Here is a 72,089-nt window from a genome sequence, read left to right on the forward strand (position 1 = left end):
AAACTTCATCCCTTAGAGCCTAAGATATTATTTATACATCACTTCAAATACATGATAAATGAAAAGTCCACTTCTCGTTTTCTTAAAAAGTACTAACTTTTTTTTACCCTCATAATTTTGGCCGATTATATATGTGTGTGTGTGTGTGTGTACCTTCAGTCCAACAAAGTCAACCATCAAGACTTCTGTTGGAACATTTCATGTACGCAATCTTGATTTTGATGTTAACAAAACTTGTTATTGTTCTTTTTTACATATTTACTCAAGGGTGAATTATTTAAATAAGAAGCAAGCTGAAACTGAATTCTGCACAAACTGAATTTCTGGCAAGCTTCGGTATTTTGATGATATATCTTAGCTGGATGTTCAAATGACAATCCTCCAACTTGGCTGATCAAAAATCTCAATTTGGAACAAGTCGTATTTCACGTCAGTTGAGCAATGTCGGATGTTATCAAGGTCTAACTGATCGCTGAACTACCGAACTGATTGCACGAAAACATCAATCAGTTGGGTATAAGCAGTTGCGGTATTTTGATCATATCTCTCAGCTCGGTTATCAAAATGAAGCGATTCAGCATGCGTTGAAAAGATAAGACAATGATATAAATCATCTTCAGAATCAAAGTCTGAATCAAAGTTTAAGATGCTGATAAATGGCGATGAAGCTACTGGTTCTGCACAAACTGAAATCAGCTAGCTGATTTCAGCACACCAGCTGAACTGAACTGAACCAGTTGCTGACCAACTGAACTGAACTGAACCAGCTGCTGACCAGCTGAATTGAACTGAACCGAACCAGTTGCTAACCAGCTGAACTGAACGACCAGATGAACTGAATGACCAGTTGAGTTGCTCAGAGTTGACCAGTAGGGAAAATGTCCAGCAAGGCGAATTTGACTGTTGAAATTTCAGAAACAGTACAGAAACTTTCCAAACAGTCATATTATTGAATCTAACATATATATCATTGTTGGGTACTTATAAATACAACATCTTGAAGATCAAACAAGAGCTTTTGAAGAGATTTCAAAGCATGGGCAGTTAGCATGAAGAAATCAGCTAGTTGAGAGCACAAGCCCTTGTGTGCGGATATATTTGAGATGTACACTGTAACTAAAAAATTCTTCACACACAATCACTCGCACATATACAAGAGAGTTGAACTTCAAAGATTAGTTGAGTGAGTCTTTATAGAATGACGTAAAACATTGTGTTTGTAGTCTTTGCATATGAGGCGTTAAACAATATGTTGATTGTGAGGTGCTGCCTAAAATCTTGAGTGCTAGGAGTTCTAGTTGGGTGCTACCCTTCTGGAGTGGGTTTGTACAAAGAGTTGTATAAATCAAAGTCTTCTTGTGGATCCTTCCCAAGGGGAAGAAGGGATGACGTAGGAGCATTTGAAGTCTCCGAACATCCATAAACAAATTCGTGTCTGTTTATTTATTGCATTTACTTATTATTTCCACTATTTTGAAGATGCATTGTTGAAGCATTTTACGTGTTCTTCAAATACCAAAATATTGCATACAAATCGTTTGATAAAATGCTTCAACTAAAATATTTTTACTCATTCAACTTGTATATATTTTAAATGCTTTACAGAATATTTAATCGGTTTCTACAAAGGATTATTTCGAGTTTCTTCCGCTTGGTTTGAAAACCAAACTCGATTTAATTCATCGTTGTTCAATATTTCAAGAACCGAGCTATTGTAGCTCAACGATTATCCTCCTAATCGATCTCATCAATTGGTATCAGAACGGGTTGTTCTTCAAAGAACATTGAAACTGATTTTGATATTTAAAATTCGAAAATTTAAGATTTTTTAAACATATATATTCAAAACTAAATTTTCGTGCAGCTTGCATCGACCGTGGGAAAAATGACATATCTCCTTGCTCGATGTCCAAATGACGAACCGCTTTTTGTGTTGCAAACTAGACTCATAGAGGTTTACAGACGTATAAAATTTGCAGCCTATTTATGCTCAAGAAAAAGCAGTTTATTCGTTGAAGGCAGAGCATATTTGCTGTAGCAGAAAATGAGCCATGGAAAAATTGGTTAGTCACTCCTCTAGTTTTATAAATTTCAAACCTTCAAAAATATAGGGGGAGAACTCATTATAATTTTAATGGAGAGATTATTTTTAAATATTGAGGGGGAGAAAATTTAGTGCTTAAAATGTTTTAAAAATATGACTTTTTGATTCACACCAAAAGGGGGAGAAATATGTTAGTTGATCGATTGTTTATCCAAGTTTTATGGTCATCAAAAAGGGGGAGATTGTTGGAACATTTAATGTTCACAATCTTGATTTTGATGTTAACAAAACTTGCTATTGTGTTTCTAACATATTTACTCAAGTGTGAAGTTATTAAAACAAGAATCAAGCTGAAACTGAATTCAACACAAACTGAATTTCTGGCAAGCTTTGGTATTTTGATGACATCTCTTAGCTAGAGGTTCAAATGACAATCCGCCAACATGAATGATCAGAAAACTCAATTTGAAACAAGTCGTATTTAACATCAGTTGAGCAAAGTCAAATGTTATCAAGGTCTAACTGATCGCTGAACTACCGAACTGATTGCACGAAAACAACAATCAGTTTGGTATGAGCAGTTGCGGTATTTTGGACTTATCTCTCAGCTCGGTTATGGAAATGAAGCGATTCAGCATGCGTTAAAATAATAAGACGATGATCTACAAATCATCTTCTTAAGTCAAAGTCTGAATCGAAGTTTAAGATGCTGATAAATGGCGATGAAGCTACTGGTTTTGCACAAACTGAAATCAGCTAGGCTAATTTCAGCACACCAGCTGACCTGAACTGAACCACTTGCTGACCTACTGAACTGAACCAGTTACTGACCAAATGAACTGAACTGAACTGAACCAGCTGCCGACCAGCTGAATTGAACTGAACTGAACCATTTGCTGACCAGCTGAACTGAACGACCAGTCGAACTAAATGACCAGTTGAGTTGACCAGAGTTGACCAGTCGGGAAAAAGTCCAACAAGACGAATTTGACCGTTGCAATTTCAGACTCAGTACAGAAACTTTCCAAACAGTCATATTGTGAGAACCCGAGATTTTACGATCCAAGGCGAATCAAAGAAGTAATACGAACTTGAAGTTAAACTCAAACTAAGCTCTAAAATTTTCATTCCAACTAGATAGCTTGAATATTAACTTAGATTTCAGCTAACTTAACTTGAAGAAATAGCTTCAAAACTCGGAGATTAACTCAACGGGAGGCCAAGCTACAAGTAATCGCATCCATCAAAGTATTGTCCCGGTAGGAGTAAAACCCCAGCTCAAGGACTCGAGCTGTCAGCTCAAAGCAGCTCAACCAAGCTTGTCTTAACAAGACAAAAAAGGGAGCTATAAGTTGAGCCAAAAGTTAATACAAATTAAATGTGCAGGAAATAACCTTTGCGTTAACCCATGAAGGAGCTGCGGGAGGAGCTATAAGGGCTAGGACATCTTTAATATGCAAAGAATGACTCTTGATGCTTGGATATCCTTTGACCACCATAATGAACATAATAACTTCATTCTTGGAAGCCAAGAAATCGGCCAAGGCTAGGTGGAAGGACCTTTTTTTTTCTATAAATACCAACTCAAGTGAATGAAAAATCATCCCACAAAGCAACACAAAAATTTCGGTCCTCCTCTCTCTAAAAAAAAACTCTCGGCCGATACTCAAGGAAGAAGAAGGAGAAATTCGTACGGTTCGAGTGCTAGAATTCTATGTCGAAGTGCTGCTGAAGTGAAGACAGTGATTGAAAAGAATACGTCGAGGTGCTGCAGAATTTTCGAGAAACAAGGTGTCAAAAGGTCACAAACTTCGAACCTATTCCCAAAATACAAGTAAATGGGCTTTTGTTACATATTTTGTTGTATTTTTAAACGTTGATATAAATAATGTGACATACATATATGTGTGTCCTTATTTTCGAAAATGGCTATCTGTTTTGTTTAAAATTACGATCGCTTATGTGTTTCTTCTATGTTTCGAATTCCTTTGATTGCGCTGTGTCTGTCTAAAAAAGTCTGAAATTTTGAACTCTGAGAAATCTGATAAGTCCGTCTGTTGTTTCTGAATTTTGCGTACGCTGTTACAATTTGAATTTGAAATGGGACGAGAATTGTGATTCTGTCTGGCCCCCAATGGTGGGTATAAAACCATTTCTATCTGGCCCACACCGGTGGGTATAAAACCGAGTTCTGGCCTCACCCCTTAGAGGACTAACATATTGGGGACAATTCGACGATGGAAATGAGATGAGTAACAGTGTTTTGTCTGTTCTGAAATGATCTGAATTGTTTCTGTTTTGTTTGATAATTTCTGTCTTTCATTCGATTCGTTTCCTTCTTGTCAAATTAAGAATATTAAGTTTTGAAAGTATGTTAAAGAAAAATTTTAAAGAATTAAGTTCTATATGTATCTTTGGAATCGATCGACCCCCCACTTGCTGAGTGTTTTCCCAAAACACTCACCCCTTACAAATTTCAGATAAAAATGAAGAACAAGTGAACGAAGAGGAGCAAGAAGCATTTTGGGGATGATGATCATAATTCGAGAAATCAAGAAATTGTACTCTTTTCTAGTTTCTGCGAACTCTAATGTAAAATTTTATTCTTTTGTCATTGTAAGACAATATTCTATTTATGAAAATGACTGGTTTGATTTGATACGAGGCTTTATTGTTTTTAATGTAATTGTTAAACAATGCCGGATGTCACCGATGCTCGGACTCGGGGCGTGACATTTAAGCGGTATCAGAGCCATCAGGTTCATAATTCCGCTAGGTTTTGACAGACAACATTTGAAAAAGTCAAACTTTGGCAAAAGCCTAGTGTATCTCAATCTGAGTCCAACTTCCAATTGTTCCCTAACTTTAGAACACTTCAAAAATCTTTCCTTTCAATCGTTCCGCAAATCCTTAGTACCGAAAAATTTTCCACGACAACTTTGTTTCTATTATTTGTGCCTTTCTATCCTTTATACAATTCTGATGCTTTACCTCAATCTTTATCCTAGAAAATGGCTGCTCCACGTACGCGCGCACAGGCTGCCCTTCGTATGCGTCAGATTACCATCGATAATCAAGCTAGGGAGATAGCAACTTTGAAGGCGCAACTGGCTAAGGAGAAACTTGAAAAGAAGAAACTTAGTAAGATCAGGCACATACTAGAGACTGACGTACAGCGATTGACTCATCACTTGGACCTGGCTGAGAGCCAACTTCTACAGATACCGACTGATTCGGCTCGCATTGCGCGCTTAGCTTCACTAAACAAGGATCTGCTAGAAAGAGTTGAGACCGAGAGAGAGCGCGCTACTCAGGCTAGTCAGCATCGGGAAGATTTCAGCGCCAAGCAAGAGCGGTACATCTCAAAGCTCCACGACACTATGGACAGACTCCAAGATCAGAACAACTATTTGCACCTGGTAATAGAGAACATGGAGGAAGAGGAAGAAGCACCGATGGAGGTGGCCGATGACGACAGCGACGAAGGAGAGATGATAGATTAGATTAGTATCAATATTATAATAAAAGTATCTGGATTGTAATAAAATTGCGATTAAAAAAATATTATGTGTATCAGATTATTTTAAATGAAACTTTCTATTATCTTATTGCATATTTAAAAATTGGATGAGTATACTATCAATAAAATTGTGTTTTTATCTTTATAGGAAAACAAACATGGATCTACAAAGCATTATAAATGAACTCTAAAAACAACTTCAAGAAAAGGAGACAGAAATTAAAACAATGAAAGAAAAAAATGAAAAACTTGAGAGAGACAACTACCAGCTGGATGGGAATAACGTATGCATGATGGAGGATCTTCGCGAGGACGTTAGACGTTATGCTACCTATCATCTGGAGTCGGAACGTCGACACGAGATCACCAAGCAAGAGTTAAACAAAGCTCAGGATAGGATTCTTACACTCCAAATCCGGGATGATAGCCTTCTCAAAACACAACGCCGTCTTGAAGAACAAGAAATTGATGAGAAAGTAAGCCAATCAACAATACATGAGCTTCAGGAGCAAGTAAACAACCTTGACCACACAACACACAGTTACAAAATCATATTGATCCGCTACAAAATAACATGATCAATATGGAGGAACTCTTGGAAGAACTTGAAGCTAACCAAGAAGAAAATCCTATTGTAGAAGAGGAGATTAATGAGGCAGTAGGAGATGGTGAAGTCATAGACGAGTAGAGAGAGAGCTCTAGATTAGGCATCGATTGTGTCCAGAATTATTTGATTAATCACTTGCTTTGAAACTTTTCATTGTATGAATTTCAAGATTTAATGAAATTATTTTAATTTTACATTATGGAAAATAAATTAATAAAATATATGTTTATAGGAAATGACAGGCAGACCACCCCGAAACAGCCGTAACCCTCGTGGCGCCAACCAAAATGAAAATCCACCACCACCACCGAGAGTGAATCTCAGTCAAGAAGACATGATGGCGATAGCTACTATCGTGGCCGCGACATTGCAAGGATTCGTGAACCCATTGGCTAACGCGATCCAACCACCCCAAGCACCACAACCTCATGGAATTAAATACCATTATGAATCTCTGAGAAAAAATCGAGTTCCAACCTTCGATGGGAACCCAGACCCGGAAGTCAGCCACAAATGGCTGAAGAATATCGAAACACAACTGCATTTACTGGAAATACCTGAAGAACTGAGAGTGGAAGTTGTGACACCGTTTTTGGAAGACCGAGCTAGGAAATGGTGGGAAACTGTGTCACCATCTCTAGCAGAAATGGAAGAAATCACATGGCAGGTTTTCAGAAGAGAATTTTTGAAACAATACTATCCAGCCGAGTTTCGTCTGCAGAAGCTGAATGAGTTTGAAAATTTCAGACAGACACCGGATATGACAGTAATGGAATATACCTCAAAATTTAATGACTTGAGAACCTACGTCCCAACAATTATGTCTGATGAAACCTTGAAGATGCATCGTTTTAAGAATGGACTGAGCAGCCGGATTCAATCGGCTTTGGCAGTATTCAAACCAAACCACTTTGCTGATTTGATGGGCGCGGCAATGAGCGCGGAAACAGATATTAAACGCCGTGAAGATGAAAACAGAAATAAGAGACCGTTAGTCAACGAAACTACCCAAAATGATCCCAAATTTAAGAAGCCAAATCATTCCAGCGGACCCCCAAGAGGAAATTTTAACAGTACTAGCAACACCGAAGGAAAGTGGTGCGATACATGTCGACAGAAGCATGTTGGAGAATGTTATCGGAAGACAGGCGCTTGTTTTAAATGCGAAAAGGTGGGTCATAGAATTAAAGATTGTCCAGACAACAAGGACAAAGGAATGGGGCCCAGCAAGCAAAATGAAAACAAAACCAATGCACGGGTATATGCAATCACCCAAGAGAAAGCTGATAACACCAATGAAGTGGTAGCAGGTACTATCTTACTCAATGAAATGCCTACATATACCTTGTTTGATTGTGGTGCTACGCACTCGTTTGTGTCTAGAAGATTTGCTAAAAAGTTTAAACTTGAACATGATACTCTTAATGAACCATTAAGAGTGGCAACACCGGCGAGTAAAATAATTGAGACACACAAAGTGTATCGAAACTGTAAAATTTGTATCAGCGAACAAACTTTTGAAGTAGAATTGATTCAACTCAATATGGTTGAGTTTGACATCATCCTTGGAATGGACTGGTTAGCTAAAAACCATGCCATAGTAGACTGTCAAAAGAAAGAAGTTAGACTTCAAACTCCAACTAAAGAGGAAGTCGTATATCACGAAAAATCCAAAGAAAGAAAATCTCTGCTATCTGCCTCACAAGCCTGGAAGGCCATTAGAGGAGGAGAGGAAATTTATCTGGCAATTATCAATGAGATTAAAGAAGAAGAAACCCCAAAGTTGGAAGATATTCCAATTGTTCAAGAATTTCCAGACGTTTTTCCCGAAGAACTACCGGGTGAGATACCCGATAGGGAAATAGAATTTTAAATCAACTTGGTCCCTGATGCTGCACCCATATCAAAGGCACCATACCGAAAGGCTCCAGCAGAATTGAAGGAGTTAAAAGAACAGCTTCAGGAATTACTAGACAACAAACAGATTCGCCCCAGTGCATCCCCGTGGGGAGCCCCAGTGCTGTTCGTAAAGAAAAAAGACGGGAGTATGAGGCTATGTATTGACTACCGGGAGTTAAACAAGATCACCATAAAGAATAAGTACCCACTCCCCAGAATAGACGATCTTTTTGATCAGCTAAAGGGAGCCAAAGTTTTCTCAAAACTCGATCTAAGATCTGGTTATCATCAACTGAAAGTAAAAACTGAGGATATCCTTAAAACTGCTTTTAGGACAAGATATGGACATTACGAATTTACAGTAATGCCTTTTGGTTTAACAAATGCTCTTGCAGCATTCATGGACATGATGAATCGAGTGTTCAAACCGTACCTCGACAGGTTTGTGGTTGTTTTTATAGATGATATCTTGGTATACTCACCAAGTGTGGAAGAACACCGAGAACATTTACGTCTCACGTTACAGACATTGCGAGAGAAAGAACTATATGCCAAATTCAAAAAGTGTGAATTTATGTTAAAGAGTGTGGCATTCCTAGGACATATAATTTCTGAATTTGGGGTGTCAGTAGACCCAAAGAAAGTAGAGGCAGTCAAGGATTGGCCACAACCGAAGACAGTAACTGAAGTAAGGAGTTTTCTTGGTTTAGCTGGCTATTATAGGAAGTTCGTGGAAAAATTTTCATCAATTGCCATTCCTCTTACTAAACTTACTCAGAAGAACTCAAAGTTCATTTGGAATGAAGCATGTGAGAAGAGTTTTGAAACCCTAAAAACAAAACTCGCAACTAAACCAGTATTAATCCTCCCTGAAGATGGCAAGGACATCACAGTATATAGTGACGCTTCAAAAAGAGGATGAGGGTGTGTACTTATGCAAGAGGGTCAGGTAATTGCTTATGCCTCACGGCAACTAAAATCATATGAGCAGAATTACCCCACTCATGACTTGGAGTTAGCCGCAGTGGTATTTGCGCTTAAAATCTGGAGGCACTACTTTTATGGAGTAAAATGTGAAGTTTTTACTGACCACCAGAGCCTCAAGTACATTTTCACCCAAAAAGAATTAAATATGAGGCAAAGAAGGTGGATGGAACTTCTAAAAGATTATGATTTGGTAATCAATTATCATCCGGGTAAGGCGAATAAGGTGGCAGATGCTTTAAGCCGAAGAAACTTTGGAAAAGTAAGCTTATCTTCACTATCAGCACAATCAGGACTCCGGAAAACCATCAAATTGAAGCAGAGCCAAGACATCTCCATCTTTAAAATTAAGGAACAGATCCAAGAAGAAAAACTTCCAGAATTTCAAATTGATGAGAATGGTATCCTTTGGATGGAAGGACGGTTGTATGTGCCCGATGTTGATGGAATTCGAGAAGAAGTAATGACTGAGGCACATAAATCGAGATTTTCAGTACATCTAGGAAGCACCAAAATGTACAAAGACCTGAAGAACAACTACTGGTGGAATGGAATGAAGAAAGACGTAGCCGTCTTTGTTTCCAAATGCCTAACCTGTCAACAAGTCAAGGCAGAACATCAAAGGCCTGGAGGACTTTTACAGCCATTGGAAATACCAACATGGAAGTGGGATAACATCTCCATGGACTTTATAGTCGGACTACCAAAATCAAGACAAGGTCATGATGGAATTTGGGTAATCGTTGACAGATTGACGAAGTCTGCACATTTCTTACCGGTATGGATGACTTACAACCTGGATAAACTCGCTACCTTGTATATGAACAATATAGTGAGACTACATGGAGTCCCGAGAAGTATACTGTCTGACAGAGATCCAAGATTTGTATCAAGATTCTGGAAAAGTTTTCAAAAGGCGATGGGAACCAAAGTCACTCTCAGCACAGCCTATCATCCTCAGACTGATGGCCAAACCGAGAGGACAATTCAAATCCTCGAGGACATGTTGAGAGCGTGTGCTCTGGATTTTCATGGAAATTGGAGTGAGCAGTTACCGTTGATAGAGTTTGCTTATAATAACAGCTACCACAGTAGCATTGAGATGGCTCCGTATGAGGCTCTGTATGGCCGAAAGTGTAGGTCGCCTCTATACTAGGATGAAGTCGGAGAAAAGGCTGTTACTGAACTAGAGCTCATTCAAATAACCGTTGACAAAGTAGCCATAATCAAGGAAAGACTCAAGACAGCCCAAGATAGACAAAAGAGCTGGGCAGAATTGAAGAGAAGACCGTTGGAATTGGAGATCGGTGAAAAGGCTTATGTCAAGGTCTCTCCCATGAAAGGAGTAGTTCGGTTCAGTAAATCCGGAAAGTTAAACCCGAGATATGTGGGACCGTTCGAAATATTGGAAAAGGTGGGAACCTTAGCCTACCGTCTTGCTTTGTCGCCTGATATGTGCAGGATTCACAATGTTTTCCACATCTCACAGCTGAGGAAATATGTTCCAGATCCGAATCATGTACTAAAGGTTACACCACTGATGATTGAAGGAAAACTCAATGAAGAACTTAAATATGAAGAAGTCCCTACCCGAATAGTGGACTCAAAAGACCAAGTATTGAGAAACCGGACAATACCTTATGTCAAGGTACAGCGGTCAAATCACACTGAAAGGGAGGCAACTTGGGAACTCGAGGAGAAAATGCGATCACAATACCCTCATCTATTCAAAAGATCAAACTAATACAAGTTTCGAGAACGAAACTTTCAATATGGAGGGAGGGATGTGAGAACCCGAGATTTTACGATCCAAGTCGAATCAAGTAAGTAATACGAACTTGAAGTTTAACTCAAACTAAGCTCTAAAATTTTCGTTCCAACTAGATAACTTGAATATTAACTTAGATTTCAGCTAACTTAACTCGAAGAAATAGCTTCAAAGCTCAGAGATTAACTCAACGGGAGGCCAAGCTACAAGTAATCGCATCCATCAAAGTATTGTCCCGGTAGGAGTAAAACCCCAGCTCAAGGACTCGAGCTGTCAGCTCAAAGCAGCTCAACCAAGCTTGTCTTAACAAGACAAAAAAGGGAGCTATAAGTTGAGCCAAAAGTTAATACAAATTAAATGTGCAGGAAATAACCTTTGCGTTAACCCATGAAGGAGCTGCGGGAGGAGCTATAAGGGCTAGGACATCTTTAATATGCAAAGAATGACTCTTGATGCTTGGATATCCTTTGACCACCATAATGAACATAATAACTTCATTCTTGGAAGCCAAGAAATCGGCCAAGGCTAGGTGGAAGGACCTTTTTTTTCTTTAAATACCAACACAAGTGAATGAAAAATCATCCCACAAAGCAACACAAAAATTTCGGTCCTCCTCTCCCTAAAAAAAAAACTCTCGGCAGATACTCAAGGAAGAATAAGGAGGAATTCGTACGGTTCGAGTGCTAGAATTCTACGTCGAAGCGCTGCTGAAGTGAAGACAGTGATTGAAAAGAATACGTCGAGGTGCTGCAGAATTTTCGAGAAACAAGGTGTCAAAAGGTCACAAACTTTGAACCTATTCCCAAAATACAAGTAAGTGGGCTTTTGTTACATATTTTGTTGTATTTTTAAATGTTGATATAAATAATGTGACATGCATATATGTGTGTCCTTATTTTCGAAAATGGCTATCTGTTTTGTTTGAAATTACGATCGATTATGTGTTTCTTCTATGTTTCGAATTCCTTTGATTCCGCTGTGTCTGTCTAAAAAAATCTGAAATTTTGAACTCTGAGAAATCTGATAAGTCTGTCTGTTGTTTCTGAATTCTGCGTACGCTGTTACAATTCGAATTTTAAATGGGACGAAAATTGTGATTCTGTCTGGCCCCCAATGGTGGGTATAAAACCATTTATGTCTGGCCCCCACCGATGGATATAAAACCGAGTTCTGGCCTCACCCCTTAGAGGACTAACATATTGGGGTCAATTCGACTATGGAAATGAGATGAGTAACAGTGTTTTGTCTGTTCTGAAATGATCTGAATTGTTTCTGTTTTGTTTGATAAGTTCTGTCTTTCATTCGATTCGTTTCCGTCTTGTCAAATTAAGAATATTATGTTTTGAAAGTATGTTAAAGAAAAATTTTAAAGAATTAAGTTCTATATGTATCTTTGGAATCGATCGACCCCCCACTTGCTGAGTGTTTTCCCAAAACACTCACCCCTTACAAATTTCAGATAAAAATGAAGAACAAGTGAACGAGGAGGAGCAAGAAGCGTTGGGATGGTGATCAGAATTCGAGAAATCAAGAAATAGTACTCTTTTCTAGTTTATGCAAACTCTGGTGTAAAAGTTTATTCTTTTGTCATTGTAAGACAATATTCTATTTATGAAAAAGACTGGTTTGATTTGATACGAGGCTTTATTGTTTTCAATGTAATTGTTAAACAATGCCGGATGTCACCGATGCTTCGGACTCGGGGCGTGACACATATTTTTGTATCTAACGTATATATCATTGTTGGGGCTTATAAATACAACATCTTGAAGATCAAACAAGAGCTTTTGAAGAGGATTCAAAGCATGGGCATTTAGCATGAAGAAATCAGCTAGTTGAGAGCACAAGCCCTTGTGTGAGGATACATTTGAGATGTACATTGTAGCTGATAAATTCCTTACACACAATCACTCACACGTATACAAGAGAGTTGAACTTCAAAGATTAGTTGAGTGAGTGTTTACACAAATACGTAAAACATTGTGTTTGTAGTCTTTGCATATGAGACATTAAACAATATGCTGATTGTGAGGTGCTGCCTACAATCTTGAGTGCTAGGAGTTCTAGTTGGGTGTTGTCCTTCCGGAGGAAGTGGGTTTGTATAAAGAGTTGTATAAATCAAAGTCTTCTAGTAGATTCTTCCCAAGGGGAAGAAGGGGTGACGTAGGAACATTTGAACTCTCCGAACATCCATAAACAAATTCGTGTCTATTTATTTATTGCATTACTTATTATTTCCACTGTTTTGAAGATGCATTGTTGAAGAATTTTATGTGTTTTTCAAATACCAAAATATTGCATACAAAGAGCTTGATAAAATGCTTCAACTAAAATATTTTTACTCATTCAACTTGCATATGTTTTAAATGCTTTACAAAATATTTAATCGGTTTCTACGAAGGATTATTTCGAGTGTCTTTCACTTGGTTTGAAAACCAAACTTGATTTAATTCATCGGTGTTCAATATTTCAAGAACCGAACTATTGTAACTCAACGATTATCCTCCTAATTGATCCCATCAACCTCCTTCAACATTATTATCATATTCACCTGTATCGATCACACCTAATGAGTCTAAAGACTCAACACACCATATTTTTTAGAACAAATAATACGTATACAGATCACATGCAACACTGAAAATACTTTTACGTAAAATAACATTTTCATAATCATGCATCAACATAAACATTTTCCATATCAACATAAACATATTCATATTCATATCATTTTCAACATATTCATATTCATAATATAAATATACGTATACTTTTTTCGTTGAATTTAGACCGTTAATTGTAACTTTCGTATTCGTATTGGGGGCGATGGATCCATCTACATGTAACAACAGTATCAGACGACGGGGACATCATCGACACTCTCACCCGTCCACTGATCCTTGGCCTTACGTATTAACATATCATCGTATTCGTATTATTCACAATTATTTCACATCCTTCAACATTTCATATATCCATCACTTTATAAAATCCATGGATATAAATATCGTTTTTTCTTTTAAACCAAGCATGCAACATATCTTTTAACGTTAACGTTTCATCACAAAATTTCATAAACATTTAAAATAATAATATTAATATATAAAACAGCATTCAGAGCACTGCCATGACGTTTATTATTTTCTAGGTGTAAAATTACCGTTTTACTCCTAGACGTAAAATTTCTCGATTTTGACTTTTTCTTAATTTCCTTGACTCTAGAACATCCCAAATAATTATTTAAGTTTAAATTAAAATTTCCATAATTTTATTTAGCTTAGATTCTAGGCTTTTGAATTATTCTTCAATTATTAATTCAAAGAGCGTTTAATTCCAGAATTAATCAAAACTTTAATATAAAATTCTTAAATTCAAAACTTAGACTTTTTATATTTGATTAGCCCTCGTGAACCATGATTCGTCCCACGTTGAACCATGTTTCAAACTCTAGCCCATAAAAAAACCCTAGTTCGAACCACAACTAAAACCCTTGAGCCAACTTACGTTTTCACCGAGTCACACCCGAACCACCCTGAGCCATCTTCGAACCAGACCCTCTATGGACTCGACCCTAACCAACGCCCAAACTTCCTGCACAACCTAGCGTGGCCGAGAATCCTAGCAGCCAAGGATTCTTCACGCCCCAACCAGAACCCACGCCCTCGAGCCAAAACAAAGCCCGGCCCCTCGTGAACCCTCTGAGGACCTTAGCCGACCTATCCCGGACCCCTGGCCCAGACACGATCCCTCCCGCGCTGCTGCTCCTCTCGGGTGACTTGAGGAAGAGTCCTTGTGCGCTTGGACTCTTCCCTAGCCCTCTAACTCGAGTCCTAGCGTGGCTAGGACTCCTCCCTTGATTCAACCGCGTCCCAACCCAGCCTTGGTCGAGCCAAAGCCAAGCCATGCACGGTTTTCCCTTGAAACCGAGCTCTAAGTCATAAAAGCATGAAGGTTGGTTCTAGCTTGTGCGTTCACGTGTGCAACATAATTTGTGTGACTTAGGACCCTTAAACTCGTGTAAAAACAACCCTTAAACCTTCCCTAATCATGGCAGCCCCTTCATGAACATAAACATCAATTTTTGGATAAAAAACATGCTTCAAAAATTCATGCTTTGCACAAAAACAAAAATAAATAAAAGTGTATCTTGTTTCTCATGCAAATTCATATGTAATACATATTAGGGTGTGGTAGATGAGAAAAAAGAAGAAATATGGCGTGTCTTTGCGTACTTAACGCACGAACGTTGACGATTGCGAAGAACGACGACGAGAAAACCTTGGTTGAAAACCCTTAAAATTTCAAAGCTTTTCTTGCAAAACTTTGTGTGTGCCGTGTGATTTGGAGGGGAAAAGGAGCCCTTGTTCATTGTTGGGGTGAGGGGCGTGTGATGATATAACTTATGGGGTGGGTTATGGACTTATATATTTAATTAAAACACTAGTAATAGCCTAGGCTCATTACAAGGTTAGTTAGACCCAATAAGCCTTTTAGTGCTTTTAAAAATTATTTCGTTTAGAAAAGTTCGTGAAATTATTAGCCAAGTTATCAAAAAGTTCGTATTTTTGTTGAAAATCGAATACGGATAAAAATTACGTCTCGTCGTATAAAATCACCTCGAAACTCCTTATTTTCAAAACTAAGAAAAAACATCACCCTTATTTTAAATAATTAAAAACAATTATTTAATAAAATTATTTTTCATTTTTCAGTCCTCGGTCTCTGTTACTCGATCGCAACTCGAATAACCTTTAAAAATTACATTTTAATGCATTCGAGTAGAAAACTACTTAAAAATCACATAAACATATCAACATAATCAATTTAGCAATTAAAATCAATTAATTAACTATTTTTCATATTTCTTAGATTTGCATGCAGTTGGATTACGTCGTCTTAATTTTGAACCTTACAATAAAAGATAGATTAAAAATCTGCATTTTTATCATGCAGTCCAAACATTTATCGTACTAGTAAAATGCAAACCTATATTAAAGTGTATGTTTTTCCGTAATATTTGGAGATTATATAAAATAAAATTTTTAAAGATATTTAAAAAAATTTGATAACGAACTAGAATGGTAATTTATGTTGGATGATTTTGTTATATGTTTTTAAATTTATGGTGTATTATAATAATTCTTTGAATTTGAATTTTTGATTAAATTATAGACGATATAGTTCTTCCATATATATCCGCACCACAATATTGACTACTGAGGACGATTATTCTACATCTCTTATCCATTTGTAGTAATTTAATGCGTGGCAATTAGTACTTTTGTCACTTAACTAAGCATTAAAATTAAGGATCTTTGACGTATAATAATTGTCAACTATGATGTAAGCTTCCCCATATCAGAGATTAAATGAATTTTTATTATTTTTGTAGATTTTCAATAATTTGAAGAAATTTATGGTTTCCATATTCTTACAAGTAGAGTACTTTATGTTTCCGAGTTATATTTTAAACTCAGGAACACTATATATGTCTCCATACCAGGCTCTATGCATGACATTAAGTGGTATAATAACATTGTTTTGTAAACTCAAATGATGGTATCTGGCTGATAAAATTTATTATGAATTAAAATTTGTATAGATTTGTGATGGTGATTTTTTTAACATAGAATAGATTTGAATTTTGATAGATAAATGAATATCGAATTCAACGTCATGCAATTTGAACTTTGGCTTTTGTACTCAATTTGTTACTATTTTGAGTTAAAAACTTAAACAAGCGAAAATTAAAATAAATTTTTGATCTATCTTATTATCAGCGCAAAAACTTGTCTTGTTTTTGTTCTTTGATTTTCTTTTCTGACTTATTTAGGGAGATTAGAGTAAATGGTGAGTGATATGGTCATCACTCGATAAGTGGTGGCCATTCGAACGCATACATAACAAATACACATGATCTTCGAGAAGCAACATATCATGCGTAACATATTTTGTATAACATATCATAAGCATAAACGTAATCATAACTTGGCCTAGGAACTGAGATTCCTTTATTTTTCATGGTTTACTGATATCAGTTCTTAATTTTTACTCTTCTAAGAGGGTGAGGCAGTATAATGGTTACAATCCCACCGTGTAAGGACCATAAACATATCTCATATTGGGATTCTCACCCATATCTAGTTGAATCCTCACAGTACTAAAAAATAAAATATACGATAATCGTACCAAGAAGGGGTAAAAGAAGAATTGCACTCGACCGTAACTTTCGAAAAATGGAACAATTCATAACCGAAATTATATTTTTAAAACAAGTTCACTTACCTTAGTATTGCTTGAAGAGTTCGAATATAGCAAAAGAATCACGCAAACGGCACTTCCAAAACGCAACAGCACTTCAACTGAAAAATCAGTCGTCTTGCAGAATTATTTGCGACTTATTACACAGTTGAGCGGGCCCAAACTTTCATACTACGTTCAAACTTACGTCAACTAAATTATGAACGGTGGATATCTGGTCTATAGTTGTTTGGATCTATTTATGGACAAAAAAAACCTTAGGTATGCTATTCTCGCCAAAAATTTAAGCAGTTTATTTGAGAAGATCATATACAGAAAACTAACCGTTGGATTTGGATGAATTTTGGACATGATGTTCAAAACATATGATATAGTATTCTGAACGGCGCAGATCGGATTTGGACAGAATTTTGGCCTGAATGTATCACTCAAAAAATGGATAGAACTTCGCCTTGCAAAATCTTCGAAAATGCTGCAGTATTTGGGAGAGGATTTTCTAAATATAAAGTGAATTTTAAAATGAGGTGTGGTATATATAGGTAGTGATGTGAAAATATTACCATAATTCGTTGATAATCCTTATATAATTTTGCGATGTTCATTCCATAAATTTCGAGATACCCGTTCCATAAATTACGAGAGGCTCCTCCCATAATTTCGAGATGTTTTTTGTTGAGAGAAAATTCCTTGTATATAATATTTTCTTACAAATAGATGGATATCTCAGCCTTAATTTTAAAAATTAATACATTTATACTTAATTTTGCATTTCATGTGTTTATTTCTTGGAAATTTTGAATACCATGTAATATTAATATTTTTGAATTTATTATTTTCACAAAAATATCATAATTCAAAAATATATTCTTATAAATATCTATATTTAAATAAATAATTACATGCCCAAAAATCGTGGTTCTCACGGCTATTCTTTATATGCATAGTTGTTAGTAAAAATTATTGATCTCAACTATGTTCAAATTCAATTGAACTTGATTTTGGTTTCGGATTGGTTTATACTCCTAATCCGATAAATCCAATTTGGTCCAATCTGGTTCAATCAAATATCCTATAAAATTGGTTTGGTTCTATTATTTGAAAATATAGAATCGGTTTAATCTGGTTTGTAACATCTTAGTTTCACTTTGTCTTTGACTTGAAAGAAGCTAATAAAGAAAGTTTGTCTTTGTTAGATAATTTAAGTTTCATGATTTACTATAAGCCGAACCCAATTGAATTCATAAGAAAAACTGATTATTAATGAGTTAATGTTTCCAAATCCGAACTAATATCAAGTGTTGTTGATGGAAGACAACAGATTCAAGGACAACTTATCCTACCAAACTGAATCAGTCAAGTTTTCTAGCAACAGTATCTGGAGAATTCCAAAACATTCTCTAAGGATCATAGCCAAACTGATAGATTTGATAAGATCATATTACAGTTTTATGGGTCCGTTAAAATTTCAAAATCCATACACACTACCAACAGTGTACGATTTGTCAAAAAATATGATGACATGGAACGAGGACCTCTCGATTTGGGAATAACTATCAAATTCAAATTTCCAACCGTGGGAATCGAAGCCTATAAATATATCAATTGGATGGACTTTCAAGCTCTCCTCAATTTTCTTAATCATCAAGTATTATTAAGTTCTTTAGAGCCCAAAATAGCAATTCTTTATCACACACAATAATTTTATATCTGATTGCGATCAATTTGTGCTTAGCATTTTGATTCGAAAATGCACATAACCGAAAATATGAGTCTTAGTGATAATTTGTTTTAAGTATTTGAAGTGTTCTAGGAGTTTCAGTGGGCAAGAGATAAGTCCTATTGAATTAGATCTTTTCATATTGCATGTAATCATCAAAGTCTTCTAGTGAACCTTTCCCGAATAGAAAAAAGTTCAAATCTTCAAACATTCAGAAACAATTCGAAGACTTTTTTTTTTTTGTTTTCATATCAGTTTGATAGCTTAGCTGTTTTTTAATTGGACATTTTCAATGTTTAACTGTTTCACTGAATATATTTCCGTGCATTACATGACTGTTGGTTTATTGATATCCAACTGAAAAAAAACTCCAACTTTGTGTTGCTAACCCACCGAGTTAATTTTGAAATTGTCCATTCATCATCCTTTAAATCAATTTCCCTGATCCCAACAATATTCACCTTCACATCGGTGCCACTCACCAAGAAAAAGTAAAATTACGTTTCATAATAAAGAATGTCCACAAATGATTAAATAATAAACATGTATCTGCTTTTGAGTTAATTCTCTGCAGTATAGGCTTTGGGTTCGAGTTACTTGTTTCCTCACGAGGCAAAATGAAAAGTCATATATAATGGGCAACTCGAGAGATCAATTTTTAAATTTTTATTTTTATTTTTATTTTTTTGCAGAAACTTTCATGTTCTACATAAAGACAAACTTTAGATAAATAAAGGGGTTTGAAAACAATGTCCCCACAACATTGACTAACGAACCACATGTGGTTTTCATCCAAAACGATTCCTCCTATAAATAAATCTGGAATCTATATTGAAACACATGGTTTATGTAATCATTATATCAAATGAAACCTACTTGAGGGACTCTGAGGCCATTTGATGCTGGCTACATGCCAGAGTCCAGATAAATTAACTCTAAAACTAACCTGTTGTGTCCAATAATCTCGCTTTGCTCCAGCTATGTAAAGGCAGTCATGTTTCACCCTCTAGTCAGTAAATTTCACGGCCTACAGGCATGAATGACACTATGGATTTGGCCTCGGTGGACTAGCCGCTCCATTTGCTGTGAGTTCTGTGTTTAGTGAACTCTGTTTACTTTTTAAAAAGCTTTTTGAATATATGGATCCAAAGACAATAGCCTGTAAAGAGTTCGGAAAAAGAGAACAGAAATCAAGACTATGATAAGGTAATAAGCAAAGAAAACATAACATGGATGCTTACTGCTCCAATTATTTGTTCTGGGCTGAGCGGGTGGCCAAACCAAATGCAGGACAATAGAATGCTCACCAACTGTAACAAATACACAACTGAATCAGGTGTTCACAAAAAATATTAACAGCAACAGGGATTTCCTTCAAGAAAATCCTTAACTCAAGGGATTAGGATTATCTAATAAATAGAGTTCTCAAAAATTGTAATCATAATTCATACCTGTCTTGTGGTCATTATCGTGGCAAATGTCAAAGCACCAAAATTGCGGATGGTATACGAAATAAAGAATTGACTAATTGTTGCTACCTGAAAACAAGAGCAAGTCAAGCTAAGAATGGCAACTTCACTTCGTGTTTGCTAGGCGGGAATAAGCCAAATTTATGAACACGATCCGACCAACTATGAGAACTGATTATTGAGGATAATGTTTGTGAGTGGCAAAGTATGTCGATGGGACTTACAGTTGAAAGAATTGCAATGTCAATGAAACAGTCATTATGCCGAGAAACAAAATCTATGGCCATGAGAAGATTGCCTTGTAAGATTAGACCTATTTTGAAATCAAACAGAACCTATCATCGGAAATTGCAGCTAAAATACAAAAATAACAAAAATACAAAAAACTAAAGTCATGTTTGATGTTAGAAAGTAATTCCAGGATGACTGGCTGACAAATAATAAACATAACAATCATCAAATATTTATACAGCTAAACCAAATACAATGAATCACATGAGAGAATTTATGTTGCACAGGGGTTAAATAAAAGAAAGTAACCCGAGGACAATGGCAATCTACAGCGCAATTTACGAGACAACAATCTAATCTTCCTCTGATTGTGGGAACTTATTAATAGCAAATTAAGCAAGTATCACTCACAGCTAACTAATACAATGCTGAAATGTGGTCTCAGCTTTTCATAATAGTCTAGAATATTCCAAAGGGCAAAAGCTTGAGAACATGGAATGGCCAATCAAAATTTTAACTTACCAATAAAACTGAGCATGCAAGAACATAGTGTTGTATAAAATATCTGATTGTGAATCTCCATGTCGTAGCCTCTGAAAAGTTTATCCTGAAATGTGCTTGTGAAGCCATCAAAACTGCAGAATCAAGTAACATTTAAGTACCAGGTTAGAAACACAACTTTACTCAGGGAGGGGTAGATTAGCAGCTAACTCATCTTAAATTTAATGAATCCATCACATCCTGGCTGGCATTGCAAAATACGCTTCAGTTCCGAACTTAACAGTATAAAATAATGTCATAATCATATTTCTAGGGCTACAAGGTTTATGTTGGTTATGAGAAAGATCTAATGAGTGAATGCTAGAGAAACACAAATTTTTTAGCAAGTTTTCCATCAGGAGAAACTCGTAGCAGAGAATATAAAGTAACATTTTAATGGGAATTTTTTTTAGTTATTTAGCATGGAGGTAACTGATAATAGAGTAGAACAGTCATAGGAAGGGGAACCATATTAGGTGACCCTGTAGCCAAAGATACGTATTATGGACACACGCAAATAACAAAGTTAATATCTCAGTAGAAAAGTTCCAACTACGGAAATGCAGCTCAGAGAATCGTTGCCTTTAGAAGAACCTAATGCCATTCAGTAACCTTTCTAAAAGCACCTCGCCCTAGGAACAAAAAAAGTCGAGATAGGGAAAGTTGCAATGGTTATTAGACATTACATTTTACTGGTTGTACTTCGACACTGTATAATTCTTCACGTTGGAGGCCGTTGATGCCTCAGACAAGTTAGATGAGGATTTGAAGAAGTTGACATACCTAAAACATTACTCTTAATGCCAACAGGTATTCAAAGTCAAAATTTTCTCTCAAATAGACTTTGCATATGAATAATCAGAATTCATGTTATGAAATTATGATGTTAGAACTAGGTCCACGAGACAATGTGCACCCTGTACATATACAGTTTTGGCAAAATGCAATCTTTCAATTGTATTTTTGATAAATTGACATAATTAGTAATATGATTGCTTGAATCAAATTTGTTTTTTACTAAAAACTTAAAGCAACATAATACAATTTATTTTCTCATAAAAGAAATAAAATTTATTATTGAATTACATTAGATTTTAGTATATAAAAGAAAATTTATTTGAAGGTATGTGAAGTCATATCAGCCTTACAAATGATTGCAATAAAGTTTTCTTCAAAACATGTTCATCTACAGTAATTTCAACATTAAATTGATTATTAAGATATATTTTATTTGTTTTAAATTTTAAATATATGTTCTTCATTATGTATTTTAATACATTTTAATAATGTTTTGATTTGTTTAATATGCAACAATCAAGGTAATTAATGCTACATATGAAAATAAAAAATATTCAATAACCAAGTTGCACCTCGAATTGGTCGGATCCATGATGAAAAATTGGTAAGGGTGAAACTACAACAAAAATATACATAATGGTGTTGAATGACAAAAATACAACTTAAGGGTGCATTGTGCCAAAACTGCATGTTTAGAGAGTGCACATTGCTAGTTACCCTAGATGCAAATGAACTTAGAAATGAAACAATGGACAAACATTTGCAACAGTTTATAATTGAGAAATCATCTTTGGAATTTGATAAATAATTTGGAAAATTGTCGAGGGGTTCTTGGAGATTTGGACATAAATCAACTGCTGGGTCAGATGCATGGCATGTTTAACGCACCCAGCAATTTAATAGTGACCAAATTTAGAAGTAGCATATCATTTTGTCAATAGAAGGTTGAATAAACCAACCAAGTACTAACAGGCTAACAGTAAGAGTTAAGTTCTCGTACCCAAGATAACCAAGCATCAACGAAACACCCCATACCGTGCTTTCCCTTCCTTGACTGTAGAGGCTGATATCACCAGTTGTCTACGTTTTTTAAAAAACAAAACTTTAGTCAACCATTGACAAAACAACTCAAAAAATCAAAAGTGTTTTCAGACTAAAATGCAAACCAATTTTTTAATCAGCCATAAACAACTATAACAGTAAAAAATGTCGTAAACAGGCATTTTATAAGATTTATGACATTTTATAAGATCGATAATATCAATGTTGAGTATCAATTCAATTCTGTAAGCTGTGAAGAACATATAATACAGCAAAAGACAAATATGATTCTTTTCTATCCATTCAATGACATAGTTCAATGTTGGCGGTCTGAAAACAATCCCATCAAAGTAACCGACACCTAGAAAATAAAAATCAACATCTTTTATAACACAAAAATTGTTTGCTACACTTTGACAAAAACTCTCAGACAACATCATAAGGCTTCATCCGTAACAATTTATTCCTAATCATCACATCAAGCAGTAGAACAACTTTTTAACTAACTACAAGAAACTAAAAAGGAGTTATGAAAGCATGCCGTAGAAATACCAAAACCATAAACAAGAAGGAGAATAATAAATTAAATGGTAGAGATGCCCACTGTAAATAAAATATAGTTGCACTTTTTATGTGAATAATTTTCTCTGAAAATAGTTGTTTGGCATGCTGGATCCATATAAAAGGCAGGTAACTAGTTATATATTCACAGGCATTACCGGATATAAAATAAATATTGAACACCCAAGTGTCACTAAAAAGGCAAATACATAATCGCGTCCAGAGTACGTCTTTTGCATGATGACGGTGCCCCAAATCTGCATTCACATGGGAAAAGAAGGGTGAAAGAATTAGAAAAATAGAGTATTCGAATACCCTCCAGTGCCAATTCAAACATATTCAAAAGGCATTTGAAAATGAGAGGCTTTTCGCTCCACTCAATTACTCATCTATAAATTGCTCAAGATATGAAGACTGAAGAAGTTGTTGAACAGACATCATCTCTCACCTATCTATCAGGCTATAATGGTTTCCAGAACTCAACGAACAACTTCACACTGCTCTATATTTATAAATATGATATCTTTCAGGAGCACTTATCACTCTCATATCAGTGTGCTGCGCAACAGTATACAAGAGTAATCCTTAAGTCAATTTTTGAGTGACTTATTTCTCCAGAGAAAACATCAAAGACAGATATATCAGTGTGAAAGATGTAGAGTTCCGGAATGAAACTATGTGTTAGTTTAAGTATAATAGCTAGTGGTCCAGTCTTGTGATAAATGAGTGGTTCAGGCCGTTGTTATTGTGTAGATCAAAGATAGTGATTGAAATTCTTTCATGAGTATGAAAAGAGGATGTGAGAGAAATATAGTTGTAACGCCCTGAATTCGACGACTGTCCTCACTGTACCAAAACGGATCTAACCAGCGTATTTATGTCCTCACTCACAAGCACCCTAAGAAACTTCCCAGGAGGTCACTCATCCCAGAATTGGCCCAAGTCAAGCACGCTTAACTTTGAAGTTCTTATGTGATGAGCTACCTTAAATAAGATGCATCTTCATGATATGAGTAGTACCAATCAAATCTTTTAAGCCCTCCTCAACTGCACAGTCTCATTCCTGAACAGTTTTGGAATCCCTCTCATTCCGGTGCGATATCGATTCATTCATGTTCCCTTCGCCTAGAAGCCTGCCAGGAGCCACTCATTGTCCGTGCAACCTCATGCCATCGGTGATCACTCCCCACCCTCTTCGGCCCCGGGCCTCACATTAGTACTTTCAAACCAGTATAAACTCTTGAGTTCTTTACTTTTGTAAGATTATTTTGCTTATTTGTATTTTATTGGTCTATTAAGTTGTGATCCGAAACATTCTGCATAGCTGTCATCTGTCTTTGGGATAAACTCTAGAGCTTACGGGCTTGGGCAATCAAGAACCAAACTACTATAGCTCCGTGTGTATACAAATCAGACCCAAAATTTTTAAAATTGACTGAAGTTACTTTTGGATGGAGTTATTTGGATTTGGAAAAAGGATTTCGAAAGTGAATTTATTTTGTGAGAATTTAAAATCCACTATGTTGTTTCATAAACAAGCTAAAAAAGGAAGCACGGATTTCTAATTCATGAATTCAAGAGTATTCAAACAGCCATAATGGATTTGAAATTCTTTCATTTCAACGATCCAACGCATCATTAATTTTCACCGAGGGTTCTGACCGGGGGAAGAATTTGACGCTGCATATTTTTTTTTTTAGAAATGACCTTCTTTAGGTTACTTTTAACACTAGAGAAGGTTATTTAAATATATATATAAATAAATAATTATATATTACATGGGGTCAGTTGCCAAATAACCCTTCCAACTGATCTATCAAATCTCCTTTTATACTACTAACTGGTTCTTTAATCTTCTGGACCACTGCTCAGTTTTTCTATAGCACAACCAATTAATTTAGCATTAGTGCAGTCAAATGCTACACCTGACTGGTGGCACTGTTACAGTCATGATCTGAATCAGAACAATGACTGTAGATACAGTTACATGGAAAAGATAAAAAAACAAATCCTTCGTGGAGTTCTTGTCAGTACTCAGTAGACGTTTTTTGGCCAACTAATATCTGAACAGTAACTTATGTTTCTGATTTCTTATTTCTCAAGAAAGAGTAACTATAGCAGGATATTAAAATGTCTTACCATTACAGGAATCATTTTAGCACACTTTGCCAATGTCTGCATAGGGAAACTGACATATTTAAGGGCCTGTGGCAAGCAAAAATTAAGTTCATATCAAGGAATTATTTTTAAATATTAAAAATAAACTAATATTTTTCTAATGAATGTTACTTCGTGGATTTATTTGCAAGCGGCTGAATTTGGATCCATCTTTTCAAGAGTTGAATACAGCTTACCTCGTATTGACAAGTGGTAGTGAGTATATTGGACACTGAAACAACACAATAATTGTAAATCGGAGCAACAGGTTCCAGAGCCTTTTTACCAGCCTGGAGAAAATAGAAAGCTGGGGAAATGAACTCGAAGGCTTAAGAGGTCAAACAGGGAACAAATCCAGCTCATTAGTCAAGCTGCTAAAGCAATGAACCTTGAGATATTGTTTACAAAATCTGGCCATGAATAATTGCAATCATGTTTTTTATAGCATATAACATATATTCTGTATTAAAGTTACATGACAAACAAAATATATCGAATTTATGTTCAACAACTCATGCACTAACCTTAATAACCTTTAAACTTTGTGATCTTCAAACAAAAAGTACACTCAGGCACACAGACACATAGAAGAATACATTCATACTACACAAATTTAACCAATAAAGCTATAAATTCAAATTACCAGTAAAACTCCAGCAGATACGGCAGAAGTCGTAATGCGGTTGCAAAAGACGAGAAACAACGAGTACTTGAAATATTCTTTATTCGGCCCATATGGAATTCTCATAATCTTTTCCTGTAACAAACTAATTTCAACCAATATATCCAGAAATAGAATTTTATCTTAACTGAGAGATTATTAAATCAGGTCATATCAACATAAACATTTTTTGCAGTTGGCATTGATCATAAATGATATTTTATGGTGGAGTATATTGTGCAGGGACGATGGTAACAAAGCATGTTCTCATTTCTTTTGCACTCTCCTTTCATCCCAGCATTATTGGGGGAGACCATATTGTTGAATGCCGAAGTCAGCAGATTCAAATGATGATTATGTTTAGCTCAAAACAACTTTATGAAATAATTCCTCGTGGAGTAGTTTGTCCGGCAACCCTCGTCAGTTAACCCATCGATCAATCTCCAAAACACACATTTTTAAGGTTCTAAATAGTAGCGGCTGCTGCTTCAATTGATTAATTGTGATTCTAAAGATGGTTTCACTTAATCTGTGTTATATGAACAATGATTACCTAACAATTTTCTAGAGATTTAACCTGTAAAACTCCGTAGATGAGAAGTGTAGACATGATCCCAGCCACGGCAAATAACAATTTCAAAATCTTCTTCTCTTTCATTGTCTGCATCAATTGTGAAGGTGGCTCCGCCATATTCAAATCCAACCAACCATCCGCCGCCGCCGACAAATGAAAACGATCACAACATCGTGAGCATATAAAGGACCATCACTTCGTAAGTGTTACACGCCGTCGTTTCACTGCGCCTCTTCCCTGAGTGTCCGTCCACCCTCTCTAATGATAATTGATCCGGCCTGGGGGTTCCTTTTCCACTTACAATTTCTTGTTTTTTTTACTTTTTATTTAAAAGATGGTAGGTTTTGGTTTTGTCATGACATGGGCTCACAAGAAAGTTGATTAATCAATATATATTTAATAAAAATTAATAATTTTGATATAAAAAATAATATCATTTTATGTGTCCGAGTTGTTTAGAATAAAATTAATTTATAAGATAATCCCATAACAACTTGTGTCATAAGAACTTGTGTTTTAAAGAATAGACTCGTTTATTGTGCTTTTAAATTAAAGATAATTTCCTTTTATACTTAAGTTCTTTAGACAAATTTTAACAAATTATTTTTTTAATATTTTTTCGCCTAAGGGCGTGAATTAAATCTATTATCGTATAAGTTTAAGGTATCAAGTCTGCATTTTTCTGTTTTAGTCATAGTTTATGCATATTGTTTGTCTCTCACATGTTTCGGTTGATTTGTAGGTGCACTTTCTAAAAAGAAAGAAATTATTAGCAAAAATGAGATCATGGCGCTCCAAGGTCAGTGTTTTTACCAGCCCCAGCGCAAAAGAAAGCGAGTTGCGAGGACCGACCACTAGGGCGGGCGAGCGTGCATGCCTAGAAACAATTCAAGGACCTTGTGCTAGGACGAGTATTTTTTCGCACCCCAACGCAACGCGATATAGAAACATATGGACGATTTATTTCTTTTTGTGGTGGATTTTAGGAACGAAATAAATAAAGAAAGCCTAATACACGTGAGACTGCTGGATTTACAGTAGTATCATTGGAGGAGGCACACGGAAATGAGCCGAAAGGTAGTAAATGGAGGAGAGCAAGAGAACTCAATCGAAGAACAAGAACTATATAAGAGTTTTTCATCTTTTTCGTTTCTTTTGTTGGGATTAAGGGGATCCTATCCTTAAATATTTATGTTGTAAATTCTTTTTAAAGATTGAATTTGGTTTAAATATACGTGATTATGTTATTGATTTTTCTTGCAACTTTGAGTATGATCAACATCGAAAGGATTTTATGTGTTATAATTGAAACCGATAGAAGATTTTATAACATGATATGATAACATAATTCATGGATATACAACTTGCATAGACATATGAGGTTGGATGCATGTTGATGGCCATAGTCTAATAGGTCGAAAGCTAGAGGATTCCACGGTTTGTTAATGCAATTGCAATTGTTAAACATGATGACACTTGGTTACTACATTTTGTTAATTATGTCAATATAACTCAACATAATATATTGATAGACTGGGGAATTCCATCAAAAGCATGACTTAATAATTTAAATTCAATCGTTAGAAGAGATTCAGGGGTAGGTGAACCAAGATTCTAATAATTGTTTGTTTATTAATTTGATTTATATTATTTATATCGTGTTAGTAAATTATTATATTTGACCTTCAAGTTAATTTATTAATTAATCCAATTTTCATTTTAATTGTCTAAATAATTTTGTTTAAGTTAAATTTGTCTAACCCATCTCTGTCGAAACGATACTCGTACTCCGTACATTATATTATAACTTGACTCGTGTACTTGCGAATCATTCAAGCATAAACTTTTATTTTATTTTTATTGAGGATATACTGTGCAAGAAAATTAAAGCTTGATCATGTTTTTGCAATTTTTTATTTGACCTTCAAGTTAACTTATTAATTTATTCAATTTTCTTTTTAATTAACTAAATAATTGTGTTTAAGTTAAATTTTTCTAATAATCAACGTGGGAACGATACTCGTACTTCGTACACTATATTATAACTTGACTCGTGCACTTGTGATTCATTCGAGCATAAACTTTTATTTTATTTATATTGAGAATTTACTGTGCAAGAAAAGTTGAATCAAGTGTTTGGTGTCGTTGCCGGGATTGAAATTGGAAAATTTTTCTTTTACTTAATTTTTAAAGTTAATTTTATTACGTATTTATTATACTTTATTCCTGCGTGATTTTCCGTTTTCTAGTATATCTTTGCATGAATTTTTCTTGTGAAATACTTTGAGATGTTCCAGAAAAAAGTATCCACAATTTTTGCCCAACTACAAGAAGAGCCATTCTACTCAACATGGGACATACTGAATAGTTTAGCAAACACCTCTAGATATCATGATTGTTCTAAATATTTTTTGAATCGAACTTTCTCTAACGGTTTGGATGCAGAAACACGAAGATAGGTGATCAATGGTGCTCTAGCAACTGGTAGTCCCATATTTAACTTAGATGATGATGAGATGATACATTTATTAAATAATATGGTAGATTTTGACCACCATCAGCATTGATATCCTTTACTGTAGAGTTGGAGCCACCAATGCCTTCCCGAAATTAGTTATCCCAAACTTTATGAACCAACCTTTTGATTATCAAAACGGGGATGAAAATAGATTAGAATTATTATGGATCAACTCAAGGTTATGGTGAAAAAATACGTGGAATTTACTAGGCAATCGATAGAAGATCAGACTTTGTTGGGGAAAGTGGTGGAAGAAGTATCGTTTGAAGAAGAGCTCAAAACATCAGTTTTCGAGACTCTCCAAGAATGTGAAGTGGAGCGAGATACTCAAACAGTGATCAATCCACTTTGGTTTGATGATGATGGCTCAAACAACCATAGTTGTGAGAGTAATTTGCAGCAGACCGGAAATCTAAGGGTGTTTGAATCTGTGATCGACGTTGAGCCTCAGCCAGAAGAATTTTTAAAGAATTATCTAAGAAATATGTGACAACACTTATTCTATTGTCCCAAGCCTATTATTCAAAGCGATGTTTTGTTGAGGTGACGAGCTTACAGAGTTTATATCAAGACATACTTGAGGGCATATAGAACACAGACCCAGATATGGTGTCATATGAAACTTACTTTGGGCGTTAATCTGCATCTACTACTTAAAAATGCTACTAAATTTTTTTTTAAAGCTAATACACGAAAATCCCCATACAATGCATGCATGCAGGACTACTGAAAAATATCCTTTTTAAAAATGATCGTAATTAAATAACAAATAAAATACTGCAGTTAAAAATGACCAACTCGTCCATCATAGATGTGCGTAAAAATAAACAAATAATAATCCTAGTAATCACCAACATGTCAAAACCAGCGTATAAAAATGTTCATGTCCACTTTAAACTCATAAAAACGTGATGTGCAGAAAATATGGTCCTCGGGTCATGTGCGCACATCCAGCCCTGCCTACTCAGAATTCGGCACCTCCAGCCTCCTCATCAACATGCTCACCTGCATCATACACGTCTAGTGAGTCTAAAACTCAACACACCTGTATCGTTAATAGCAAATGCATATACATAACAAGCAACAGTGAAAAGTGATGTAATAACAAACGTTTCATGATCTTACAAGCGTAAACGTAAATATGTCGTAAAAGCATGCGTGTCAAAACAGCTCATCATGTCATCATATATTTATACATTTACTTTTAATTGAATTCAATTAATTAATTGTGACTTTCGTAACAGCTCTAATCGTATCAGCTCCATCGTATTAGCTCTATTCGATGGATCCAGCTACGTATAACTGTGTTACCCCGCGGCTATCGGACATCAGCGACAGTATTACCCATCCACTGAGCCTAGGCCTCATCATCATTGTATACATATATCGTCAGTCACAACCAATTCTCATCCTTCAAAACCATCTTCATTTTCATCATGTATCAAAATCACATTATACATAATTTTTCCTTAAAATCAAACATGCAACACCTTTATCATAATTCATAAAATAATGCTCATGATACAAAACATTTAAATAAAACATGACAAATTGTGCTCAATGCGCTACCAGGACTAAAATCTCAACTCAGGTGCAAAATGACTATTTTGCCCTTGAAAACCCAAAATGACCATTTTACCTCTGAACCTCAAAATTTCGACCCGAAGCTTACCAAACTCCTTAAAACATCCCAAAGATATAAACTCGAGCCCGTTTCAAAACTTAAACGATTCTTTTTAAAACTTGGACCGGGATCCCGGTTTAACCCAAATCAACCCGAAACTTAACCAAATTTTTCCCACACCTTAAATATGTCTAAAAAAACCTTGAACCATCTAGAACAGTTCACTAAGCTCTTCGAACAACCCCTACAAGCTGCTTGAAAAATCGGCACTTGTACTCCTCAAACCCTAGTCGCACCAACTCGTCGTTTTGCCAACTCCAGCCCCTCCTAGACCACCCTAGGACCCTCCTGGACCGAACTATCTCAAGGACATAGCCCCATGCATGCCACAACATACGCACACCCGAGGAACACCCAAAACTCGATCAAAACCCTTCCCACTTGCTCGATCGGATTCATGGTCATGCTCAGCTATGTCTGAGACATCTCACACCATGACTCATCCCCACCAAGGTCTGGTCCAAGGCCAGGAATGGCTCTCGCACTGCCGGCTCGCTCGAATCCTCCGATCTAGCCAACAACAACCCACGCGACCAAGTGAAACCCATCGACTTAAGCTATCAATCGACCTCACTCGACTCCAACCCTTAGACAGCATAAACCTCAACTTTAACAGACCCTCAGCAACCCCCTAGCCAGTCCCCTTGCACGAAGATCACAAAAGACATGAGTTACAACACATGAATGCATTTTAAATCCAAAACTTGCATATAACCGAACCCTCATGCTAGCCGAAAAGAATCCCCATGCATTAAAATATATATCAGCAATAATATCAACGTGAATGAAGAGAGAAAGAAGATACATGCATGGCTTAGCGTTTAAACAATCAAAAGCTTGAAGATACGCGCTTGGGACGTGAAACGGAGAGGCGAGGAGAAGCTTTCTTGAAGGAACTATCAATGGCCGAGCTTGCTACTGTATTTTCACAAGGAGGCTGCTGAATGGAGGGGAGGGGCGACCACAAGGTGTTAAGTAGGGTTAGGATTTGTTTAGGTGTAGTTTAGGTTAATTAAAATGTGCACTAATGGGCCTCAATTAAAAATAAAAAGAGTTTTGAGCCCATTATGGAATAAAAGAAACCCAATAAGTCCAATAACACTCTCGAAAAATATTTCGTTTTGATAAGTTTTAGAAAATATTGCCCGAACCCTCAAAAAGTCATCCGAATCGTTAAAATTTGCATGCTGGTAAAAATATAACTTGACGAGTAAAAATATCCAACCAAGACCCATTTCGAAAAATCACCCTTAAAACATTTTAAATTAATTAATTAAAATTAATCATTCAATAAAAATATTTTCCTGATTATCCCCAGTCTCCGTTCCTCGTTTGAGCGCGAAATGCAACTTAAAACTCTAATGCATGAAACTTTAAAATAAATCGTGAAATAAACTCTAACCATGCAATAATCATGCATTAAATGCATAAAAATCATTAAACACATATTTTAAAATAAAACCCTAGATTGCATGTATTCAGGTTACGTAGATCGAATTTCCTGAAACTTACACAACCACTCTTTGATAAGTGGTCCTGGGAGGGGTCAAACCGATGACTAAAAATGAGGCGCTACTTAGGAGGCAACCCAAGATTTTTATTTATGAGTTATTTATTTTAAGTAATTTTAGTTTTTGCATTGAATCATTGTTTCTTTCTGAATTGGTATTGCTTAATCCCTTAAAATTTCATGCAAGGTGTGAACATTGGAGGAAGTGTAAGATGGGTGGCCTAAGAACTTTATGCAGTGTAAGAAGATTGATGTACATCTGCGGAACTTAAGCAACTGGTTTTTAATCAAACAGGAGAATTTTTTTCTTGTCTTTTTTTTTTCTTTCTACATTTCATATTCTTGCATTTAATTACTTGTGTTTAATAGGTTTTATGTCTAGTATGTCATCTAATATAATTGGGACATTGCGCGAATTTCATTTTGGGGGTGGTGAGTTGGTTAATTTAGCTTGTTAAGGTTGTTTATTTTGTTTTCGTTTCATATTTGCATTATTATATGTGTGTGTCACATGAGAAGTAGCTTATGGTTTGGTGCTAGATTGTTAGGCAATGATGATGTGAATTGATAAAATACATGCATGTCCATTGGTGTCACTTTGTTAGTTTAGAGAGTATATGTTGTTGACAGTTCTTTTATTGATTAATTTGTCAAAGTCTGAAACTTATAATATTTCAACAATTGTTATATATTATTCTCTTATTCATATATTATATACACCAAAACTTATAAATGTTCTCAAGCATTTATTAAGTATATATTTGTAAACATCAAATCAAGGTAACCACTTTAAATGGTACCAAGAATTCAATATTATGATAATATTCATATATAGTAAATCAATGTAACCACTTTAAATTGTTGATAATACCAAACTAATATGTAAGTGGTACCAAGAATTTAGTTTAATATATAGTATCAATAAATCAAAAACTCTCACTCATAAGTAGGGTATAAAAATGCTTAAATAAAAGAAATTAAATATAACATAAATAATAAATAATAATTAAATAATTAAATATTATTACTTTATTATCATATCAAGAGTGTTACTTTTTCATCTCAACTTTGGAATATTAGTTACTCATGATGAAAATGAAGAACTTGAAATATATATTTGACAATAATTTTATTAAAGTAAAGAAAATAAAGAGAGAGAAATTATGAACTCAAATTTTTGTTCATAAAATAAAAGATGCTTTCCTTCATCACAATACACTCCTATATAGGACAATTTCGGGAGAAAGAAGAAAATAAAATTTTATTTTTTACATATTATTTGTTCAATTTTTTCTTCATGAATGGCCCAAGTCTTTATTACATTTTGCACTCCATTTTTAATAATCTTGCCAACGGATTTGATTCTTTCACATAAAACAAATGTTGTTCATAAATGAGTTTTATGAATTATGGTAAATTTTTATATTTGTTTACTAAGTATTTTGACAGATATGATCAAAATACTCAAATTTGGTAAAACTGTGATTTCATTAATACCATTTTCATTTGTTGCTCAATTTGACCTCAATTGTGATAATGATTTTATCTCAAGCTTTTTATCAATATTGTGGACATTGAAATAACTTTTTACAGGTTTAAATATCATCTCATTCTCATTTTTCAATCAAAAGTTGTGCTTGTTTTTCTGAACCTGTAAAAATAACAAAAATATATAATTATACAACACATATATTTTTTTATAAAAGTTATTATTAAACTTATAAAATTAAATATTTAATACACTTTACTATAAAATATTATACAAAATATTTAATAAATATACATTTTTTTTATATTAATCAATTTCAATTCAATCTCAGATATATAAGGCTTGATGTAAAGGTGACAAGCATCGAACATCATATATCTCAGTAGGCTCAGTACGATGCATTGGTTCAAAATAAATTTGCCTAAATCTCCCTCATGCAGCTGGTCAGTGTTCGTATCAAGCAACGTGTTCAAGTTCAATTTACACCTAACGAATCTCAAATTCCCCACAAAAAATTTCAAATTTCGCTACGTCATGCAATTTTCTACGGCCAACATACATGCAAAATATTTTCATTTTTCAATCAATATTTTCATGTGTAGAATCTAACTGATCGAACAATCAAATAATCGTAACTGAAGACTTCGTTTCCGCTAAATTGGAAAAACCTTATCAGCTGAAGAATCTGTAACTAATAGGACATCAGTTAGAATTGATAATGTCCAGTTGAACTGATCAGCTGATCAGTTCACTTCTAATCAGTTGGCCACGTCATCAGTTAAAGTATCAGCAGACAGACTGACAGGTCGTACTGAAGCAGAACAGATGAATCAGAACATAACAGTCTGAATACCTCGTACTACTGTCAGATAAAGTAACTAGATGACTATTCAACATATATTTGTCATTTAATGCATTCAATTCGACCATTAAGATCGAAAACAATATATAGCTGATTGAATCAGTTGAAGAAGGTTACTGAAAGTGAGTGAACACACACTAAACAATTAAGATACAATCTTCAATTAGTTGCGATACTTTTCATGAGTATTTCCTCAATTTACAGATCTCACACTCAATCTCTACATTCATTGTATTTATCCGTAACATCCAGGCTTCTAATGAAGAGCATTTCAGTTTATTTGTGTAAAAGAATTGTTAGACTAAGTGTTTCTGTAAGGTTTAGGAAATTCGAACGATGTAACATGACTGCATGCAATCTAGAGTTTTTCTAAAATATGTGTTTAATTATTTTTACTGCATTAAATGCATGATTATTGCATGGATATGTGTTTTATCCCATGGTTTATTAAGTTTCATGTATTAGGGCTTTTAGTAGTATTTCGTGCTCGAACAAGGAACGGAGACCTGTGATATTTAAGGAAAAATATTTTTATTAAATAATTATTTTTAATTATTTAATGTATGGTGTAATTAAAGGTGATTTTCGAAAATGGGCCTTGATAGGGTATTTTTACTCACCGGATCATATTTTAAATCGGTATGCAAAATTTAGCGAGTCGGGGGGACTTTTTGAGGGTTCGGGCAATATTTTCAAAAACGTACCTAAACGAAATATTTTTCGAGAGTGTTTTTGGGCTTAATGAGATTATTTAATGCATAATGGGCCAAAAATTCTATTTAACCTCATTATTTTTAATTAATGACCCATTATACACTAAATATTATAATTAACCTACCATCCAAAAACCCTACACTCGGCTGCCCCCTTCATCCTCTTCCAGCAGCCATTTTCAAAAAATACAGCAGCTATCCTACTTAGTTTCTCAAGCTTCTTTCAAAGGATTCCTTTCCTGTCTCTCCGGGGCAAGTTCTACGCGAATATCTCAACGGTTTCCAGCGTATATTAGCAAAGGCACGCACTAAATCTTGTTTTTCTCATCAATCACAAAATTATATGCTATGTGTGTTTTTGCATGATGAATTCATAGATCAATCGTGTGCATCGAATTTGTATGGTTTTGACATGAAATATTCTTACTATTCTTTATGTACCTCACGTTTTCTATGGTTTTGTGCAAGGGGATGCTAGGTCTAGGTTCTAAGGGGCTAAAAATGTCGAGGTATATGGTGTATAAGGCTGAGGGTGCATCGGTTCGGGTCTAGAGGAAGGGGCCGATCGTTTGAGTCCTAGGATGGACATATCGGCGAGATCGGGTTAAGTGGGAGGAGTATCCATGCATGGCTCGTTCTAGGGGCTGGTTTGGGACTTAAGTTGTCCGTGACAAGGCCCTGGAGTAGTCCATGATCAGCTAGAAGGGTGACAATGCGTGGATCGAAGCTAGATGGCGGGTTAGGGCAAGATGGTGGCTAGATCTGGTGTTTAATGGTGAACCGAGTGGTGCACATGCATGGGGCTGAGGGCAGTGGTTAGGTCAGTCCAAAGAGGTCCAGAGGTGGGCTAAGAGTGGTTGGTTCGAGGCTGGTCCAGTCTAGTTTGGGCTAGGATCGAGTTCTTGAGGGCTAGGCGCATTAGGTGAAGGTTGCAAAGTGCAGAAATTTCCAACAAGTGGCAGCTGGTTGTAGGGGGTTCAAAATGGCTGTAATTGTGTTGTTTAGGGGCTGGTAGGGTTTGATTAAGTGGTGGTTAAAATTTGAAAAGTTTGGTTAAGTTTCGGGTTGATTCAGGTTAAAAACGGGACCTCGGTCCAAGTTTTAAAACGAATCATAAAAGTTACGGAACGGGCTCAAGGTTATGTCTAGGAAATGCTTTTGATTATGTTTTGATGTGTTTTAAGGAGTTCGGTTTGTTTTGGGTCGAAATTTTGAGGTCCAGGGGTAAAATGGTCAATTAGGGCTTCGAGGAGCAAAATTGTCATTTTACACCCGGGTCGAGTTAGCGGTCCAAGCAGCGCCCTGAACACAAAAATTGAATGTTTAAAATTTATATGATATTATGAACATGAAGTTTTATGAAAGTACGAAAATACGTCGCATGCTTGATTTTAAGGAAATTTACGTACATGCATGATTTTTATAAGTGATGAATATGATGATATGCTTTGAATGATGGAAGTTGGTTGTGACTAATACGAACAGGAACATGAACATGAACATGTAAGGCCAAGGCTCAGTGGACGAGTAATAGTGTCGCTGATGTCCCCGCCGCCGGGTACTGCGGTTATGCGTAGATGGATCTGTCGACTAGAGTTGATACGAAGTCACAACTAATGATCTGAATTCAAATAAGGAAAGTGAGCACATATATGATTACATGAGGAGATATGCTTACGTTATGTTATGTTTACGCTCATGCTATTAAGATCATGAAGTTATTTTTATTAAATTACTTTTCACTAATGCATGTTATGTATATGTACTTGTTATAACGATTCAGATGTGTTGAGTCTTTACACTCACTATGCGTGAATGATGTAGGTGAGCATGATGATGTGGAGACTAGAGGCACTGAAGACTGAGTAGGCGGAGCTGGGTATGTGCACGTTTACCCGAGTACCTTGCATTTTTCCACACTTTAAGTTTATGAGTCAGGGTTGTTACATTATGTTTTTACGTTTCGCAACATTTTACATGTTGAGGATTTGTCAGGATTTCTATTATTGCCTCCAAGTTCTTTTAAAACAGTAGTCAAGGGATTTAATGATATTTAGATTTTTATTTAACTACAGTAATTTTTTTCAATTTTTGAGTGACTTTTTAAATGATGGATTGACAGCTTTTATTTCGTGCATGGCTTTGATTATTTCGAAGAAAGCTTTTAAAAAAAAATTTCTAGCAGTATTTTAGTAGTAGACATTACAGTTTCAGTTTGGCAGTGTGTAAGACTAGCTGAAGTAGATTATTACAATCTGTTGTAATATATAAAAGTTTTTAGTGAAATCCTATCCTCGTGATAGAAGGGGTGACGTAGGAGCATTTGAAGTCTCCGAACATCCATAAAAGTCTTCGTGTTTGTTTCAGTTATCATTTTAGTTTTACACTATATTAACCCTAAATATTCAATCTATATTTTAGTCTCATTCAGCACTATTATCAGTTGACTGATTTATATCTACATACAAGATTCTAGGATCAGTTCCTCAAAGAACTAATTCACAAATTTGAAAAGAGTACAAAAATCCAAAGTGTTTATTCAACCCCTCTTTCTAAATACCTTAACTTCCTTACCGATCCTATTAAGTGCTATCAGAGTAGTTAATCTTGTCTTGGATACTTACAAACTCTCAAACTAATACAGATCATCATGTCTTCTTTCAACATGATTCTCATGTTCTCCGGAGAAGAGTTTGATGATTGGATGATAAGAATGCAGGCTCATCTAGCTGCTCAAGATGATGACATGTGCTATGTCATAACAGATAGACCGATGAAGATCATGAAAGCCAATACATCTGTTGCTCATAGTGATGGAGCACCACATTGAATGGAGAAGCCACGAGATGAGTGGACCTAAAAAGAAAAGAGAAAAGCTAACTTGGACAATGTGGCCAATAACATCTTATATAAAAATTTGGACAAAAACACATTAGCAAAATCAAAATGTGTAAGTCAGTTAAGAAATCTGGGAAAAGCTGATTTAGTTATGTGAAGAAAATTAGCAGAAAAATAAAATAATCTGTTAGTTGCTAGTCAGAAATTTGACAATATCAACATGAAAGCTGAAGAATCAATAAGTGATTTTGATGAAAGAGTCTGTGGCATAGTGAATGAACTGAATGCACTTGGAAGAGTGCACTCAAATCAAGAGATTTCCCTGACAGTTATGCGTGGCTTTCCCAAGGAGTGGGATGTTAAGACCATGGCCATGAGGGAATCTAAAGATTTGAACAAGGTGGAATTACGTGACCTATTTGCAGATCTAAAAGCCTACGAGTTTGAGATGCAAACCAAAGAAAGGGAGCCAAAAATTCCACCAGTTACAACTGCTCTAAGCGTACTGAAACTAGAACCATCATTTTCAACTGAAAAATCAGTAGAACAGTTAAGTAATGATGCAATGTCATTGTTTGTGAGAAAGTTTGGAAAGTTCATTGGTGAAGAATCAAGGTTCCTTTCAGAGGAACTATCATAGGAATGAACCCAAGGAGGAACCTAATGCGTGCTTCAACTGTGGAAAGACTGGCCATTTTATAGCTGACTGCTCAAAGCCCAAAAAAGATAGTAGGAGATCTGTTGAGAAGGGTAAAAGCCCTTCGAGCACAGAAGAATATTCAGGGATGAAAATAAGTCATCCAAGAATAAGCATGAATCTTTGGTAGCATAAGAAAACAAGTCAAAGTGGGCTGACTCTGAAAGTGAAGCATCTGAAACTGAGAGCTCAAGTAGCTCAATTGATGAAGAGGATGTGAAATGCCTTATGGCTGACGATGCTTAACCGGTGTCCAGCAGTGATCTGATTTTTTACTTTAGCTCAACTGATTTCTCAAGAGAAGAGCTTATTCTACACTACACGATATGGTAAATGAGTACCGCAAACTAGCTATCTCCTTTGATGAAGCTAAAGCAAAGCAAAAAGATCTCTCAGCTGACACAGCTGATAGTCATAAATCAGCTGAAAGCTTAAATTTCGTAGAGGATATTGCTAAGATGAAACCTAAAAAGGATGGAAATGATTTGTTGATTCAGCATCTAAGAGCTGAAAACTCTAAACTGACTGAAGTGATTTAGGCTTGGAACAAGTCGTCAGTTACGCTGACTGAAATGCAAGGGTTTCAAAAACCAGTTAGAGATAAAACTTGTATGAGCTTTGATAGCCAAGATGAACCCTCAACCATTGGTACAATGCCAAAAATGAATACAAGCAAAGGAAAATACATTCATTTTGTTACATCAGTAATGGTACATAAGAATCCCGAGTTCAAGAGTTCGGTAGAAAACCAATTGAAAAATCATTTGAGAATATGAAAAAGGTGAAGCGACATGGAATTGGGTACAGTCCCAAGAGTTCAGCTGAATCAAACAACTGGTCGTCCAAAAAGTCCAGTTATACTAAATGAACTTCAGCAAGAGGCTATTATTATAACTATTCTACTATCAAGCATGTTCAAAAACGTTATTGGATGAATAATAAGGATAAAAGGGCACAAACACGTATTATATAATCCTCACAGCACTCACATGTCACACGCAAATCAGGAAACATTATCTGAAACACAAAAACTGACAGATCAGTTCGACTGATCCAAACACGGGTTCTCAAAGGACTAATCAGTTCTTGACTCAAATAGATTTGGGTACCAAATTTATTCATTATTTGTGGTTGCAGGTTACAAGTAATTCGATCATAGATTCAGTCTGGTAATTGGACACTGGATGTTCAAAACATATGACTAGAAATGCTGAACTGATATCTAAACTGATCAAATATTCTGGTCCTAAGATCAGTTTTGGAGATGCCTCACAAGGTAAAATCGTGGGTAAGTGTAAGCTTATCCATGGTAACTGAAACGTCTACTATTCGTTTTCTTTAAAAGTACTAGAAATTTTTTTTTCCTATCATACAAGATTCAGCCGAAAATAATACATATACATATATATACTTTAAAATATGAGTTGCACCATTTTAAAAATAATACAACCAACTATATTTGAAAATTAAAGGAAATAGTTTTAATCATAAAATCGTCAAGCTTTTCAAATCCTAACTTAGAAAAATTGCTAAAACTAACAACCTCTCAAAAACCACTCAAAAGCATAATGAAAATCGTAAAAATATCTTTAACATAAAATCATAAATCATAAGTCTAGTGCGAAAAACTAGCGCTGATCCTCTGGTTATGTTCACCTTCAGTCTTGTCAGATCAACCATCAAGACTTTCACTACCATCAACATCATACTCACCTGCATCGATCACACCTAGCGAGTCTAAAGACTCAACACACCATGTTCTTGATAACAAATAATACTTATACAGATCACATTCAACAGTGAAAATACTTTTACGTAAAATAACATTTCCATAATCATGCATCAACATAACATTTTCCATATCAATATAAACATATTCGTATTCATATCATCATCAACATATTCATATTCATCATATACATATACGTATTTCTTTTCGTTGAATTCAGATCATTAATTGTGACTTTCGTATTCGTATTGAGGGCGATGGATCCCTCTACATGTAACCACAGTACCGAGCGACGGGGACATCAGCGACACTCTCACCTGTCAACTGAGCCTTTGCCCTATGTATTCATATATAATCGTATTAGTCACATTTACTTCACATCCTTCAACATTTCATATTTCCATCACTATATAAAATCCATGCATATAAATATGAATTTTCTTTTAAACCAAACATGCAACATATCTTTTACTAATAATGTTTCATCATAAAATTCCATAAAAATGTAAATAATCATTTTAACATATAAAATAGCATTCAGAACACTGCCATGACGTTTACTATTTTTTGGGTGTAAAATTATCGTTTTACCCCTAGACGTAAAATTTCACGATTTTGACATTTTCTTAATTCTGTTAACTATAGACCATCCCAAATAATTATTTAATCTTAGATAAATTTTCTTGTATTTTTATTTAGCTTAAATTGATGGCTTTTTAGTTATTTTTTAATTATAACATATTAATGCGTTTTAATATCGAATTAAATCAAACTTTAATATAAAATTTCTAAATTCAAAACTTTGACTTTTTATATTTATTTAGCCCACATGAACCATGACTCAACCCCCGTTGATTCATGTTTTAAACTTTAGCCCATAAAGACCTTAGTGCGAACCACAACTAAAACCCTTGAGCCAACTTACGTTTTCACCGAGCCACACCCCAACCCCCCTGAGCCATCTTCAAACCAGACCCTCTATGAACCCTATTGGACCCTTAGAACCCCTAGGACTCGAACCAAAGCTCAAGCCGAAGCCACACAAATCAGAAGAAGCCACGGCCGAGAAACCTAAGGCGCTATGACTCTACGTTTCTGTTGCTGGGACCCCAACCACCGAGCCAGCCCCCGACCCAGACCCTTGTGCATCCTCTTAGGACTCTATGGACCTAGCCTAGCCAAGCCCATCCCGAAGCCCCCTGGCCAAGCCACAACCCTGTGCGGCTGCTGCACATCGCGTGCAACCTCTCGCTAGGACTCCCTCCTAGCCCTGGTCACAACCCAGTCAAGCCATGCATCAAGTTCCCTTGAAATCGAGCCCTTGCCAACAAAAAATGTGAAGGTTGGTTCCAGCTTAATCAATTCACGTGTGCAGCCTGTTTGTGCATCCTAGGACTCTTTAAATCATGTAAAAACGTTGCTCTTTCAATTCCTAATCATGGCAGCCCCTCCATGTATGAAATTATCAAGTTTTTGGTTCAAATAACATGCTTTAAAATTCATGTTTGTGCATAAAACGAAAATAAATAAAAGTGTCACTTTTTTTTCATACAATTCATAATTAAAGACATATTATGATGTGATGATGAGTAGAGGACAGAATATGACGTGCCTTTGCGTGTATAACACACGAATTATCGTTGACGAATCAAAGAACAACGACGAGAGGACCTTGGCTGAATTCCCTAGCAATTTTCAAAGCTTTCCTTGATGTAATTTTGTGTGTGCCGTGTGATTGTTTCCTTGGCTGAATTCCACTAGTTGAATAATTATTTTCTATTGAGCTCTACAAGACGCAATATTATTTAATTAATTCAAAACTTAAATTAATTTAATTATTTAGACTATAATAGGCCCACTAGTGTTTAATTAATTCAACACTTGAATTAGTTTAATTTAGTCCATAATAATGTTTATGAAAATCACAATTTTCAAATACATTATTTATTTGGCCAACTTTTAATTTAGGAACACTTCCTCAAATTAAAAGTTACATTTCCCATAATCATCTTATAGAAGTCATACTTCTATTTTTCTTTGTGCTTATAAACTCCTTTATAAGTCGTTCAATACATTGAACTATTTTACTTCTCAACGAGATCTAGAATGTTAGCACTTGTGTGACCCTCAATGGTTCGATGATACAACTAGCCGTGGGTTCACATCTCAATGTGATTCGAGAATAAACATGTCCTTATATGAGCATACCCCCATTGCTCCATTATTACTTATCAACTTCCTGATAATAAGAACGTCAGAACTCAAGTCTGATAATACCCAACCAATCATGTTAAACGCCTAGCAGCATCGCTTACATGATTCCATAGGTATCAAATGATAGTGCCTACAAGAACCAATCTATTATGGTTAGCGTACAGTACGGTCACTTCATCTCAAAAATCCCGACCGATTCGACAACTATTGGTATATCGAGAGTTGTCAAAGAATCGATACTATGTGTCATGTCGTAGTTGCATCGATGGTGTAATCTATGAAACTCATTTCATAATTACCACCAACACTCTGATCAGAGATTTCAAACTACATACACATAAGATATCCATTCCCGAAGGTAAGCGGTGAATCCTCGACTACAATGCATCGACTCCTATATGTTTCGACAGACACCCAACCTTGCCACCTGATGACCCCATAAGAGTCGGTAAACAAGTCAAAGTGTAATGCTAGCATATAGACTCTTAATGTTGTCCCGAGTCATAAGGACTAATTGTGTACAACCATAAACTAGGACGTTTCCATTCGATAAGTGAGAACCACTTGGAAAGTCCTATATGAAGGGTCGTTCAGGGCACTCTACCAGGAGCACCTATCTGCATGCTCGGACATCACAATGTCTCCTACCAATGAAACATGGTACTCACATCGCAGATAGTAGTCTTCAACTCGAGCGACCTATATCTTTCTTAGCGGCGGCTGAATCGACTAGGAACAGTTTAGAATATACATTATTCCAAATATGAGTTTCATGATACTCATCATATGAGAATATCATATTCTTTCTATTATTTGTATATTCAAGAACTTTATATATGCAACTAGCATGGGTATACAGATAAAGATGTGCCAAAACAATAAATTCAAATATTTTTAAAATAAAGATTGTTTATATATAGAATTTCAATGTGAACCCTCGGCCAACACTTGGCTCGACGGGCACGTACTCTAACAGTATGATGTCAAATTCAGGCATAGGGAGTATAATAAGATCTGCCCGAACCACATTTTTGAATAAACAAAGCTCCAGATTCTTCACAATACTAGACGTGATTATTTGGTCACCAAAAGGAATAGAAACTTTGAAACCCAATTCCATATCCTCAGGAATAATATTCAGTTGCTTAACTAAAGTCTCGGATATTAAAGGGTGTGTAGCTCTCGAATCCAGCAATGCATAGGTAGGTACACCTAGAATGAATATCCTCCCTGCGACACAAATGTTCTAGATTATTCGCGTTAAATGATGAAACTCAAAATTAATAATTTATTATATGTTAAAACCTATATTTTAAAATTTCAGTTTCATTAAAATTATAAAATTATGTTATTTTAGTATTGTTTTTTTATATTTAAATGTCTTATTAAATATGCTTTATTTTCAAGTTTTCTACGTGTTGGTAAGAAAATGGTAACCCAAGCTACAAAATTCAAATGGAGGTGATTCATATATGTTTGGAATTCTTGAGAAATTATCTACAACTTTGCAGAAGACATGAATGCCTCAAAAGTTCATTAAGATGATCAAATTGTGCAAATATCAAAAAGTGAATATATTTACTTTTACTATGACCAGCGTATAGTAAAAAATAATAAATAATTCAATATTTAACCAAATGAGGTGAACCAAATGACCAAATTCATTGACAGACAATGTCCTACATTTTTGATGTTTTGAGCAAAGTCAAATTCGGAGATTAAATTCGTGGAACATAGCATTGAAAGAAGGGCCATGGAATTNTCAACTAACTTAATAAATCATATATTTCATTTAGGCAATAGCGTGACTCTGCCGGTTATTCTAAAATGAAATATAATGATTTAATTTAACATTTACTTTATGCAATTATATATTTATATAGTTATATATATAATTATAGATACCATATATAAAATATAGGTTAATTCGGTATTTTTTATAGTTGGAACTATATTATATTATATGTGTGTTTAAATATTTAATTTTTTTGGAACCATTATTTATGGTGGTTTCCTTTGTTTTACTTTTAGTTAAACAATATTACATAAACCAAGAATAAATCCTTTAGCCTTGACAAAAGTTATAATTTGTAAATTTCATTCTTGTATTTGGTAATTTATAAATCAATAAATTTAAACTTAAAATAACCTCTCGGTGGATCGATCTCGTACTTACGAAATATATTACTTGCAGACAACATACACTTGGGTGAATTATAATTTAAGTGGTAGCATTGAAGCTTAAGGAATTGTACCATTAATTTCCCAAAATTTCATGAAGAAGATTGATTGGATCCTAATGTTCTTAGGAAAATTCATAATTTTCCCCTTATAATCTTTTATTACTTGCAATTTGACATTTCAATTATTCGAAATTTGCATTTTAGTCACCAAAAATTTTGTAAATTGCAAATTGACCGATCAAATTTTCAGAATTTACGATTTGGCCCCTTAAATTTCAAAAATTAATCTTAAGGTCTAGGAGGCCCCATGTATGGCTTCTTATTCTGCTAATTGTGTTGCTGGTATTGCTGTCTTTTGCGCTGCATGTCATAATCAATCTCTTTCAATGCTTGTTCAGCTTGAAACGCATAGGCAGTAGCAGCAGCATAATCCAAGAGACGCATCATCGCCACGTCACGATGTAAGCAGGTCGTAGACCATCCAGAAATTGTCTTATCTTCTCAGCAGTGTCCCTAGCAATAAGGGGTACAAAGTGACAACCCCTATCAAACTTCCTCACAAACTAAGCTACAGTAGTGTCTCCCTGACGGAGACTCATAAACTCTCTCTTCAGTCACCCTCGAACCTCAGCAGTGAAGTATTTCTCATAGAAAATCTTCTTAAATCGAGTCCATGTAAGAGTAACGAGATTAATACCATGCTCAGCTCCTTCCCACCATAGAGAAGTATCATCCCTAAACATATACGTGGCGCACCTCACGCGATCAGCATTTTCCATATTCAAATAGCGAAAGTGCACTAATCCAAGCCTCAACAGCGAATGGGTCAGTGGTGCTAGAAAATTCCTTCGGCACTAGCCTCCGTAACTTATCATAAATATCATGATGTAGCCTTAGAGCCTGCTGAAACTGCTCAAAGAAACGAGCCATTTCCTCTAATAAACGTGTAGCAGCATCCCCATGAGGAAGCGAGAGTGCATCAACATTACGATCCTCAACATTCTCTGTCTATCAGCAATAGGTGCGCGTCTAGGAGGCATTATATATCAACGTTTTCCAAATTCTAACTTAACCAACATGCATTTAAATCTAAGTTAATTATATAATCATGTAATCATATTCTAATCCATTTTAGCAATTTTAAGCATGTATACAATATATTCTCATATATCTATTAAACATGCGACGTAAACATATAATTCATATAATTATGCATGTATCATCACATAAATTATATAAAGCATATAAAATTACAAATTTGAGGCTTGACGACTGAGATTCCCGGCACTGATGCTGGCACAACCCTTTACAGGAACATTGCTCTGATACCAACTGAAACGTCCACTACTCGTTTTCTTAATAAGTACTATAATTTTTTTTCTATTACACAAGATTCGGCTGAAAATAATACACATACATATATATACTTTAAAATATGAGTTGCACTATTTTAAAAATATAACAAACAACTATATTTTAAAATTAAAGGAAATAGTTTAAATCATAAAATCGTCAAGCTTTTCAAATCCTAACTTAGCAAAATTGCTAAAACTAACAACCTCTCAAAAACCACTCAAAAGCATAATGAAAGTCGTAAAAATATCTTTAAAATAAAATCATAAATCATAATTCTAGTGCAAAAACTAGCATTGGTCCTCAGGTTATGTTCACCTTCAGTCCAGTCAGATCAACCTCAAGACCTCCACTACCATCAACATCATACTCACATGCATCGATCACACCTAGTGAGTCTAAAGACTCAACACACCATGTTTTTATTACAAATAATACGTATACAGATCACATACAACAGTGAAAATACTTTTACGTAAACTAACATTTCCATAATCATGCATCAACATAACATTTTCCATATCAACATAAACATCTTCATATTCATATCATCATCAACATATTCCTATTCGTCATATATGTATACGTATTTTTTTTCGGTGAATTCAGATTGTTAATTGTAACTTTCGTATTCGTATTGGGGGCGATAGATTCATCTACATGTAACCACAGTACCGGGCGGCGGAGATATCAGCGACACTCTCACCCTTCAACTGAGCCTTGGCCTTACGTATTCACATATCATCATATTTGTATTATCGTATTAGTCACAATTACTTCACATCCTTCAACATTTCATATTTCCATTACTTTATAAAATCCATGCATATAAATATCATTTTTCTTTTAAACCAAGCATACACCATATCTTTTGCCGTTAATGTTTCATCATAAAATTCCATAAACATGTAAAATAATCATTTTAACATATAAAATAGCATTCAGAGCACTGCCATGACGTTTACTATTTTTCGGGTGTAAAATTACATGATTTTGACATTTTCTTAATTTCGTTGACTCTAAACCATCCCAAATAATTATTTAAGCTTAGATAAATTTTCTTGTATTTTTATTTAGCTTAAATCGATGGATTTTTATTTATTATTTAATTATAATATATTAATACGTTTTAATCCCGAATTAAATCAAACTTTAATATAAAATTCCTAAATTCAAAACTTAGACTTTTTATATTTATTTAGCCCTCATGAACAATGACTCGACCTCCGTTGAGCCATGTTTCAAACTTTAGCACATAAAGAAACCCTAGTTCGAACCACAACTAAAACTTGAACCAACTTATGTTTCACCGAGCCACACCCGAACCCCCCTGAGCCATCTTCAAACCAGACCCTCTATAGACCCTTAGAACCCCTAGGACTCGAACCGAAGCTCAAGTCGAAGCAACACAAATCAAAAAATTCCTTCGACGCTAGCCTCCGGAACTGATCATAAATGTCGTACTGTGGCCTAGGAGCCTATTGAAACTGCTCAAAGAAACGAGCAATTCCCTCTAATGCACGTGTAGCAGCATCCCCATGAGGAGGCGGGGGTGCATCAACATTACGATCCTCAACATTCTCTGTCTATCAGCAATAGGTGCGCGTCTAGGAGGCATTATATCTGAACGTTTTCCAAATTCTAACGTAACCAACATGAATTTAAATCTAAGTTATCTAATCATGTAATCATATTCTAATTCATTTTAGCAATTTTAAGAATGTATAACATATATTCTCATATAGCTATTAAACATGCGACGTAAACATATAATTTATATAATCATGCAGGTATCATCATATAAATCATATAAAGCATATAAACTTACAAATTTGAGGCTTGACGACTGAGCTTCACGGCACTAATGGTGGCACAACCCTTTACAGGAACATTGCTCTAATACCAAATGAAACGTCTACTACTCGTTTTCTTAAAAAGTAATAGAAATTTTTTTTTTCTATCATACAAGATTCGGCTGAAAATAATACATATACATATATATACTTTAAAATATGAGTTGCACTATTTTAAAAATAAAACAACCAACTATATTTGAAAATTAAAGGAAATAGTTTAAATCATAAAATCGTCAAACTTTTCAAATCCTAACTTAGCAAAATTGCTAAAACTAACAACCTCTCAAAAACCAGTCAAAAGCATAATGAAAGTCGTAAAAATATCTTTAAAATAAAATCATAAATCATAATTTTAATGCAAAAAACTAACGCTGGTCCTCGAGTTACGTGCACCTTAAGTCCAGTCAGATCAACCATCAAGACCTCCACTACCATCAACATCATACTCACCTGAATCGATCACACGTAGTGAGTCTAAATATTCAACACAACATGTTCTTGATAACAAATAATACGTATACAGATCACATGCAACAGTGAAAATACTTTTACGTAAAATAACATTTTCATAATCGTGCATCAACATAACGTTTTCCATATCAACATAAACATATTCATATTCATATCATCATCAACATATTCCTATTCATCATATACGTATACGTATTCTTTTTTCGTTGAATTCAGATTGTTAATTATGACTTTCGTATTCGTAGTGGGTGCGATGGATCCATCTACATGTAGCCACAGTACCAGGCGACGAGGACATCAGCGACACTCTCACCCGTCAACTGAGCCTTGGCCTTACGTATTCACATATCATCATATTCGTATTATCGTATTAGTCACAATTACTTCACATCCTTCAACATTTCTTATTTCCATCACTTTATAAAATCCATGCATATAAATATCATTTTTCTTTTAAACCAAGCATGCAACATATTTTTTACCGTTAACGTTTCATCATAAAATTCCATAAACATGTAAAATAATCATTTTAAAATATAAAATAGCATTTTGAGCACTGCCATGACGTTTACTATTTTTCGGTAAAATTGTCGTTTTACTCCTAGACGTAAAATTTCACGATTTTGACATTTTCTTAATTCCGTTGACTCTAGACCATCCCCAATATTTATTTAAGTTTAGATTAAGTTTCTCATATTTTTATTTAGCTTAAATCGATGGCTTTTTATTTATTCTTTAATTATAACATATTAATGGATTTTAATCCAAGAATTAAATCAAAATTTAATATAAAATTCCTAAATTCAAAACTTAGACTTTTTATTTAACCCTCATGAACCATGACTCGACCCCCGTGGAGCCATGTTTCAAACTTTAGCCCATAAAGAAACCCTAGTTGGAACCACAACTAAAACCCTGGAGCCAACTTACGTTTTCATCGAGCCACACCCGAACCCCCCTGAGCCATCTTTAAACCACACCCTTTATTGACCCTAGTGGACCCTTAGAACCCCTAGGACTCGAACCAAAGCTCAATCCGAAGCCACACAAATCAGAAGAAGCCACGACCAAGAAACCTAAGGCGCCAGGACTCTACGTTTTTGTTGCTAGGACCCCAACCACCAAGAAAACCCCTGACCCAGACCCTTGTGCATCCTCTTAGGACTCTAGGGACCTAGCCTAGCCCAGCTCGAAGCCCCTTGAATGAGCCACAACCCTGCGCGGCTGCTGCACATCGCGTGCATCCTCTCGGGTGGAGTCCTATCTTTCTAGGACTCCTTCACAGCCATGTCTCTCGGCTAGGACTCCTTCCCTGATCCATACATGACCCAGCCCGGCCCTGGTCACAACCCAGGCAAGCCATGCATCAAGTTCCCTTGAAACCGAGCCCTTGCCAACAAAAAACGTGAAGGTTGGTTCTAGCTTAATCAATTCACGTGTGCAGCATGTTTGTGCATCATATGACTCTTTAAATCATGTAAAAACGTTTCCCTTTCAATTCATAATCATGGCAGCCCCTCCATGTATGAAATTATCAAGTTTTTGGTTCAAATAACATGCTTTAAATTCATTTTTGTGCATAAAACGAAAATAAATAAAAGTGTCACTTGTTTTTCATACAATTAATAATTAAATACATATTATGGTATGATGATGAGTAAAGGAAAGAATATGACGTGCCTTTTCGTGTATAACACACGAATTATCGTTGACGAATCGAAGAACGACGACGAGACGACCTTGGTTGAATTCCCTAGCAATTTTTGAAGCTTTCCTTGATGTAATCCTGTGTGTGCCGTGTGATTGTTTGTGAGGGAGAGAATCCTTGTAAACTTGTTGGGTAGGGGCGTGTATGATATAAATTATGGGGTGGGTTTTGCACTTTAAATAATTAATCCACACTAATAATAGTTTAGGCCCATTAACATGGTTAGTTAGGCCCAATAAGTCCATTAATTCTTAATAGAATTATTTTGTTTAGGAAAGTTTGTGAAATTATTAGCCGGGTTGTCAAAACGTTAGTATTTTTTTTGAAAATAAAATACCGATAAAAATTACATCCCGGCATATAAAATCACCTCAAAACTCCTTATTTTCAAAAATAATAAAAAGCATCAGCCTTGTTTCAAATAATTAAAAACAATTACTTAATAAAAACATTTTCTATTTTTCAGCCATTGGTCTCCGTTCCTCGATCGCAGCTCGAATAACTTTTTAAAAATTACATTTTAATGCATTCAAGTAGAAAACTACTTACAAATCATATACACATATCTTACATACTTCATTTAAGAAATTAAAATAATTTAATTAGCTATTATTCCATTTCCCTAGATTCGCATGCAGTTGGATTTCGCCGTCTTGTTTTTGGACCTTACAGTAACATTGTCATCGATGATGTATTACTTGTTGAAAATTTGAAATATGACTTAATCAGCATTAGTGAACTCTACATGCATGTTCAGTTAGAAATGTAATTGCTGATTTAATTATGACAGGAAACAGATGTGGAAACACATACAAAGTGAGTTGGAGCAATCCATCTGATAAGCCAGTTTGCTTAATAGATTCAAATCAATCTTAGAAATGGTTGTGGAACAAAAGATTGAACCATCTAAACTTCAAATCCATTGCACAACTGAGCAAACACAAGCGGTAACTTGTTTGCCCAAATGTGATTTTTCAAAAGATAAAATTTGTTTAGCTTGTCAGTTCGAGAAACAAGTTAAATCCTCTTTCAAAACTAAAGGAAGTAAATCTTCAACCCGATACTTAGAACTGCTGCATATAGACTTATTTGGTCCAATATCAGTCATGAGCTTAGGAAGAATGAAATACACTCTTGTGATTGTTGATGATTTATCAAGATTTACTTGGGTCATTTTTTCTAAAATCAAATGATCAAACTGCTTCATAACTAATCAAACTCTTTAAAAAAATTTTAAATTAAAAATCAGTCGGGACTGATAGAATAAGATCCGATCGAGGAACTGAATTTCTCTATCAGACTTTGTCTCAGCTTCTTGAAAACTTAGGAATCAGGCATGAGTTCTCTGTTGCAAGAATACTACAACAAAATGTTGTAGTTGAACGAAGAAATCGAACTCAGCGAGAACAATGCTAGCTGATTCTGGTATATCTCAAAAATTTTGGGCAGAGGCTGTTAACATCGCATGTTATACTCAAAATATATCAATGATTAATAAGAATCATTCAAAAATGTCATATGAGATCTGGCATGGCAAGAAAAGTGTGGTTTCTTATTTCAAAATATTCGGGTGATCACTTAACTACTTTCGATGTTAAATCGGATGAAAGATTATTCTTAAAATATTCATCTGCTAGCAAAACATATAGAATTTTTAATAAACACACTCTCAATGTCGAAGAATCTATACATGTTGTGTTTGATGAGAATGTGCTAACGGATCAGTTGGCTGATTAATCGCTTAACAGATATAAAGCTGGAGGATGAAAATGAAGATGAAAATATTATTGTCAAAAATTCCCTTCAAACACCAGAGCCAGAAGTGGTAGAAAAACCAGTTGGACAGGATACAACTCCTGATAATCAGTTTGATGATCAGCTAAAAGATATTCAATCTCAAACTGATGTTGTTCCAATTGAAGCAGAAGTAACTGGTCAGTTACAAACTGAACTAGACTTGCAAACATGTCAAGTAGATCCTAACTACAGATGGAGTAAGAACCATCCTTAGAACTTGGTATTAGGTAACCCATCTAATCTGCTGAAAATCAGAAATCAGATGTTGAATTTATTTATTCATTCTGCCTTTATCTCGCTACTTGAACAAAATAAAACTGAAGAAGCTCTAGCTGATCCCAGTTGGATCATGCTATTCAAGAAGAGTTTAATCAGTTTACACATAACAAGTCTGGACGTTAGTTCCAAGACCCTCTTCAAAATCTATTATAGTTACCAAATGGGTATACAGGAACAAAATGAATGAAGATGATTCAGTTGTACGCAATAAAGCAAGACTGGTCACACAAGGCGACATACAAGAAGAAGGAATTGATTATGAAGAGACTTATGCTCCAGTTGCTTGACGGGAAGCAATCAGGATATTCCTAGCCTATGCATCCTATAAAAACTTCAAAGTTTATCAGATGGATGTCAAAAGCCCATTTCTCAACGGTTAGTTGCAAGAACAGGTGTATGTAGAACAACCGCCAATTTTTTTAATTACTTACTCCTTGATCATGTTTATCACCTTAATAAAGCTTTGTATGGTCTAAAACAAGCACCTCGAGCTTGGTATGAGACCCTATCAAAATTATTGATTGATAATGATTTTATAGTGGGAACAGTTGATAAATCACTATTCAAATTTACCAAGAAAGATCACTCTTTAGTTGTTCAAAATTATGTTGATGATATCATATTTGGGTCAAATAACTCCAAATTATGTGATAAGTTTGCTAAGCTGATGCAGGAAAAATTCGAGATGAGCATGATGTGTGAACTGACAGTTTTTTTAGGCTTGCAAGTGAAGTAACTGGAAATTGGCATTTTTATCAGTCAGACCAAATACACGAAGGAATTGCTGAAGAAATTGGCATGGAAACATGTTCAGCTGCATCCACTCCAATGAGCTTATCTGTTAAACTAGACAAAGATGAAGGTGTAATATCAATTGAGATGGAAATCTACAGGGGTTTAATAGGTTCTTTATTATACCTAACTGCTAGCTGTCCTGATATTATTTTGTTGTCTGTTTATGTGTTAGATTTCAGGCTAATCCTAAACAATCGCATTTCCTAGCTGCCAAACATATATTGAAATAAATAAAAGGTACACAGAATATGGGCTTATATTATGCTAAGGACTCATCTTTCAATTTAGTTGGCTATTCAGATGCAGACTATGCAGGATGTAAGCTTGATCGAAAAAGTATAAGTGGATCATGTAAGTTTCTAGGAGACAGACTGATCTCATGGTTCAACAAAAAGCAAACATCCATCGACACTTACACACTGAAGCTGAATATTTAGCTGCTGGAAGTTGCTGTGATCAACTGCTCTGAATTCAACAACTGAAAGATTATGAAGTAGTATTTGAAGAGTCATCGATCTTCTGTGACAACACCAGCTCCATTGCAATTACATACAATCCAATTCTTCACTTCAGAATAAGCAAATTGAGGTCAGACATCATTTAATCAGAGACCATGCTCTCAAGAAAGACACCAGACTTGAGTATATCTCAAATGAACAATAAGCAACTGATATCTTTACCAAGCCATTATTAGAGACTAAGTTTTCTTAATTTATAAATATCTTTGGCTTATTGATATATCTTAAATGTTTAATTTAGGGGTAATGTTGAATTTCAGTAAGTCAAATGATAAGATAGAAGTCAGTTGTTCATAAACTGAACTGATTCTGTTTCGAACTGATCAGTTAGTATCTGAATAAACTGATCTTATCCCATATGTTGACTAACTTTAATTCGGTTTTAAGTTCCGTAATTAAAATCGTGACTAAGTACAAATTATCAATTTAAAAATTGAATTTCAAACGTCTTATTTCCATTTTTATCTAACTGCTCAAACCAATTACAAAATTTAAATGACCAACGGTTGAAAATCTTACTTATTTGGTCAAAACCTTTCACTGGCTGTCACGTGTCTAAAATTTGAACGGTCACGAGATAAAAATAGAAACCTCCTCTCAGAAGTGTCTCACCATTTCCAAAGTTTCTAAGTTTTGGATTTTCAGAGCAAATCACTCGTACTCTTCTCTCTTTGCAGCTAAATTCAATCAAATGGCATCTCAGACACCTACTTATCTCTCCAAATCTGTTGCAATCGATTTTGAATCGATTTTCGCACACTCTGAAGAATCAGCTCAGAGATTATTCGAAAAGATCGAAGCATCTGGGCTTCGTACCTTCCTAGGTTTGGCAACCCAAGAAATCTTGTAAGTTCCAAAATGCGATAACGTAATCCAATTGCATGTGAATCTAGGATTGATGAAAAAGAGCTAATTAAATTACTTTAATTGCATTAATTAAATGTGGTAGGTATGTTTACATGTTTAAAATATAGTTTTCTACTAGAATGCATAAAATTGTGTTTTTAAAGGTTATTTGAGACGCGATCGAAGAACAGAGACCGAGGTCCATAATGGAAAAATATTAAATATTTTTAATTATTTAATATACGGTACATTTTAAATGAGAATTTAGAAAATGGTGCTTTTCAGGTGTTTTTACGCTCCGAGTCGTACTTTAAACAGGTAATCAATTTTTTTTGCTGAAAATAAAGACTTTTTAGGAACTCGGTTAAAATTTTCGAAAACTATCCTAACGAAATAATTTTTCTACTATCTAATGAGACAATTATTTAAATAAAAAAACAAGGCTTCCATGCCCTTGTATTCAAACAAAACTCACGCCCAAACACATCAAGACTCCTAGGATTTGGTTCTCTCAAACTCTCGGCCACACACACCACACATCAACATATTCACGTCGTTTTTTGGCACAAAAACGCATCACGTTTCCTCCCCATCTCTCCGTCAATGTCCCTCACGTCAATTATTGTTTTTCATACGTGAAACATGCAAAAGAAAGCCATAATCTTCCTTCACTCATCGTTCATACCATATTACTTGTGTTATATATGATTGCAAGAAAAACATGATCTCCTCTTATATATTTTCGTTTTTATGGCTTGTACATGATAAAACTTGAGTTTTCATGCATTTAAATTCATGCTTTTGATGCACAAAGGGGCTTCCATGGTAAGGCTATGGGAAGGGAAGTTTTTCAGCCTGATTAAGGATCTATAGAGGTGTGGCTAAGGGGTGCTGTCGAAAGGAGGAGGTCGCGCATCATGAAGAGGTGACGAGTTGAGGGCTGTGCTAGATTGGTTAGATCGGCTTGGTCCAGCAGCTTGTATAGGCTTTAGTCTAGGTCTTAGGATGGTCAGCTAGGGTCTGCTTGGGTCTGCCATGGGCTAGGGTCGAAGGAATTGAAGGTTTGTTTAAGATAGGGTTTTCGAAATTACGCAAAATTTTCCATCAATGTTCTAAGCTTGTTCAAGGGTTATAAATGGTTTGATTTGGGTTGTATAGGGTATGGTTATGTGTTAATAAGTTTTGGTTCAAGTTTGGTAAGGTTTGGTAAAGTTTCGAGTCGATTCGGGTTAAAACCGAGACGTAGGTTCAAGTTTTAAACTAATTGGAATATTAGTCAAGGAGGTTAAGTTTATGTCTAAGAAATGTTTATGGGTGTATATTAAGGTGTTATTTTAAGTTTGGATGGATTTTGGTCGTCGTTTTAAGGTCTACGTGTAATTTGGGAAAGTTAGGGTTTCAAGGGCAAAACGATCATTTTACACCTAAAAAATGTTAGACGTCCTGACAATATTCTGAATGATGTAATTAATGATAAAATGTTTATTTTAAAATTTTATGGGATTTTATGATGAAAAAAGATAATGCTAAATGACGTGTTGCATTTTTGGTTTAAAAGAAAAATGATATACATGCATGAATTTTTTAAGTGATGATTATAATGAAAGGTTGAAGGAGGTGACTTGATTATGACTAATACGAAAGGATATGATGATGATATGTAAGGCCAATGCTCAATTGACGGGTGAAAGTGCCACTGATGTCCCCGTCGCCTAGTACCATGGTTATAAATAGATGGATTCATCGACCAAAAGCTGAAAAAAAAGTCATAATTAATTATCTAAATTCAATAAAACGGAAACATATACGTATATGATGAAAGGAAAAATGATTTAAAGTTATGCATGTTCATGAAAAGCCATTTTATTAAAAGTATCTTTCACCGTTACTTGTGAATATATATGTATTACTTGTTATTATGGTTAAGGTTTGCTGAGTCAATTGACTCACTAGGTGTAAATGATGCAGGTGAGCATGATTTTGTTGATGATGGAGGACTTGATGGTTGAATTAGCTGGGCTCCACATTAAGATTACTTTAAAGATTTTATGATCTTTAAATGCTTTTTGAGAGGTTTTGAAAGGATTTAATAGTTTTTACTATTTTGAAAAATGCTAGTTTTAGGTTTGGTTGGACGATTTACGATCTTATGTATTGCACTCATTATTTTGGATTTTCAAATAATAGGTTGGTTGGTATGTTAAATGATGCAAATATATAAATATGTATGCAATTTCGGCCGAAATGGAGAAAAAAATTTCTAGTGTACTTTAAAGAAAAATGAGTAGTAGACGTTTCAAATTTACACTACTGAGATTCTCTCTATCTATTAACTAGCTCAGTCACTGATGACAGGAAGATTCAGATGAAGGTGAATGACCATGTTTTGATCGTGGTTAAAGAATTTTTCATGAGTTTTTGAACTCCCATTTGAAGGCCTCTCGAGTTTCTCAGAGGTTTCTACTACTGCTATTGAAGAAATGCAGAACAATCTGTCTGCAACTGGGGAAAATATCAAAGTGTCTGACCCAAAAAAAAAAAAACTAAAGCTTGAATACCAGCAACTATCTGACATCGTTGCTAAGGGCCTTCTAGCAAAGGCAGGTTCCTTTGCTGCCCTCACACTCGAGAAATTTCAAGTAACGACTGCCATTTTCAAGGGGTTCATCTATCCTCTTCACAATCCTGAAGAACATGGTGTAGACTTCAATTCAGTCTAAAGGCTTTGCACTTTAGCCGAGCAGGCTAGCTGAGGACTCGAGGATACTTCCAGTATACTCCTCCTCAGTTATCAAGTACAGGATCTTCACAGCCGTCAAAGTTCAACCAAAGAATTGACAAGTCAGTAGCTAAGGTCAATAAAACTGAAAAGATCAAACCAGCTACTGTCAACAAGCCCAAGAGAAAACTGCCACAAGCCCAAGAGAAAACTGGTCCTATCAACCAGTGATTCGGAGAAGACCCTTTCTTCTGTACTGCTGAAGAAACCAAGGTCACAGAAGACCAAGCCAGCTTCCACTCCTGGATTTCTTCCCGAGCTTAGACTGTTGCCATCACGAGCTGAGCAAACTCTTCCAGCAGTTCCAATTCAGTCGGTTCAGCCAGCTGCCCCACCAAAGCAGAAGATTGAATCTGAATACCCCTCCACAATCATCATTGAATTTGGAGAGAAGCTGAAACTGTCAGCGATTCCATCTCCTCTCACAACAGTTGTCCGCCCCACAGTCCTACCTCCAGCATGCTCAAAAGGCGTAATCATCAGAGAGGCGATGGATACAACTGGTTCAGCTTTGGACTTGCCTCATGCCCTAACTGATCCAAAGGGCAAGGCAAATATGATTGAGGAACCGAGACCCAGCAATGACATTCAAACACAAATTGATCTTATTATGCAAGCTATCAATGAGCATGCTGAACTAAAGCTGGAACATTACGATGAATGGGTTAGAACAGTCACTCTTGCAAAGAAGCTAAAGAAGAAGAAAGTTCTAGAAAAATTAATCTATCTGGAATTAGCTATCATGAAGTTTGCCAAAGCCACCACAGTCGCCTTAGCCATGGAGAGAAGATCATACTTCTTTGATCTTACAATAATCAAAAGGTCGGCTGTGGTGACAGCTGAACTGAAGACAAATTATGATCCAGCTGGTCTTACTGCCTATGAAGACAGAGTAGTGTTTCAACAATTGGACTCTGATCTCATCTCCCTTCAGATGAAAGTGAAGAATTGGGATATGGAACAACAATTACATGTTCCATTACAGACCAGCAATTCAAGATCAGCTGAGGAAGAAATTCTAGCTGAGTCAGTTGTGGAGGACGTTCCAACTGAAACATCAGAGGAGTAGCTGATGGCTCCAGCTGAAACAGAGTCAGTTGTAGTTCAATCAGTTGAACTAGTTTCAGAAGTCTTCCCTCTACTCTCCATCAATGAACAACCCTTTGCTTCTGCAGCATTGATTATCCTACAAGTTTCTGAACCAACAGCGCAACCATCTACATATACTGAAGAAGATCTGACATTGGAAAATGTAGATGACTTGATGCACTCAGTTGCTGAGGATATTCAAATGGAATACAAAGATGATTCAACTGCCGATGAAGTTGTTGAACCTACTGAAGATCAAGCAATGATATCAACAACTAAGGCATAAGTTCAAATTGAAGCTGTTCAGTTACCAACTGACCAATTTATTACTCCCTCAATCCAGGAACCATCAGTAGCACCAGAATTGCCATCTATCAACCAGCTGCTTCCTAAGACTTTCTTTATGATAGAAGCCACTCTTCAGATGTTTGATGCTCGAAAGACTGCTAAGGAATCTAGCTCTTCAACTGATCATCAGCATCACCCTCACAGTCAGTTAGTTCAAAAAGAAACAGTAGAAGAACTTGCATCTGATATAGACCAAGATGTTGCCCCAGATCAGCTCGCTATTGTGGAATTTTCTCAGAAGTGAAAGGGGAAAAAAAATTTCCTACTAAAGTATTCTCCCCTGAATTTCCATCTGGAGCTGATATAATATTGGACACCATACTTTCAGAACTAAACAAGCTTGGTTCACATATGAGTCAGATCAAATCTACTCAGCTGTTGCACTATTTGAGTCTGGACACTTTAAAAGATCATACAATGAAAGATTTGAAGAAGCTGACCAAGGATGGAATTTCCCTTTTCGACTCAGTCCAAAAGTTTAAAAGAGAATCAGTTATAAAAACAACTCAGCAACCGGATTGATTTTGCTCATAGAAATCTGTCTAAGAAGAAATAATGCAGAATCAGTTGGCTGAGGTATCTGCTCAAGTTAATTCAGCATTCCTCCTCTTCACAAGAGTAGCAGGTGTAGACCAAAAAGGGGAAGAACATAATACAGAGGCAGCAATAGCAAGCAACAAAAAGTGAATTGAACTAGACAAGCCTAATGGTAAAGGACCAGCTGAGAAAAAGCCACGAAATAAAATAAGTGTCCTAAGTCGGTTGATTAGTCTGATGAGGGCTTATCTTATTTTCTTTTTTTTAAATGCTTGTACGAATTTGTACTTACCTCTTTCAAAATCTATAAAATCATTATTTATGAATATGTACGAATTTGTACAATATTTTATCTACAATCACTTATGTTCTCAATCATCAGTTCATGAAATTTAAGTTTTGTCAAACATCGAAAAGAGAGAAATTGTTGAAATATTATAAGTTTCACAGTTTGACAAATTAATCCGCAAAAGAACTGAAGAATCTCACTAATCAAACAATCAATTAATTGTAACTGAAGACTTCATTTGAGCTGAACTGAAAAAACCTTGTCAATTAAAGAATTCGTAACTGATAGGACATCAGTTATAACCTATATGTCTAGCTGAACTGATCAGCTGATCAGTTGAATTCTAATCAGTTGACCACGTCATCAGTTGAAGTATCAGTAAATAGACTAACAAGTCGTACCGAAGCAGAACAGATGAATCAGAACAGAACAGTCTGAATATCTCGTACTACTATCAGATAAAGTAACTAGACGATGATTCAATGGATATTTGTCATTTAATATATTCAATACGACCGTTGATATCAAAGACTATATATAGCTGATTGAATCAGTTGAAGAAGGTTACTGGAAGTGACTGAACACACACGAGACAATCAAGCTGCAATCTTCAATCAGTTGCGATACTTTTCACGATTATTTTCTCAATTTACGGATCTCACACTGAAGCTCTGCATTCATTGTATTTATCCGTAGCGTTCAGGCTACTAATTAAGAGCATTTCAGTTTACTACTGTAAAAGAATTATTACACTAAGATTTTTATTTTTACAGTGTGTAAGACCAGCCAAAATGAATTATTACAATCTGTTGTAATATATCAAAGTTTTTTAGTGAAATCATATCCTCGTGATAGAAAGGATGACATAAGAGAATTTGAAGTCTTCGAAAATCCATAAAGTCTATGTGTTCGTTTCAGTTATTATTTCTGTTTTAAATTGTATTAACCCTAAGTATTCAATCTATATATTAACCCTAAGTATTGAATCTATATTTCAGTCTCATTCTGCACTATTATCAGTTGATTGATTTTTATCGACATAAAAGATTTTAGGATCAGTTCCTCAAAGAACTGATTCACACATTTGAGAAGAGTACAAAAATCTGAAGTGTTTATTCAACCTCTTTTCTAAACAACTTAAACTACCTTAACCGATCCTATCATAAATAATCTAAATAATGATTATTTTAATATATTCGAACCATTTTATTAAGTGGATTCTAATTATGTTCATTTATTTCAATTTTATTTAAATACCAATAGTGTATTCTATCATCTCGATTATTTAATTTAAACATATAAGAATCATCATCTAAGGTTAAAATAATTAAAAAAAACACATTATAGTGGACTTGTAATTACTTTAGCTTTCCTGTAGATACGACATTCGGACTCACTGAATTATACTATTTTTGGACAACCTGCTATTGGGAGTACAACAATTAAAGTTGTGGCAGAAACCATATCTATATTTCCATATCTCTTGTTCATATCTAAGGAAGTACAGAAAAACAAACGAATTTTGTTGTACTAGTGAAAATAACAAACTTCCTGCAAAAAGAACTTTGGGAAAAAAAAGATGTGAGGTGTAGAAGATTCAAATAAAGGAATGAAATTCTAATCCTAAGCAAAAAAAATGGAGATGTATGGAGGCAAAGAAAATCAGATGCAAAATCTGAATGTGCAAGAATTGATATTTCACTGTACTCCTTTATTTTTACCTATTTCATATTCTCCAAGATAAACCTGACTCAAATTTTAATCAGTGCCTGATAAGTCCTAATTGTCTGTGTTGTGGGTCGGAATTTAATGAAAAAAAATGTGATAGAGGGATAGTTACACAAACATGTTGATTAAAGTTGATTAAAGTCTCTCACAATTTTTAAAATTGAACTGTTGAAATGAACGATTCTCAAACCAAAATTACACACGTTTAAAATCCATGAAGGATTGTAATGTGTCAACATCTAGGTGATGTGCGAAAAATATCGTTGTACATTGATTCATGAAAGTTATGTTGGATATTCGCCGAGGCAAATCAGAACCATGAATGCAGCGTTGAGCTACTTCTTGCGTTGTTATGTGTTGTAACCTATTTTGCTTGGGACGAGCTGAAAGTTTAGTATGAGGAGGTTGATATGCGTTTTTTTTTGTATATTTTATTATGTTATTTTAATCCATTATCGCATAAGTTTAGGGTATCGAGTATTCATTTTTTTGTTCTAGACGTTAATTTGTAGGTGGACTTGCTAAACACCCGGCCCAGCGTGCATGCCTAGAAACAATTCAAGAACCTTGCGCTAGGACGGGTATTTTTGCCCACCCCAGCGCAACACAATATGGAAACAATATCTGAACGATTTTATTTCTTTTTGTGGTGGAGTTTTGGACGGAAATAAACAATAACAGCCTAATACATATGAGAGGGATGGATTTAGAGTATTATTCATTGGAGGAGGCACACGTAAAGGAGCCAGAAGCTAGGAGACGGAGGAAAGCAAGAGAACTCAACTGAAGAACAAGAACTACATAAGCGTTTTTCTTCTTATCTCTTTTCTTGTAATGCCCGAGATTTTGATTCTGTTAAGCTGAGATTCTTGATTTTGAATTGATGTGATTATAGACGGATCAGTCCAAGACCGGATTGGGCCAAGCATATGACTTACACAAGTTTTGAACAGAACTATCGGCGCCCGAGCGGTAGTTTTTGACCGTTCGAGCGCCATGGTTCGACAAGTATATGTTTTGGGCAGAAGATGCGGCGCCCGAGCGGTAATTTATAACCGTCCGAGCGCCAATGTGCGAGAAGGAAATATTTGGGCAGAACATTCCGCGCCCGAGCGGTACTTTCTTACCGCCCGAGCGCCGAATGGAATTTAAGAAAATGAGCCACGTATCATTAACCATGCAACGTGATATATATATATATATGTAACAGCTGTATTTAGCCTGGAGAAGTTGGAGGAAAGGTCGAGGAAGAGTTGAAGAAAATCCTTACGCCTTTTATTTTATATATTTCTGATTTGTGCAAGATCCGTCTGTCTGATTTTCAATCCGACTTCAGTACTGTGTTCCTACAAACGCAGGCTACAACTGGACATAAGTTTTGTTACGTTTAGACATGATTTAAAATTATGACATTGCCAGAATCAGATGTAATTGATATATAGTGTTCTTGACATAGTAGACATCGTATAATTGAAGTCAGATCGAAGAACAGATTGTGTATGTAATTGTTATGATTTTCGGAGTTGATTTGATTGAGATTCGATATCAGAGTTGTATTGTTATTGATTATGAGTTTGGTTATTATATCTGTGATGTTGAGAGTGACGGGGTTATTGAGACTGTATTATTATGCCGTCGAAACATCAGTAGAATGATATTGATCAGATTCAGTATTGATATTGTATTGTTGTATCGTGACATTGATAAGATGGTGTTCTGATTTGAGTATTGATCAGAACAGGTATTGAATAGAGTTATATATTGATATTGTGCCTGTTCGATATTGTCATTGCCAGATTGGGTATGGAGAGAGTTGAATTCGAGACTTCGACTTCGTCAAACGGAGAAGATAAAGGTATAAATTAATGTTGAGTTGGGATTGCACAACTCGAGGAAGGTTTGACTCGAGTTTCCCTAAATCACATACTTTATTTTATTGCATTGATATTTGCAATTTATGAATTGATATGCTTGCTCTATTGATTTTAGACAAGTAGTAGATGAGTCATCTTGTGACATAAGTGCCTGATAGTGATAGAATCATCACTGGCACATTGCACATTGTCACAGGATAGGAATATGGCGGAAGTGCCATAGTTTTTGACGGATAGGTCAGGACATCGGACTTTTGGTCATATCGAAGTGGATAGAATTGGAGTTGCTTCTATTACTGATGTTCGATATGGAAAGGGCTAAAGTCTGTGAATAAGAACGTACCACCATCCCGATCGGGAGTGTAGGTGGGTGTATGTTCTTATTCTGATCAAGATCCCTAGATTATGACTGAGTCGAGTCTGAGTCTGAGAATCACGGAGAGAGATTTATTGCTTGATATTGAATTATGTTCCTGATTATGGTAGATGTTTAGAATATGATTTATTATTGATATTGCTTCATGTTTCGGATATTGATACATGCGATGAATATTTGATTCATATTTCTGATTTTGATACATGTTATGAATGCCTGTGATATGCTTTTATATTGTTTATATGATCGCATGTATACATGATTTATACTGAGAATGTAATTCTCACCGGAGTTATCCGGCTGTTGTCTTGTTTGTATGTGTGCATGACAACAGGCGGGACAAGATCAGGGTCAAGAAGAGAACAAGGCTGGACTAGATAGCGTGGAGATCCGGGCCCAGAATTAAATTAGGACTCAACACTGATATGTAGTTGAATCTAGTTGAATTATCGTAGACAATACAGGATTTGTATGTTTATATTTATTATGTATTTCGGATTGATTTACATTACGTTTCCGCTTTGCATTTTAAAAAAAAAATTTATACCCTTTTATATAATTGATTGAATGATTCCTAAGAATGATTAAAATTGGAATTAGCGTCCGGGTCTCCACATTTCTTTTGTTGGGATTAGGGAATCCTATCCCCAAAAATTTATATTTTGATTTTTTTTTTTGAAGATTGAATTTGGTTCAAGTATACTTGATTATGTTATTGATTTTTCTTCCAACTTTGGAATATGATCAACTTCGAAGAGATTTTATATGTTATAATTGAAACCGATAGGAGATTTAAAACATGATATGATAGCATATTTCATGGATCTATAACTTTCATAGACATATGAGGTTGGATATATTTTGATAGTCATAGTCCAATATGTCGAAAGCTAGATGATTTCACGGTTCGTTAATGCGATTGCAATTGTTAAATAACACGAGGACACTTGGCTACTAAATTTTGTTAATTATGTCAATATAGCTCGACATAGTATATTGGTAGACTAGAGAATTCCATCAAAGCGTGACTTAATAATTAAATTCAATCGTTAGAAGAGATTCAGAGGTAGGTGAACAAAGATCCTAACAATTTTTTGTTTATTAATTTAATTTATATTATTTATAATGTGTTAGAAAATTATTTTATTTGACCTTCAAGTTCTATAAGTTAATTTAATAATTAATCCAATTTTTGTTTTAATTAAATAAATAATTGTTGTGAGTTAAATTTGTCTAATCAATCTCTGTGAGAAAGATACTCATAATTGGTATATTATATTATAACTTGACTCGTGCATTTGCGATTCATTCGAGCATGAATTTTTATTTTATTTTATTTTTATTGAGGATTTACTACGCAAGAAAAGATCAATTACTAGACCCTACTTCATGGGAGCTCTATGTACACATGCATAGGCAATGAGATGGAACGTTCGTTGATGAGCGGTCACAACATGTGAGTGTAAGTTTGAAGTTTTAAACTTATTGAAGTAATTTATTAAACAATTGATAAATTAATAATAATATTTCAAATAAGTAATAAAAATTATATTCTTCATCATAGGAAGATATGGAGATATAGATGGCTGAGTCGTTGACGCCCTACGAGGTTGGTACGATTTCGGAAGTTCCTAGTACACATGAGGTCAACACCTTGTTCAAGTTGGTGACATGTGGGCCAAAAAAAAAAGATGCATGGTTGTGGATCCATGGCTTCCACGATTTATCTTGAGGATATGACTCTATGTGACGTAGAGGCTATAGTAGCGCTGGACTTCAAATGCAGCTATCACCGAGGAGATCTGAAAATTGATGAGGATTAAGCCGCAGAAAAAGCGATGTCTGATGTACTTGAGATGAAGTTTCATGAGTCGAAGAAAGGAGAACAAGTTGTTGAGAACTCGAATGTCCTCTTTGGAAGAGCAAGTCCGTCTTCTGGTTGCTGGCATGTCTCAAGTAGCATCTATGCAGCCACCTTTGCAGCGATACGACATTGCATTCCACCCACACAGTGGTCGCTTCACGATAGAAGGATCACACAGTGGCCATTTGGCAGCCGGACCATCAAACGAGCGTAGATCTTTACATGGACGCGGTTACTTACAACAATATACCAGATCATCACATGATATGGGTTACGACGATGACGATGGACATGAGGACGGTGATGGTGACGACAATGACAATTATTATGATGTCGAGTTCGATACACCGTAAGATTTGATTATTAGCATACTAGCCACCTTTTTTTTTGTAGTGTCATGATTGTGGGGGTAATGACAATTTATATATAATTTGAACTATATTTAAAATATTTTGCATTCACGAATATTTATGCACACGTAACACGTGTTCTTTAGTTACTAGGCTTTTGAATATATGTGAAAGTGAATTAAGTTTCTCATGAAGATCTATACCTGAAGTCATCTGCTTATACATTCATTCAAAAAGAAGAGATCCAAAATATTGCTTTTGTTTTGTTGATTATCGGCGTTAAAATGGACTTGAATTTTTCTAATTCGTTTCAATTTGCATGTATAGTCGTTAGATTCGATTATCACTATTCATATTGTCCTTGTCATGTGTAACATATGATTTAACAGTAAAATTCTGATGTTTATTGAACGTACGTAGACTTTATAACTTCATATTATTATCTCAATTCCCATTAAAGCAAATAACATAACTTTGAGAGTTTTATATTTATATATGTTGTCATCATCTTAAGTTCTTGGTAGTGGTTTCTAGTCTGCCAGAGAAGGGGAAAAACACACACAGAGAGACCAAAGGTTTTAGGATAAGAAGAATTGTAATATATATTCCTATGGCTGAAAATATACGTACATATTCAAAATGTTATACTGGATAAACTATACATAAAAACTTGAGGCGCTCTTTTCTGATCAATTACATATTATCCAATAAAAAAAACACTAACAAAAGCAGGAATCAGTTTCCCGAGATCCATCATTAAAAAAAAAGTTTAAAAATTTAGATGTTTCAATGGATTGCCTTGTTTTTCAGCACACTTTGCTGGTTCCTCGTATTTTTGCTCATTTTTCTGCAGTTTCCCGTTGTAGAAACAGGGCCTGGAATCTGAGTTGTTGGGCTGTTGGGTTGTCGGGGAATAAATGGGATAAGAATTCATCATCATCATTCAATGAAGGAAGCTTAAACGGATCACTGTTTAATTCTTTTACTGACGAGTCTTCCCCGGCTGTCTCCTTTGGAGCAGTTGATGCAGAGATAACTCAAGAAACTATTGATTTCTTTGTTAGTGATGCTGAAGGTGATCCTGATCGTCCTTCTCCGGGCTACTCTTCAATCGAACAAGCTCTTTCTTCTTTGCGCCAACAGAAGGTATTGCAAGTCTTCATTATGAGATATTGTTGGTTTTGACGGACGTACGTTGGTGATAAAAAATTGACGTGAAAATTGTTCAAGTTTGTGGTTGTTGTAGATGATGAAAGTGGGAATGTCGAAGGGAACCTTGTCATGGCCGCGTCCTACGCGAATCTAACGGCTGTCGCATTCTTGATCAAGCATGGATCAGGTATAGTTTCCGTAGGCATGACAGGAGAAGACCTCAAAAGGCTAGAGCTCCCTCTGATGTCACCTGAAACAGAAGACGATTCTTCGGCTCCTTTCTTCACAGTCACAGTGGTATGGCTAACCAGAATTTAGGTGGCATAAGCATCTAATCTAGATGATTTTCTTTTCGTGTAATTACTTCGGTAGACAATATTTTATTGTTTGGCGTATTTCTTGTAAAATTTAGGATGCTAAAGTTGGAACATCGACTGGTGTCTCAGCTTCGGACAGGGCTAGAACAGTCCTTGCTCTCACATCTCCAAAATCTAGACCAGAAGATTTCCGAAGACCGGGGCATATATTCCCCCTCAAGTATAGAAACGGTGGTGTTTTACGTCGGGTTGGTCACACTGAGGCTTCAGTGGATTTGGTCACACAAGCTGGTTTGCCTCCAGTTTCGGTTCTCACGGCTATAGTTGACAAACAAGATGGTTCTATGGCCTCCATGTCTTGTTTAAGAAAGTTGGCATCAGATCACAGTATTCCAATCGTTTCTATCACTGATCTTATTAGGTAAGTTTGCATCTAATAATGCATGATTTGAATAGAACTGGTGTACGTGTAATGAGTCGTTACAGTGTGCATGATCGATGCTCACTAAAATGACTCCAAAAGGCGTGGAATATGGTAAGGGGACATTGAGAAATATTTTTCTCAGGTACAGAAGAAAGAGAGAAAAGCTTGTGGAAAGAACAGCCATTTCGCGTTTACCGACTAAATGGGGTTTGTTTCAGTCCGTTTGCTATCGTTCAAAACTTGATGGAATGGAGCACATAGCCATTGTGAAGGTGATAAAACAATTCCCTCACAGATATAAGGAATATTTGGAAAGAAATATAGTTATTTTTCTTTTTCATCTATAGGGAGAAATTGGAAATGGACAAGATGTTCTAGTAAGGGTTCACTCAGAATGTCTGACAGGAGATATATTCGGTTCTAGGAGATGCGACTGTGGAAACCAGTTAGATCTAGCAATGCAGTTAATTGAACAAGCTGGCAGAGGTGTTGTAGTGTATCTACGAGGTCATGAAGGGCGTGGCATCGGGCTCGGCCACAAACTTCAGGCATATAACTTACAGGATCTTGGACACGACACCGTTGAAGCCAATCTTGAGCTCGGTTTCGCTGCTGATGCACGTGAATATGGGATTGGAGCCCAGGTAGCTAAATCTACTTTCCCCCTTCGATCAAAGAAGTTTTCAGCCTTTAGGCTTAAATGATTAAAACTTCCTGATTTCATTCAAAGAGAACATTTTCACATGCCTACAGCTGCGCTAAAAATTATAATAGCAGTATTGCAACGTAAATCTTTAAACGTACTAGTTTCACGTTTTAAGAGTGAGTTGACTTCCATTAAAGCTGCACAATCTGACGAATTGACGCTTGACAGATACTACGAGATATCGGAGTTCACACGATGCGTTTGATGACAAACAATCCAGCCAAGTTTACTGGTCTGAAAGGCTACGGTTTGGCAATTGTGGGACGAGTTCCCGTTCTGACTCCTATCACAGAGGACAACAAGCGTTATCTGGAAACCAAAAGAATAAAAATGGGTCATGTATATGGATCGGATTTACATGGACAATCGACTGAAACCATCATACAGAAGATAGATAAACAAGACGACATTTGAAGGAGATCATGTAGATTCAGCTAAGGGCAGCAGATCATTTCATCAATTTGTATAGATTTATGCACAAAAGCGTCTTATATTACATGAATTTTCGAGCTGCAGGTCATTTAGCCATTGATAACAGTACTAAAGAAAACTGGTGGTGAATTTGTTATGTTGATTCAAGAATCATAGGTAAAAGGAAGATAACAATTAAACCATAACCTCATCCACAAGAAAGTAGAGAAATTAAACCAAAATGAGTCCTGCCATTTACAAATCAGCACCTTATACTTGTACAAATATTGTAAAGACTATATAATCACCAAGGCCACCTAACCGTTCAACTATATTTCTATTGCTAGCTCTCAGGAGAGCAATTTCTATCCATAGATATCGAACAGCTCCTAATTCTTTCTAATTCTTGGCAAAGGGACAAAACTATTAGCATTTATCTCAGAAGCTACATTAGTAAAATTCAACAAAGGTGTCAACAGAACTTGAGAAGACCCACAAGACATCTGAGCACAAGGTTGAAAATTAAGTGATCTTGAACCAAATTGTCCTATATTTTCTAATGGTCTCTGAGGAAAAATCTCGGTATCATGGACTTTAATAGAAGTGGAAGGAATCTCAAATGGCTGAAGCAATGGAGGATTCGGCCACCTAGGAAGCGGCCCCGACAAGAAAAGCGTCTGAAGAAGCGGCCCTGCTTCGAGAACAGCTTGCAAAAACTTCCCTTGCTGAGGAAAAGATTTTCCTCTCGAAAGATTGTTTATAACCAATGAATACCGATCAAATTTAACTGCAACTGAAAGGGAATCAACCGAAGACGAACCATGTGAGTGGCAATTGTGTGCTTCAGAAAGACTTTTTGATTCGGTCACGATTGAATTAACATTTCCCTGTTTCACAAGAGGGCTACTGCCTAGAAAATGAGGGATGGCACGAAAGCCTTTTTCAGGTATCGTAGTTAAAGGCATAGCTTTGTAACTGAGTAACTTCTGAAGTTGATCTTTGGCTTCATCTCTTTCTGTGATGACAAATTTGAGGAGGTGAATCAACTCCTTGTTCTTCCTCGACTTCTCATTCGCCTCGGCTTTTAACCTTTCCAGCTCGAGATATGTTAAAAGTAGTTTATGGCCCAACTGCTCCACATTACTGAGCTGCAATAAAATTACTAAGATGAAAAAAAAATAGAATACAAATCATAGTTATCATGTTTTGGCAGAAACCGGATCCAAGAGCAGGAATTAATCTCAAAAGCTCGGGGGCCAGCAAAAATTTTATATTTAAAACGATGGAATACAATGCTTACATGCATGATGAAGCTATGGCCAAATGTAATGCTTAAAAAATTTGGAAATTTAAGGTAGACCATTCTCTCATGTGAATACAAAAACATCTGTGAGCTATATTGAAAAACCACTGATCAAACCAAACAAAAGTTAATTGACTTTCGAGACAGTATCAACATGAAATATGATCAAATCTTTACAAGCTAATAAATAATCCACATCAGTTGTGAGTAAAGAGTCTCAATAAAAAAATGAACATAAAAGCATACTTCTCTGATGATAAATATTGACCAATTTGTTTGATAAACTCACATTGAATAAACTGAAATCTCAGATTAAATGTCATTTACTGAAAAACCCAGAAAATTCCTTCAAAGGGATTCAATCCCAGAAGAAAAACATATCTATTTATGATGCTAATAAACACCACAATGCCAAATCAAAAGGTTTATACAAGCAAATGGGACCCAAGAAAAAACAAACAAATTAATGAAGCATAATTTCAAAGAAGAGCCAGTCCACCTCTTCAAATGCCCACAAAGTAGCCATATTCCCCATTTCTAGTCACACTCCCAAATCAAACCAAATTTCTTGAAAGGAAACCTTTTTGGAGAAAAAGGGAGTTGCAAGAAACAAGAATTTGCCACTAATATAGAAAAGAAATCAGCAAGCTTAGAGAATAAAACAAACAATTGACCCATTCGTGGTCAAATTTATTATATTCGGAAGAGAGTAAAACAATATGGAATCTTGAAAACTTTCAAACTAAAGAAAAGGGACCCCATTACAAAATGCATTCTCGTCCACTGTATTCTTACAAAAAGAAAATTGCAATTCCACCGTTTGCGGAATGCTGTCCTCTCTTGCTATATAAAATGCAAAAGCACATCGAAAATATTTTTTATTTCTTGGTGTGCTGCGGTCAATGACTAAATCCCATTAGACTTTCCTTAATAACTCCCTCGACATTAGCTTTCATCCCAAAAGCGAATGCAAAAGCACGCGGTTTTGTTACTTGTGCATATGCTTTCTTTCTTTCTTTGCATTGCTGAAGAGAAAAGGGAATTATAACGTGGATTTGTTCCTTTCTCGCAAATCCTTTCCAAATTATTTGGATCCACTACAATATCAAATAACCTACTCTTTCTTTTTATGACAAATATTTTAAGTTACAATAATCTACTCACATTATCAAAACAACTCAAAATTTATGAAAATTATGATCAAACTTGTTTTGCTTCCTGGAAAGTTATAATTAATGGTATCACATATCAAAATTTAATTATTGCATTTGAATATATAAGTTATACTTACATTAATATTTTTGGTAATTCAAAATTGGGACAATATTCAATGCATATATTATGCACCTTAATTCAGCTTATAATTTATTTTATTGACAATGATCCTGTCATGTCTAAAGCCTGAGGCGAAAGACATTCGGCATTGTTCACACAATCATAAAAATATAAGTCTCCTAATATAATATAAACCAATGATTTCTATTTCATAAATAATTCAAAATAAAATTGTCCTTACAATGAATAAAAAATAGCATTCCTGAAGTGTTTTACAACTTAATAAAATAGCTTCGAAATAAAGTAATGTTATGATCGAGTGACTGGTTAAAAGAGGATTAAATTAAAAATCATACTAGTTTGTCCAAAAATTTG

General features: G+C 35.4%; 3 protein-coding genes across 4 annotated transcripts; 1 reads left to right on the forward strand and 2 right to left on the reverse strand.

Moving 5' to 3' along the window:
- Positions 1-19,470: 19,470 nt before the first annotated feature.
- On the reverse strand, positions 19,471-27,133 carry LOC140981935 (UDP-galactose/UDP-glucose transporter 5-like). Its single transcript, XM_073448378.1, has 11 exons — positions 26,836-27,133; positions 26,241-26,354; positions 25,795-25,887; positions 25,580-25,645; positions 23,599-23,697; positions 22,839-22,918; positions 21,023-21,135; positions 20,494-20,582; positions 20,252-20,338; positions 20,042-20,110; positions 19,471-19,959 (listed from the first exon to the last, which is right to left on the reverse strand). Exons 1-11 carry the CDS (start codon positions 26,947-26,949, stop codon positions 19,846-19,848), a joined length of 1,038 nt encoding a protein of 345 aa, XP_073304479.1. The 5' UTR covers positions 26,950-27,133; the 3' UTR covers positions 19,471-19,845.
- Positions 27,134-66,673: 39,540 nt separating this feature from the next.
- On the forward strand, positions 66,674-69,542 carry LOC140981951 (monofunctional riboflavin biosynthesis protein RIBA 3, chloroplastic). 2 transcript variants are annotated; one of them, XM_073448380.1, is made up of 6 exons: positions 66,674-67,272; positions 67,357-67,575; positions 67,691-68,016; positions 68,168-68,291; positions 68,367-68,663; positions 68,894-69,542. In XM_073448380.1, the coding sequence occupies exons 1-6, from the start codon at positions 66,916-66,918 to the stop codon at positions 69,137-69,139; spliced, it is 1,569 nt and encodes a 522-aa protein (XP_073304481.1). In that variant the 5' UTR covers positions 66,674-66,915; the 3' UTR covers positions 69,140-69,542. The 2 variants fall into 2 exon arrangements, with proteins under 2 accessions (XP_073304481.1, XP_073304480.1); XM_073448379.1 differs by having other exon boundaries at positions 66,678-67,272; positions 68,162-68,291.
- Positions 68,846-71,308, reverse strand: LOC140981974 (uncharacterized). The gene is made up of 3 exons (XM_073448389.1): positions 70,939-71,308; positions 69,957-70,284; positions 68,846-69,034 (listed from the first exon to the last, which is right to left on the reverse strand). Exons 1-3 carry the CDS (start codon positions 70,972-70,974, stop codon positions 69,012-69,014), a joined length of 387 nt encoding a protein of 128 aa, XP_073304490.1. The 5' UTR covers positions 70,975-71,308; the 3' UTR covers positions 68,846-69,011.
- Positions 71,309-72,089: the final 781 nt, after the last annotated feature.

Source organism: Primulina huaijiensis, chromosome 1, assembly GCF_012295235.1.
Source record: "Primulina huaijiensis isolate GDHJ02 chromosome 1, ASM1229523v2, whole genome shotgun sequence".
Classification (NCBI taxonomy): Eukaryota; Viridiplantae; Streptophyta; class Magnoliopsida; order Lamiales; family Gesneriaceae; genus Primulina; species Primulina huaijiensis.

Coding starts and splice junctions, on each gene's coding strand:
- LOC140981951 (XM_073448379.1), top strand. CDS start 66,916: ATGGATTGCCTTGTTTTTCAGCACACTTTGCTGGTTCCTCGTATTTTT. Junction 67,273..67,356: donor CTTCTTTGCGCCAACAGAAG/GTATTGCAAGTC, acceptor AAATTGTTCAAG/TTTGTGGTTGTTGTAGATGA. Junction 68,292..68,366: donor AGCACATAGCCATTGTGAAG/GTGATAAAACAA, acceptor TTTCATCTATAG/GGAGAAATTGGAAATGGACA.
- LOC140981974 (XM_073448389.1), bottom strand. CDS start 70,974: ATGGGGAATATGGCTACTTTGTGGGCATTTGAAGAG. Junction 70,285..70,938: donor CTTTGTGGGCATTTGAAGAG/GTGGACTGGCTC, acceptor ATTTTATTGCAG/CTCAGTAATGTGGAGCAGTT. Junction 69,035..69,956: donor ACACAATTGCCACTCACATG/GTTCGTCTTCGG, acceptor TTTGGTTTCCAG/ATAACGCTTGTTGTCCTCTG.
- LOC140981935 (XM_073448378.1), bottom strand. CDS start 26,949: ATGGCGGAGCCACCTTCACAATTGATGCAGACAATGAAAGAGAAGAAG. Junction 23,698..25,579: donor CTAAAATGATTCCTGTAATG/GTAAGACATTTT, acceptor ATGTGAATGCAG/ATTTGGGGCACCGTCATCAT. Junction 20,111..20,251: donor CGATAATGACCACAAGACAG/GTATGAATTATG, acceptor TATTTGTTACAG/TTGGTGAGCATTCTATTGTC.